The sequence below is a fragment of the Pseudorca crassidens genome, chromosome 6, assembly GCF_039906515.1.
Source record: "Pseudorca crassidens isolate mPseCra1 chromosome 6, mPseCra1.hap1, whole genome shotgun sequence".
Lineage (NCBI taxonomy): Eukaryota > Metazoa > Chordata > Mammalia > Artiodactyla > Delphinidae > Pseudorca > Pseudorca crassidens.
In genome coordinates this window covers 18,256,692-18,319,260 of record NC_090301.1, presented here as the reverse complement: position 1 = coordinate 18,319,260, position 62,569 = coordinate 18,256,692, and the positions used below count along the sequence as shown (strand labels likewise).

The 62,569-nt window shown below is 52.9% G+C and overlaps 2 protein-coding genes and 1 pseudogene across 4 annotated transcripts; 2 read left to right on the top strand and 1 right to left on the bottom strand.

The window, feature by feature from the left end:
* Positions 1–3,606: 3,606 nt before the first annotated feature.
* Positions 3,607–4,935, bottom strand: LOC137225759 (UBX domain-containing protein 2B-like; annotated as a pseudogene).
* Positions 4,936–11,911: 6,976 nt separating this feature from the next.
* STK11IP (serine/threonine kinase 11 interacting protein) lies at positions 11,912–26,040 on the top strand. 2 transcript variants are annotated; one of them, XM_067740446.1, is made up of 24 exons: positions 11,912–12,252; positions 14,326–14,531; positions 14,743–14,817; positions 15,096–15,191; positions 15,590–15,697; positions 15,823–15,894; positions 16,914–17,040; positions 17,271–17,374; positions 17,504–17,599; positions 17,852–17,893; positions 18,090–18,236; positions 18,414–18,498; positions 19,042–19,338; positions 19,511–19,716; positions 20,024–20,140; positions 20,239–20,416; positions 21,778–22,002; positions 22,097–22,200; positions 23,240–23,337; positions 23,430–23,608; positions 23,806–23,887; positions 24,091–24,161; positions 24,638–24,885; positions 25,636–26,040. In XM_067740446.1, the coding sequence occupies exons 1-24, from the start codon at positions 12,192–12,194 to the stop codon at positions 25,783–25,785; spliced, it is 3,174 nt and encodes a 1,057-aa protein (XP_067596547.1). In that variant the 5' UTR covers positions 11,912–12,191; the 3' UTR covers positions 25,786–26,040. The 2 variants fall into 2 exon arrangements, 1 of the variants encoding a protein (XP_067596547.1); XR_010944234.1 differs by lacking the exons at positions 24,638–24,885; positions 25,636–26,040 and having other exon boundaries at positions 23,722–23,887; positions 24,091–24,158.
* A 12,514-nt stretch (positions 26,041–38,554) lies between these two features.
* On the top strand, positions 38,555–52,629 carry SLC4A3 (solute carrier family 4 member 3). Of its 2 annotated transcripts, none has more exons than XM_067740445.1 (23): positions 38,555–38,679; positions 39,230–39,371; positions 39,702–39,867; positions 40,478–40,755; positions 40,913–41,028; positions 41,438–41,637; positions 43,244–43,392; positions 43,543–43,723; positions 44,203–44,338; positions 44,619–44,802; positions 45,216–45,315; positions 45,765–45,949; positions 46,625–46,850; positions 47,059–47,277; positions 47,586–47,734; positions 47,917–48,111; positions 48,538–48,756; positions 49,115–49,204; positions 49,730–49,896; positions 50,593–50,846; positions 51,169–51,338; positions 51,495–51,668; positions 52,306–52,629. In XM_067740445.1, exons 2-23 carry the CDS (start codon positions 39,321–39,323, stop codon positions 52,381–52,383), a joined length of 3,687 nt encoding a protein of 1,228 aa, XP_067596546.1. In that variant the 5' UTR covers positions 38,555–38,679; positions 39,230–39,320; the 3' UTR covers positions 52,384–52,629. The 2 variants fall into 2 exon arrangements, with proteins under 2 accessions (XP_067596546.1, XP_067596545.1); XM_067740444.1 differs by lacking the exon at positions 38,555–38,679 and adding an exon at positions 38,856–39,072.
* The last annotated feature ends 9,940 nt before the right edge of the window (positions 52,630–62,569 follow it).

Below are 62,569 nucleotides of genomic sequence, written 5' to 3'. Positions count from 1 at the left end.
AAACTTGGCAATTCTAATTTGGATCCTAAGATTTTTCTTTGTAATTTCGCTGCTGAAATCTGTGAAATCCTAAAGTCTGGGAGTCACTGGGATGGGCCACCCTTCCAGGGTCTCTAAGGCCTTTGAGTCCACTAACTTAGCAAGTCAGGAAGAAATGTTCACCCCTCCCTAAGAGGGGCCAACAGTGGCTAAGAAAATCTGTCTTCACTCCTGGCCATGAGACTAAAAGCAGTAGACTTCAGAGATTTTCCCTGTTCCCTGTGGTAATCATTAGAGACATTTTGAATAATCTTCACTCAGAGACAAATTGAACAGAAAATTCAACTCAAACTGGCTTAGACCAAAGAAAAATAGAATTAAAAAAATCACTGGCTTATGACAAGTCCACAGGCATAGCTGGCTAAGGTATGGCTTGATTCTGGGGTCAAAAGACACTACTGTACCAGGATCCAGCTATAGGCTCTACGTCCCCTGATTGGGCTCCATCCCAGGTCCAAGGCAGCCTGGGCAGTTCCAGCCTCTCATCATCACACCACTTGGTCTAGTAGGAGGGAGTTTGCTTATAGAAGTCCCAGATTGGGTCTTGGTGGCCTGACTGTCCTGATTAGGGTCATGTGCTCCTCCAGGAAAGGTGGCTGAGGGAACAGAATGAGTTAATGACTTAGATCATGTGTCCTACCCCTGGAGTCCAGAGCCTAAAGCACAAGGTGAAGTTATTACCTGCTTCCCCAAAGTAGAGTGCAGTTACCACACAAAGGTGGGATAGATGCTGAAAGAAAAGTACCGCTGGTTCCTCCTCCTAATTATGTCTCAAATCAAGCCCTTTCTCTCTCTCTCTACATAGACACTATTTTGCCATTTAAAGGGAACTTCTTTTTTTTTTAATTGAAGTATAATTGATTTATAAAAATTGTGTTAGTTCCAGGTATACAGCAAAGTGATTCAGTTATATACATATTTTTTCAGATTATTTTCCATTATAGGTTATTACAAGGTATTGAATATAGTTCCCTGTGTTATGCAGTAAATCCCTGTAGCCTATATAATTTATGTATAGCAATTTGTATCTGTTAATCCCATACTCCTAATTTATCCCTCTCCCCCACCCCCTTTCCCCTTTGGTAACCATAAGTTTGTTTTCTATGTCTATGAGTCTGTTTCTGCTTTGTGTATAGATTAATTTGTATTACTTTTTAGATTCTACATATAAGTGATATCATATAATATTTGCCTTTCTCTGACTTACTTCACTTAGTATGATATTCTCTAGGTCCATCCATGTTGCTGCAAATGGCAATATTTCATCCTTTTTTATGACTAATATTCCATTATATATATAATATTCATATATATATATATACACACATATATATGTGTATATATATACAACACTACATCTTAAACCAATCACCTGTTGATGGGCATTTGGGTTGTTCCCATGTCTTGGCTACTGTAAATAGTGCTGCTATGAACACTGGGTACATGCATCTTTTTGAATTAGAGTTTTTGTCTTTTCTGGATATATGCCCAGGAGTGGGATTGCTGGATCATACGGTAGCTCTATTTTTAGTTTTTTAAGGAACCTCCATAGTGTTTTCCATAGTGGCTGCACCAATGTACATTCTAAAGGGCGATTCTTGATTGAGCAATTCAGCAGCCTCCTTAACCAGTCTCTAAGCAGTCACTCCCTACCTCTCCAGTCTATGTCACACCTGGTGCGGAGAGGATAACTTCTTTGGTGATTTTGTCCCTTAGGTGATGAAAAACTTGTCTACCCAAAGTTCAACTTGCTTTGTGTGGTGTAACAGCCCTTTACAATAGACCCTACACCTATCCTTGCAGACTTGGAGTGATACAGTCATGAGCTAAGGGATGCCAGCAGCCTCTACAGGTTGGAAGAAGCAAGGAACAGATTCTCTCCTGCAGTCTCCAGAAGGAGCCTGTGATTTGTTACTTTACATGGCAAAGGGGACTTTGCAGATGTGATTAAGGTTACTACAGACCTTAAGGTGGGGGGAGATAATTGTGGATTATCCAGTGAGCCCAATCTAATCCCATGAGCCCTTAAAGACAGAGAATATTTCCTGGCTGCTGTCAGAGAGTTGTGATGATAGGGAAGAGTCAGAGAGATGCAATGTTGCTAGCTTTGAAGATGGAGGAAGGGGGCCAAAAGCCAAGGAATACAAGCAGCCTCTAGAAGCTGGAAAGGCAAGGAAATGATTCTCCCTCAGAGCCTCTTGAAAGGAATGCAGTCCTGCCGTCACCTTGATTTTAGCCCAGCGAGACCCATACCAGACTTCTACATAATCGTAAGATCATTAATCTGTGTTCTTTTAAGCCACTAAATTTGTAGTGATCTGTTACGGCAGTAACAGAAAACTAACCAGAAACAGTGACCAAAGATGAGGTGGTGTCTGGGAAGAAGAAAACCCTTTTCTATCATTCCTGATGTAGTCTGCCTCATCCAGGAAATACTTGGCTTCAGTACAATTCAGAATATTTATGCTGGTCATTCTTTGGATCAAGTATGTTTGACAAAAAATACATTCCTGAATTTCTACACTAGTTTTGTCTTGGAGTAGAATATATTCTGGGTTGAGCAGTTAGAATAGTGTTAACATAGGGTGTCCCCTAGAAAAATGTGTTGAATGAAAAAATGAATGTGATCAAGACAGGCTCTGAAAGGGATTGTAATCATTTGAATTTTTTTTTTTTTTTGCGGTACGCTGGCCTCTCACTGTTGTGGCCTCTCCCATTAAGGAGCACAGGCTCCGGATGCGCAGGCTCAGCGGCCATGGCCCACGGGCCCAGCCGCTCTGCGGCACGTGGGATCCTCCCGGACCGGGGCATGAACCCGTGTCCCCCGCATTGGCAGGCAGACTCTCAACCACTGCGCCACCAGGGAAGCCCCTCATTTGATTTTAAAGTGCTGTTTAACACATATTCCCAAGGATTGCTGACCTTAATGTCTTTTTGTTTCTAGTTTACGATGGTCATAGCTCTATAGGTAACAATGCCAAGCTGTATTTTTTTTTTTTTTTTTTTTGGCAGTACGCGGGCCTCTCACTGTTGTGGCCTCTCCCTTTGCGAAGCACAGGCTCCGGACGTGCAGGCTCAGCGGCCATGGCTCACGGGCCCAGCCGCTCCGCAGCATGTGGGATCCTCCAAGACCGGGGCACGAACCCGTGTCCCCTGCATCGGCAGGCGGACTCTCAACCACTGCGCCACCAGGGAAGCCCCAAGCTGTATTTTTTTGATACTAGTGATATAGCTAAATCAATAAGTCAAAAAATGCATAAAATCTTAATAGGAGAAATAATTATTGAATGATCAAGCTAGTTCAAAATAAGAATACAAATACTTTTCAGTATATATCAAAAAAACCTTATTTGACAAAAAAAAATGTTTCTTAATGGCTGTTGGTCAAGGCAGCATCGAGAAACTTGAATGCAAATTCTACCAAATGATTTATCAAAAAGGGGTTTTGTTCATTTTTTTTTTCCTGCAAACAAATGTGGTTACATTAACACTGAGCACATAACAAACTGGTTTGCCTGGATGTTTAAACATTATCAACATAAAACTAAAACATATTTATCTCAAGATCTATTACTAGTCCAAATGTATCTATACTAAGTCTGGAAGACAGAATAAGAATAAAACCAAAATGTATCTGTAAAGTAATAAAAATAATTTGATTGTTTTTATGCTGGAAGTATGTTTCTTGTTAATACAGCACATCATCTTTCTGATCTGCTACTGCTTGGATATTCTTAAGAATATCTGTTTCAGGCTCTCATCAGTGAGCTCTATGGAAATGAAGTCCAAGAATAAAGTCAAGAGTTGCAAGTTCAGGATGGGACTGTACAATAAAGTCCGGAACATCCGGGATCCTGTGTGTAATGTATTGAATGACTCTCATTGGCTAACCTGATTGGAATTTTTGTCATTGGCATGGAATCGTCAACAGGAACAACTGCATTAAGTACTGACTTCTCTGCTGGAGAGGAAGGTGTATTGACTATTTCAGGTGTAAGGCTTCCAAGTTTTTGCTTTCTCTACTAAACCTTATTTGAACCTTATTCTAGGTTGTATGTATTCTTGATCTTGATGATCCTCCATATCCAAATTCACTTGGCCATTCTGAACCAGTTGCAGAAGCGCCAGAGGAATTTCTTTTGCCATCTTCTGACAGCAATAATGCCACTTTAAAGGATTTCTAATATTAGTTGCTGAATTTCAGGTATACATGCAAAGAGAGTCGCCGTTCCCTTAACAGACTCAAGAAACTGAGCATTTGTTGGGTTCGTTGTAAGGTCTCAATTCTCCATCATCTAAATGGAAACTGTTGCTTCACAGTTTAAGCAGAATCTGATATCTTGAAGCTGATTTTCTCCACTGATGCATTCAGATCGCTTACGAAAGGAATGACCCGATCTGTATCCTCCACCTGTAGATGATTTAGATCTGTGATCACCCGAAGCTCTTGAGGCTTAATTCAGAGGGACAGTCCCATGTTCCCTTGCCTCTTTGAAAAGTTCATTCACAATTTTCCCAGTAGAAGGTCAAATTATATGTAATCCACTGTACCCATGTTCACCTGAATAGAACCTTACTATGGAATGATGTGGTGGTCAGCACCTTAAACAAGTGAACATCTCCCCAATAGTGGGAAAACATTTGGGGTGGCATTTGTGGGCTTTTAAAGACTGTAATTTTAGGTCTATCAGATTAGGAAGATTTGCATTTCACTTCATACAATTCTGCTAAGGCCAATTTATTTCTTGATACATCATCACTTTGATTGTTTTCAGTTTTTTTTTTTTTGCAAGCTCTTCATATTCTTATTAAATTCTGCAAATCCTGTGCTTTTGGGGGCCACAGCCCTGAAGACCTCCTCTCCCTACTCTGCGGGCTAGGTGCTGCCTTGGCCATTTTCCACCAGCTCCCTGGCTTCTTACCCTTTTAATGTTTCTCTCCATCCCCTCTCCCCCATTTTGTCCTACTCTTTAGTGTGAACAAATTTACTAAAGTCTTTGCTCACCATTGCTTTTAGCCTCTCACTTCTTTTTTTTTTTTTGCGGTACGCAGACCTCTCACTGTTGTGGCCTCTCCCTTTGCGGAGCACAGGCTCCGGACGCGCAGGCTCAGCGGCCATGGCTCACGGGTCCAGCCGCTCCGTGGCATGTGCGATATTCCCGGACCGGGGCACGAACCCGTGTCCCCTGCATCGGCAGGCGGACTTTCAACCACTGCGCCACCAGGGAAGCCCTCACTTCTTTTTCTTGGGCTCCTTTTTCTTGGTACTGATCTATCCTCTTTTATTATTTATTTCAGAGCAAGTCTGTAGGTGATAAACTTTCTGAGTCCCCCACTACAGAAAAAGTCCTTTTATTTTTGCACTTGAATGATGGGCTGTGTATGTAATTCTAGAGTCAAAGTAATTTTTCCTCTGAATTTTGAAAAATTCTCTCCCTTTGCTTCTTGTATCCTGTTTTTCAATGAGACTACATGATTCTCATACCTTTGTAGTTCATTTTTTTTCCCTCATTGCAAGTTTTCAAGATTTCCTCCTTACCATGGCATCTGAAATTGCATCACACTAGATCTCATGTTAGTTTGAAAAAGGGATCCTAACTGGCATTTGGTGGGCCCTTTCAAACTGAAGATTCATGTTTTTCTTCAATTCTAGGATATTTTGTTCTTTATTTGACTCTAACTTCCTCTCATATTCTTTCTATTTTCTTCTTCAGAACTTTATTATTAGCTGATACTGAAAGTGTTAGATCGATCCTCTGTGTATCTTAGCCTTTAAAAAAATAAAATACTTTGCATATTTGGTGTTGTGCTATGTGATAGAAAAACATATTTACTCAGTCCTCCGGGTCACACATGTACCCTTTAGCTGTGCTTATTCTGATCATTCTTTTGAGGATTTTGTTGCTTCAGAATCATGTTCAATTTTTCAGTTGATTTAAAACAATCAGTGTGATATCCTTTTCCACTCAAGAATGCTACAATTATTCTAAAGTCTTGGTCTTGCTCTGTGATCTATTTCACTGCATGAAAGCTCCTCTATGCACTGATATCTCTATTAAGATGTTGACTTTCTCCCAATGTTTGGTAATTATTGGTTGGAAGCTCATCCTTTACCACAGATTCCAGTCTGATTGTTTGTACCCTCCTTGGCAAAGGGGGTATGAGATAATGTCATGGTGTACATCAAAACCTTGTCAGTTACCATTGGCAGCGGCATATGCTGTGAGGTAGGGTGTCCTGGCAGCTCATCTTCTGCAAATGGGTGCTCCCTTTACCTCCTACGTGCCACCAGTCACCAGGAACAATGTCCTTTCTCTCCATCTAATGATCTTATATCCACTGCTCCTACCTGAAGGCAGATAATCCTGCTGGAATTTCTTGGCCCCAGGAGACAAGAAGGGGGAGTGTGTGTGGAATGGCTGACGTGCTGTGGCATGCTGAAAAATCAGTGTGCTGTGGATGGCCCTTGAGCCCAGGACCTCTCAGGATCCGCCCTCTCTGGGCACAGAGCGCTCTTGCGGCTCCTATGGTACTCTGCTGCTATGCACATTCTGAGCTGTGGTTTTCTCCTCTGACCAACTTGCACCTGCCATCCTTCTTTCAGGGATTCCTCATGATTTCTGGCCCACCACGGGCTCTCCTTTTTGTCCAGGATGATTATGAATTTATTTACTTATTTTTATATGTTTTCTGTTATTTCTAACCATTTGGGATGGGAGGTAGAGGCTGCAGCATGTATTCAGTTGGCAGTTTTGGACAGGAACCATCTCCCATAGCACTGTCTCTACCATAACATGCATCATGTTTGTGATAGACAGCATAATGGCCCCTTCCCCCAATGATGTCTATGTCCTAATCCCCAGAATCTGGGCAAATGTTATACCTACACTCTAAATTTACACAATGTTATATGTCAAATTTATTTAGTTAAAAATGTTATGTTATATGGCAAGGGAGAATTGAGATTGTGGCTGGAATTAAAGTTGTTAATCAACTGACCTGAGAATAGGATGATTACCTCGGATTATCCAGGTGGGCCCAGTGTAATCACAAGGGTCCTTAAATGGGGAAGATGGTGGCAGAGTCAGTGTCAGAGTGATGTGATGTCAGAAAGACTCAGTCAGTCACCACCGGCTGTGAAGATGGAAGGGGGCCATGAACCAGGGAAGCAGGCAGCCTCTTGAAGCTGGAAAAGACAAGAGAACAGATTCTCCCCAGGAGCCTCCTGAAAGTAACAAAGCCCCGCCGACACCTTAATTTTTAGCCCAGTGAGATCTAGTTTGGACTTCTGATCTTCAGAACTATAAGATAATAAATACGTGTTGTTTCAAGCAACTGTTTGGTGGAATTTGTTACAGCGGCAATAGGAAGCGAATACAATGCTGAGATGTGATTACAGGAGTCTCTCTTCCACCACACTGCCAGCCCTTGAGAACAAGAGCCATACTGTCGTCGCCAGTGTTTACCCGGAATCCAGCACAGGATCTCACACGTAGTCAGTGCTCAGTAAATGTTGGTTGAACGAATGAAAGAATGAAAGACTGCTCTGAATTTGAGGTTCTACAGAGGCTCTGAGATTCCCAAGCAGGCTCTGCCTTTCCCCTTCCCCTGGTCCTGGAGACCCTAATCCCTCTGATCTCGCTTGTCTGCAGGTTTTATTGCTATTCCATTTGCAGCTTCTTCCCTTGCTGTGGACCATTTCTCTCGTCTCTTCAGCCCTGCGTGTAGGCAGAATTGAGATGGAAGACACTTGGCACATAAGTACCTGACTTTACCACAGGCCTTCCCTGGGTTATGCCTGAAACAGTGACTTTTTCTTCCTCTCCGAGACTCTGCCTGCTTTCTTCTCTTCTCCATAGCTGCCTCCATTCACATTTCCAATCAGGCTTTTGCTGTTTTCCCACCAGCTGGAATGGGGAATGTAGTTTTCATCTCATCTTTTCCTTTCTGTGTTCTGAATTAAGCACAAGGCCGATCTTTCTTATAGCCCTTCTTAACCCCCTTCTCAGATGATTCCATGGGTTTCCAGGCTAGGTAATGAAAAGAATTAAAGGCACCCTCAGGTGACCTCAGGTTTTCTATAAAGCCACTCAGGGAATCCCTCAATATATTTTGTGCAGAACTACAAATTCCTCTTGGGCTGGGTGACCATGGCTGCTGTTGGGTCACTGAAATATTGTTATTTTGTGGCTTTTCAGCCAGCCATTCTCAGGCTCTGGCTTCTCTGATTTCGCATTGAGCTTGGCTTCTGCCTCTCCAGCTTTCCCTCTGTGCGCCTCACATTCAGTCTCTCCTGGAACCAGGCAGGATGCTTGGTCACGGTCCAAAGCAGAGTTCTCATGCCAGATCTCCTCCAGTACTGCTTATTTGTCCCATATGTTTGATTTTGGTGACTCGATCAATGCCTGCACCAGTCTTTTGTGGCTCAGTCTGGCAGCAGAGCCAAGAAACATGGTATGTGGTTACTAACATAGAAAGAACTGCCTCCGACCACTCAGTCCTGGGGCTGAGGGGGCCAGGCGCACAGACAAACTAGTGCAAGCTCTTTTACTAAAATCTATTTTTGGAGGTGATATGCACCTCTTCATTCCTTTCCATTGTGCCCCCCTCCCCTGCTGCCTTCCTGATCCATGAAGATACCTAGTTGAGGAAACAAAGAAATCGTGCAATTTCACCCTCCCTACCCACAATGCAATTTCAAGTGTGAAATTTTCATTATGGAGGAATCCTTAGGTTTCGGTTATCCGATCTGCTGCAGGAGTCTGTAGCACCAGATGGTGAGGTCCAGATCAGAGACAGTGGCTCATGTCCTAAAGGTGAACTTCTGTTCCCCCGTGGGCAACAGTCCAGGGAATTGCCTGCTCCAAGGCAGCAGAAACAAGCAAGCTTTGGACCGGGATGCTGAAGTTTGTATCCTCCGGTAGCTGACTTTGTCATTCTTGTATGAAGATACCCTCTCTTTCCTTCTCTCCATTCCTGCTGCCTAAGTTATAACCAGCACACCTTCCCTTGCCCCTTTGGTAACAAGCATTTTGCAGATGCCACCCCAGGGAACTTAGGGGTGGCAGGGAAGCTACCAGTGGCAGCCGCTTGCAACTCACTTTCCTCCTCACACAATAACATGGGGCTGAAACCTGATGCACATTTCTGATTTTAGGTGGAGTGTTATTCCTGTGGAATAAAACTCAGAAGAGTGTTTGTCAATTAAGAGCATGATGTCATGACATTTCTTTGAGGAACATAATTTCATTCATGGTAACATGAAATTATGCAGTAGCAAGCCCTGTATATTACTTTCTAAGGATAATTTTTTTTGAAATGGCATTGCATGTCTTTTTAATAAAGATAATAATTCTTTAAGAGGTGAATTTGAAATTTGAACTTTAAAGAGTCCTTAGATTTAATTGTTAAAATAATGTTTAGCTCTTTAATCCTCCTGGAATTTCATGTGTGTGGTGTAAGGCAAGGAACTTAGTGTTTTTCAGATGGGACAGCTAGCTGTCCCAAAACTATTGAACAACTCACTTTTTTTTATACCATTAAAATCAATTTTATCATGGATAGTAAAAAAAAAAATCCCCATGTAATCTTGGTTGTTTCTGTCAATATTTGTCCATCTTTTTGTCAGTATCATGCTGCTTTGGTTACTGTGGCTTTATAGGACATTTTGTTATCTGGTAGGGCAAGTCCCCTCTAAGTGCCTCTTATTTTTTTTTTCCCTCGAAGTTTCTTGGCAGTGCTCATATGTATAGTCTTCCAGAGGAATTTAAGAATCAACTTGTCAAGTTCCAAAATCTTCCCACTGAAATTCTGATGGAAATTGCATTAAATTGACATCATTATAATACTGAGTCTTCTCATCAGGAACATGTTATCTTTCAATTACTTAGGTCATTTCTAATGTCCTTAAAGTTCTCCAGTTTTCTTCATATATATATGGCATATTTCTCAAAATGTTCTAGGTCCTCTCTTTTTCTGTTATGGTGAATGGATAATTTTTTCCCCTTTCAGACTTTAAATTTTTGCAAAGGTTTTGTTTTAGTCCAGGTCCTTATGGTAGCACTTTACAGAAATACACTCAAACTAACTTAGGGGGAAAAAAAAGGGGTGGGGTGGGGAGAATTCTTTGGAAGGTGGCCAAGGCCTGCCCTGCAGGCCAAGGGCAGAAAGGGGAGTGGGCCTCACACAGGGCTGGAGAAAAGAACTGCTTGGTCTCTTCTTGTTGCTTCTCTCAGGAGATGGTTTCCTCTCCCTCTGTAGTTCAGCTTTCTTTGCTGCTTTTTGTCCCCCTTTTACATTCAAGGGGATGCAGAACAAATATGGCTATAGGAGCTACCCATGTGAATGGTGAAAAACGATGTGGGCTGGAGAGGCACCTCTGAAATTGATTTCAAAGCACTACAATGTCACAAACATCAAAAGAATCTGTCTCTTCTTGTCTAAAAAGGATAGAATTAGCAGTAACAGTATGGGAGAACCCGCCCTCCCAGGTTCCAGGCAATTGCTAAAAAGGGACTGACAATCATCACCCTTATGGGATTAATAATTCAACAAAAATATATTGAAACCTACTGTAGAACACAGGGAACTCAATGCTCTGTGGTGACCTAAATGAGAAGGAAATCTAAAAAAGAGGGGATATATGTACAGGTATAGCTGACTCACTTTGCTGTTCAGGGTAAACTAACACAATATTGTAAAGCAACTATACTCCAATAAAAAAAAAATATATATATATATCGAGGTCCTACTTTTACTTCATATTTTTATACTGCTTCGCTGATCATGACGTGCTTCCTCGTAGTCCCTTTCACTGCCTTTTAGGGTTTGGGCTCAGACCACACAAAGTATGCCATAGTCGCCAAACTGTGTGCTTTAGTGGCATAACTTGCCATTTCAAATAATTTGCCTTCAGAAAAGAAGATCCTTCAAATTTTGCAACTTGGGATAAAGATGCCTATGACCTTATTCCTTATTCCTACTCTCAACTGGCTTACGATTCATTTTGAAAATAAATCAGAAAATTGGGCACTACATTAAAAAAACCCAACCAACCAAACAAACAAAGCCTCCTTGAAAACAAGAAATTCTGTTAAGAGACATTATTCTTAATCTAATTCTGTAGTCGATGTCTGTTATTTGACCGGGAGCCAGGTGAAAGCTACAACGGGAACTTGGCAGTCTCAGCAATATCGGTTACTAATTGAACGACCTTCCCAAGTAACCTAAGCTTTGTGAATCCGTTTTCTCATTTTCAATCCCGAAACAATAACAACTTTTAAATTCAGGTGTTAGAAAACAAAGTAAAAACAACAACAACAACAAACAAAGGACGAGGTGCACGTGGAGGGCTAACAATCGCTAATGAGAAAGCCCGATATTGATGAAGGAAAAAAGAAAACCGAGTCTGGAGCGAGATTAAGTAAAACTGTCAAAGAAACCCCAGAGATGGCACCTCCGCCAGCTCCAGCTCTTTCACACAGATGTCAAAAAAAGTCCCTCCATGGCGGACATACTCTCCTTTAATTGAAAAAGGAGTGTTCACGTTGGACGAGTCTTTTTCTTACTAACAGAAAATTCCTTTTCTCTAAACTCTGCTTCCCCACCCAGTCTGCAAACAAGGAGTCAGATTTTCCTCACTGGCTCGGAGGAGCACCGCCGAGCCCAGCGGGCGTCTCAGGACGTGCGGAGCCCACAGCTGGGTGCGGTCGACGGAGGCCCAACTTGCAGCAGTGTTCTGGGCTCAAGCAGCTGCCGCCGCAGAAGCCCCGCCCTCGCCAGAACCAGCGGGCACCGCCCCCCATCCGACACGTTCGCACGACTTAGGGCGTGGTTTCCGGCAGCGGAGGCCTGCTTTACGGCCGTCCCTCCCGCGCGCCTTTCTTCCGGGGCGGGACTTCCTGCCCATTATTGATAGGCGCCGGGCTGCAGAGCTGGTGGCAGGATTATACAGAAAGCTCAGTCTGGCTGGCCAGACCTCATGCTCCTTGAAAGGGCACCAAGGAGGAGCTCTTACTCGCCCTCTTTTTTGTTTGTTTTTCTCTCGGCGAGGCCTCGGTTTGCGCGGACGTCTTGGCCTTTTGGCACTACTACCCACCTGAAGCTCTTCCGCTTCCTCTTTGTTCAGGCTCCGCCCCCAGCGTCCTGTGGCCATGACTACCGCCCCGCGGGACTCCCTGGTGTGGAAGCTCGCTGGGCTGCTGCGTGAGTCCGGTGGGTAGACTTCTGGTTGGGCTGGGGCGAGATGGGGTACTTCCTACCTTCCAGAGACACGCCCCGTAAGAGTCGTGGGGTTACAGCTGTTTAGGGTTCCGAGGGTTTGGGTGTCGAAGAATTCATTTCTTTACTTCTCTGGGGTTTGTTCGTTCTGTTGTTCTTTGTCTTTGACAGTCTAGACCTTAGCCATCCTTCGAGGCCAAACTCCAGTGCCACTTCCTTCATGCGTTCTCTGATACTCTCAGAGGGAAGTGATGGTTACTTGGCCGTAAGCCCCTCGAGACCAAGGACTGGTCATAATCCTCGTTCTGTGGCAAAGCACTAAGTTTAGCATAATTAAAAGCACGAGATTTGAAGTCAGACCCACCTGGGTTGGAATCCCAAGTCTTTCAAACTTGACCAAATTGTTTAAGTTTTCTGAGCCTTACTTTTCCTCACCAGCAGAACGACATAATGATTGTACTTATCTTAAAGGTTGCTATGGGGATTAATTTTAATTCACATAAAGCATTTAGAACAACGATTGCATATATAGTAAGTGCTCAAAATTGGTAGTAATTATTATAATTTCTTTCCTCGGAGCCTGGGCACAGTGGAGCCATAGTCGTTGTTCAGTAATGGATGGCATTAGTTGTGGTAGAACAAGTCCTGGCTTTGAAATCAGATGGACAACTTCCTACCAGCTGTATGATCTCAATCGAGATTCTTCTTTTAAGTCCAATTTCCTTATTTGTAAGAGAGTGTTAGCAGTGCTTCTTAGGAGATTCTGATGACATTTAAATGAAGTAACATATGTCTGGCACATATTACTCAACGTTAGCTGCCTTCCATCACTCTGCACTCCTATTGATGGTATCTGTGGAATCTCTATAGCATTTTTACTTTCTGGCTTGTAGTATTAACTGTGCACATGTCTTATCTCTGCTTGTAGACTGGGAGGCTCTTTGAGGGTGGGGAGAATCCTTGAACCTTGTCTGTATCTCCTCAGTGTTTAGTACATAGAAAATCCTTCATACAAGGTTGTAGGATTTGATAATTCAGCAGAAATCTGACTTGGTTCCAGGGGTTAGGGCTGATGATGTGTGTGTGTGCGCGTGCACGCGTGCATGTGCAGGGACACAAGTGACTAAAGAGGTAGCAGGAGGGAGAGTGTGGCAATGATGGAATAGATTTGTATCTTGATTGGAGTGGTGGTTACGGGAATCTACATGTAGCAAAATAGCATAGATCTATATATACACATTGTACCAATGCCAATTTCCTGGTTTTGATATTGTACTCCATATAAAATATAACCATTGGGGATTAAATTTTAAAGGTATGAGGGACCTGTCTGTACTATTTCTGCAAAATCCTTCTAGTCAATCCTTATTTTTTCAAAAAACTTTAAAAAAATTCCCTTCGCCTACCCTGTAGTTGTACTTTTTTAGTTGCAGTAATGAATACCAAAGATGCCCTCAAGGATGAGAGTCTCATTGGAGAAAGCAGTTTTAACATGGAGAGCAATAACAATACCTTAGTGCTGTAGAGTGGTTATTTCCATGACATGCATTTTAGTGTTGTTTGAAAGTTTCTGTAAGTGTGCATGTTACTTTTGCAATCAGAAAAAAAATACAGACAAAGCAATCAACTTTAATGTAAAATGAGTGATTATGGGAAAAAGTTCAGCAGTGTTGTGTGTTGAGAAAGCTTCCGGGAGAGAAGGTACGTCTCAAGCTGGGCAGAGTGGAAGGGGGTGTGTCAGAAAATGAGGAAGCTGGGAACCAAGTCGACTGTATTTCCAGCACTGTGAGTAGGCCCGGCTCTTTTGAGCAGAAGGTGAAGGAATATTTAGAAAAGTTGGAGTCTTGTAGCGAAGCAGTCTGCTATATCAGGCTGAAAAGTTAGGAGTTTCTGAAGGTAGAGGGGAGCCGTTGAAGACTTTTGAGCAAGGAAGAGGTAAAAATTTGATCCTGTAGTGGAGGATCGACAGTACGGGTTGGAGTGGGTGTATGCTGGGGTCACAAGTCTTAGAATAAAAGGAAAGAGCCTTTTCTTATGTGCTCCTCCTGTCTGCCCCTCTCCCTGCAGGGGATGCAGTCCTGTCTGGCCGTAGCACCCTGAGCCTGCTCACTGCCGCACTGCAGCAGCTGAACCACGTATTTGAGCTGCACCTGGGGCCATGGGGCCCTGGCCAGACAGGCTTTGTGGCTCTGCCTTCCCACCCTGCCGACTCTCCCGTCATCCTCCAGCTTCAGTTCCTCTTCGACGTGCTGCAGAAAACACTTTCACTCAAGGTTCTGGGGTGGGAATGGGGTAGGATATACAAAAAGCCCAAAAGAGCAGTGGAGGCGGGGCTGGGGGTACGGCCTAAGTGCACGAAGTCTGCAGGGCCCGGATTCAGATGAGGTGAGAGCTGTGCTTGGCCGTGCTAGGGAAGAGAGGCCAAGGAAACGGACATGTGCTGGACCTCAGTGACCTGAGTGTTTTTTTTTGTTTTTTTTTAAGCTGGTCCATGTCCCAGGTCTTGGCCTCCCAGGGCCCATCAAAATCTTTCCATTCAAGTCCCTTCGGCAGCTGGAGGTATGGGGTGTTGGGGGATGTCGGTGCACAAAACCCAGCATGAGCAGCCATTTGGGGCAGAGAAAGAGATGTGGCCTCTTTTGGTGGGGTGTCGGGGGCAGACCTGAGTGTGCTGGTTGCTCTGCAGTGCTGTGCCACCCACTCTCATCCACTTAATGCTGCCCTGAACCATAGGTGGCTTCGTCATCTTTTCCTGCCTCCCTGTTGGGAGGCGGGGATGAGACCTCTGTCTTCTGTGAAGTTCAGTCTTCCTCCCTCCCTCCCTTCCCTTGCCCCAGCTCCGAGGTGTCCCCCTCCACTGCCTCCATGGCCTCCGTGCCATCTATTCCCAGCTGGAGACCCTGATTTGCAGCAGGAGCCTCCAGGCATTAGAGGTGAGGAGGGTGAGGGGTGAACGTGGATGCCTTGTCCTGAGAGATGTGGAGGACCAAGCTCTGGGGTTCCCCCTTCTCTGCAGCCTTCCCTGCCTCCTGCCTCCCACCTCCCTCTGGACCCAGTGTCCTTGCTTCTTCTGCTGTGTTCCTGCAGCACTCTGTGCCTGTCCGTATGTTTACAGTCACACTTAGCATATTGTATGCAATATCCTCATGTCTGCCTCCCCGCTCTGCCCACGGTGAACTCCTTGGGGACAGGGCCCTGGGCTTTCTTTAAGTCTTCATCTCCAGACTGAGTTCAGTGTATAAAGAGTGAATGAACGGCCGGCTGATAGAGCGTGGTCTTGGCATGGTAGGGAGGGGAGAGTGGAGGTAACAGCGCCTGCCTGCCTGCGCAGGAGCTCCTTTCAGCCTGCGGTGGGGACCTCTGCTCCGCCCTGCCCTGGCTGGCTCTGCTCTCTGCCGACTTCAGCTACAACACTCTGACTGCCTTGGACAGCTCCCTGGTGAGTGAGCCTCAGAAGGGGCTTTGGGGAGCTGGGGCACGACAGGGATGGGTCCTTAGGGAGGAGGGCCAGTTGGCTGCCTGGGGGCGTCCCATTTTCCACTTCCTTTCCCCATCCTCCCTCAGCGTCTCTTGTCAGCTCTGCGCTTCTTGAACCTGAGCCACAATCAGGTCCAGGACTGTGAGGGTTTCCTGATGGTGAGTAGGAACAGCCTGGCTGGCCCCAGCCACTGGGGCCTCTGATTGTTCCGCTCTGACCCTCTCTCCTGGACTCCTTTTGCTCCCACCTTGCCCTTGCCCTCGCCCCCAGGCCCCTAACCCCCTTGGAGCCACATTCTGGGAGGTGATACTGTTTGGAGGCACAGATTCCAGCATAAGACAAAGCAGTGTTCAAATCTCAACTCCTATCCCTGTGTGATTTGGGACAAATTAGTTAGTCTCTCAATTTTTTTATCTGTAAAGTGCACATCCTAGGAGTATCTACTTTTATTGTATTAAAATGATTGTGAACGGTATCTGATGTTACTTAGCCCAGTGCCTAGCTCAGAAAAGGGTAGCTTTCGTGGTGAGGATGAAGGACACTTCTCCCATGTCTCCCTGTTAGATAAAGCTGGATACTAGTTAAAATGGTAATAAACTATTTGTGATATTTGATTAGTAGTAAAACTATTTTAATCAGTAATAAGCTATTCAGCGTGAACTGAACTCAAGTTTGATTTGTGCATCGGTGGGCGTTCTCAGCGGAGAGTGAGCTAGTGGAAAGGGGGACGATGGGGACCTTGAGCAGATTCTCTCCTTGACCAAACTCTAGACGAGTTCCTCTGAAGTCAGGGAAGTGGAAATTTACAAAAAGCAGGAAACAGGCATTGGTCTGTGTGAAACCTGTCTGGTCTGCTAACTGGCACTTTTCGAAGTCCCATGGAGGCTGGGAGACCTGGGCCCTATCTTCAGGCATTGGCTGGAGCAAACTAAGTCCTTCTGGCAGCCTTGAGTTTTTCTGGGCAGCAGTGTAAGGGGACTGGAGTTGTCATTCTGGAGCTATCGGAAACTGGTAGATTTGTGCAAGCCTTAATGTGGAGGGAGGTGGGGGGGATGAAATCATTTGTGCTGACAGTCTTTATAGGCCAAGGTTGAGGCCTAGTTGAGAAGAGGGTTCAGAGGAGCCTGACTAGAGTTTGGTCAAGGAGAGAATCTTCCTCACCCCCACCCGCTCCCAGGACTTGTCTGAGCTCTGCCATCTGGACATCTCCTATAACCATCTGCGTCTGGTGCCGAGAATGGGACCCTCGGGGGCTGCTCTGGGGACCCTGATACTACGAGGCAATGAGCTCCAGAGCCTGCACGGTGAGTGGGGGAGATGGGGCGGCCAGGCTGTAGGGGAGGACAGGGCAGACGTGGAGGGGAACGGCGGCAGTGTGAGACTCAGGGCGGCCTGGGACCCGTGTGCCCCCAGGGCCTCTCATGCGGCCTTCGGGCAGGTCTGAGGTGCCTAGGCTGGCCTTTCTGCTGTGCCCCCCACCCCCTCCACTCTTGCTCACCCGCATGCCCCTCCTCCCCTCTCACCCCTGCCCCAGGCCTGGAGCAGCTGCGGAACCTGCGGCACCTGGATGTGGCCTACAACCTGCTGGAAAGACACAGGGAGCTGTCGCCACTGTGGCTGCTGGCTGAGCTCCGCAAGGTGAGGACCCAGGAGCTAGCTTTGCGCCCCTCCTTCCTTCCCTCCCTCGCCCCCATGCTGAGCCACTCAGCATCCCTCCTCACACGGGGGTGCCCGAGGCCTGCCTCAGCCTCCTCTTCCTGTCCCCAGCTCTGCCTGGAGGGGAACCCTTTGTGGTTCCACCCTGAGCACCGAGCGGCCACCGCCCGGTGCTTGTCGCCCCGTGCCAGGGACGCTGCTGCTGGGGTGAGTGGTCTTCCCGCGTCTGCTCTGCCTTCCCTTTCCTGCCCAGGCCTCCCCAGCCCCTGCACCCTCTTGCCTTTCCACCCCCATCCCTAGGCTAGGGACCAAGGCCTCGGACCCCCTGCCTATCATGCTGTTCCCCCTCGCCGACCCTGCTGGTGCTTACAGGGCTAGGAGGACCCCCAGCCCTGGCTTGGGGCTCCCCAGGGCGTGTGCTCCCCACCGACACTACCCTCCCCTTTTATCTTCACTCAGTTCCTTCTTGATGGGAAGGCCTTGTCACTGACTGATTTTCAGGTTCGTGTGGTGGGAATGATGGCGGGATCGACTTGGGAGGATGTGAAGGGAGGGCACTGGCTGAGGAAAATAGAGGGCTGTGCAGGAGGGGGCTGCCTGCTCAGCTGCAAGCGGGTCCCGTCTCTCAGCGAGCTCGGGCGGGACAGAGGTGCTCCCTGGCTCCGACCTCTTTCTCCTTCCTGTTGCCCCACGCCAGACCTCCCCATCCTCAGGCCTTGGCCCCATGGCCCCACCTCTGCCCCGGCCGGTGGGGAGTACCACAGAAACCTCCGGCGGCGCTGACTTGAGTGACAGCCCCTCGTCGGGGGGCGTTGTGGTCCAGCCCCCGGTTCGTAAGGTTAAGGTAAACGGTGTCCTAGGCTGCCTCGTGCCCGGGGTTGGGTGCCTCAATGGCGGCTCTGGTTAGCCAATGCACTGGGAGTAAGTAAGGGCTTATCCTTGCCTGTGGGTGTGTATCTTGGGCAGGTTGGGTGTCAGGCCCCTGGCTTTCATAGAATGTGGTCCCTCTACCCAACCTCAGAGCCGAGTCCGTGTGAGGCGGGCGAGTATCTCGGAACCCAGTGATACGGACCCGGAGCCCCGGACTCTGGACCCCTCCCCGGCTGGTGAGTTAGCCCCTCGCCAGCCCCCCGCCCCCGTCCAGCGCGCTCCAGTCTCTGGCTGGGAGGACTTTTAGTTTTGGTGGAGTGGAGCATCGTGAGGGGCCTCGTCGTTCTTCCTCTTTCCTTTTAGTCTGGGGAAGAGAGAAGAGACTGCTCCTGGGCAGCACTTATCAAAGGGTTTTTCAAAGAACACTGTTTTTGTTGGATGTCAGAGGTCAGGTGATGAAAGGATTCCGTGGCCCGATCAGTCTGGGAAAAGCTGTGTTAAACGAGAGTTAAGTAGTTTCTTCAGGATGCCTTAGGACCTTAAATGTGCTGCTCGGTCTGTCCAGTCTCCCAAAGCAGCAGGTGCTGCGTGCTTCTGAGTCACACGTGACCACGGTGTCCCACAGAAGGCGCTTTGGGCCGTGCTCCTTCTGACCTGGCTCTCCCCCTGCCGTCGCAGCCCCTTTTCCTTCACCCTGAGGGGCACGCTCAGAAGAGGCCGGGGCCGCCGGGGACTGTGGCGGTCTGGGCTCGCTAAGCTGCTCTCCCCCGCCTGCCCAGGGTGGTTTGTGCAGCAGCATCGGGAACTGGAGCTCATGAACAGCTTCCGGGACCGCTTTGGCCGTGACTGGCTGCAGTACAGGAATCACCTGCAGGCCTCCGGGACCCCTGCCCTAGGCACCCTGCGTCCGGGCACCCCGAGCCCAGAGACTGTATGCAGCCCTCCGCCCCCTGAGACGGAGTCTGCACAGGAAGAGGCAGAGGAGGTCGGGGTGGAGCCGGAGCCGCAGGAGGAAGAGGAGGGAGGGGAAGAGGAAGAGGAGGAGGAGGAGGGGCAGGAGCCACGCGGAGTGGAGGGTGAGTGCGCGGTGGGCGTGGAGGCTGGGGCCAGTGGTGGGGCGCGTCTGGGAGTTAGGAGACCCCAGGTGCGGGGTGGCTGACCCCTTGGGAATGGACGGCCACCCCACGGGGGGCAGAGTCTTGGCTGCCTGTCTCTCCTTACAGGGTCCCTCTCTTGGTCTCTCCTCAGTGGAGCTCTGCCACCCCATGTTGGTGTGTCCCCTGGAGGGGCCCGAGGGCTTGCGGGGCAGGGAATGCTTTCTCTGGGTCACTGCTGGCCACCTGTTTGAGGTGGAGCTCCAAGCAGCTCGAACCCTGGAACGGCTTGAGCTCCAGAGTCTCGAGGCAGCTGAGATAGAGGCTGAGACCCAGACCCAGAGCGAGCCGGTGCCCGAGGTGAGCGACGGGAGCCGGGCTTCTGGAAGCGGTGCTGGGCTTCTATGGGAGCCGGCTCTGACAGCATGGCGTCGGGCGCCAGGCACTGGGCGGCGTGCTTCCCACACTTTTTCTGAGCTTAGAGCCTCGGAGGGGCGCTGAGCGGGGCAAGGTGGGCCCCAGGCGGCCTGGGAGGCTGGGCTGAGGAGCAGAGCTTCTGGGCTGGAGCATGGCGGTCAGCAAAAGCATTTTGACGGAGTCCAGAGCTTTGTTTTCCTCCACGCTCTCAGTATAACCCTCATCCCTCCGACCCCCTCTTCCTGCGCAGGGCTCAGATCCACGCCCTGGGGGCCCCGTCCTCGTTCTCCGCTTCTCCTACATCTGCCCCGAGCGGCAGTTGCGTCGCTATGTGGTGCTGGAGCCAGATGCCCAGGCCGCTGTCCAGGTGACGGGGCCTGGCGTGGGGCCCAGGAGGCAGTGGGAAGTTGGAAGCCCGAGGGCTGGGGTCCTGCTCACGGCGCTGTTTGGCCTGCCCTGTTTCAGGAGCTGCTGGCTGTGTTGACCCCAGCAGCCACCTTGGGGAAGCATCAGCTTGGGGAGGCGAGGGACCCTCCCGGCGGCAGACTCCAGTGTCTGCGCTGTGGCCACGAGTTCAAGCCAGAGGAGCCCAGGTCGGGACTGGACGGTGAGGAAGGCTGGAGGCCTCTGTTCCGGAAGACAGGTACCAGCCCTGCCCTTGACCTCCCTACCCACGTGCCTCCTGCTGCTTCAGGGAAAATGGTTTTGAGGTGGGAGTGGGCAGGGGGAGCCCTAGGGCAGAAAGGAGCGGGGACCAACTTTTCTGCCTGGAGGAAAAATTAAAACCAAAAAAAGAAAGAAAAGAAATTACATCCTTTTTCCCCCTTTAAAGTCAGGAAATACTGTCTCTGTAACTGCTTAAACATACCCATTAATTTTTCATAACTTGGAGCCTTTCCCTCCTTCTTTTGACTAATATGTCAGAAACTACATAAAACCTCCTGAGCCCCCACTGCAGTGCTGGGTTGTCTTGCCGCTGGGTAGGATGCTGTGGGAGTTGGCTTAGACTGTCCTTCCCTGACTGACCTTGTGAGCTACTTGATACCCAGTAGTGCCTCGTGGCATCTCTTCACATCCTGTTCTCTAAGACGAGAGGTTTTTCCATTATAGACCAGTCAAAAGCCATGTCTTTGAAGACACTGAAGAAGAAAGAAGTATGTTTGGTAACACCTGCGTTTAAATGTATGATTTTTTTTTTTTTTTTTTTTTTTTTTGCGGTACGCGGGCCTCTCACTGCCGTGGCCTCTCCCACTGCGGAGCACAGGCTCAGCGGCCATGGCTCACAGGCGCAGTCTGCTCCGCGGCATGCGGGATCCTCCCGGACCGGGGCACGAACCCGTGTTCCCTGCATCGGCAGGCGGACTGTCAACCACTGCGCCACCAGGGATGCCCTCAGGAGAGTTTTGATACAACGTCAAAGGGTCTAGCACGTTCCCAGTGCGTTGTAGCTGCTCAAAGAATGTTTCCTTTCTCATCGCTGATCTGTGTCCTGGAATCTTTACCCGATTCCATTCCCTCGTCCTGACCACCTTCTAAGATAGATACCATCATCATCCCCGTCTCACAGATGAGGCACCAGGCACAGAACGCTTAGGTGGCTTGTCAGAGTTGCTTAGATGACAGCCTTCAAGTAATGGAGCCTGGAATCGGACCCTTATCTGTTGATTTGGGGCTTTCAGACATCAAGTGTATGCCCAGCCCAAGGCTGTGAGAGGGACCCAGAGCAAGGCTTGGCTGAGTTTGGCCCTCTCTGAGACAACCTGAGATGAGAAGGCAGGGTGTGTTGAGGTTGTGGGCCGAGGCTCCGGGCTTGCTCATCCCTCACTGGGGCGGGGAGCGATTGGTCAGCAGCCGCTCCTGCAGAGGGCATCAGGTGGGTTGGGAGTGCCTGGAGCTAGCATGTGAAGCTGGAGATGGGGGAGTGGGGAGGGAGTGCTGTGAGCACAGCAAGGGGGTGTGGTGCTGTGTGTGTGATTCACGGGACTGTGCCCATCCTCCCTCCAGAATCGCCTGCTGTGTGTCCAAACTGTGGCAGTGATCACGTGGTTCTCCTGTCCCCTGGAACCCCCAGTGGGAAACAGAGGCAGGGAGAGCAATCGCCGGCCCCCTCGCAGTCTCCGAGCCCCGTCCATGGCCCTCCTGGCCACAGTGCGTACGGCACCAGGGCCGGCAGTGCCCCATCTCAGGCACCGGCCTCCCGTGACTGCCACAGTTGGAGCCTCAGCCCCCGTGAGTCTAGGCGAACAGAGACGGGGATGTTCGGGGGAGGGGCACTGGAGCCAGGGTGGCCGGTGCAGGCTGACGGCCCACTGCTTGCCGCCAGCCCCTGAGCGCCGTGGCCTCCGCTCTGTGGACCACCGACTCCGGCTCTTCCTGGACGTTGAGGTGTTCACCGATGCCCAAGAGGAGTTCCAGTGCTGCCTCAAGGTCTGTGCCAGCCTGGCTCTGCCCTGTGGCCCCAACTGACCAGGGTTTCCGCCTGTTTCCACCACAGCAAAGTGTGTCCAGGCGGTTGTGCTGGAGCCTCCAGGTCTGGCTTCTGGTTTAAACTCCGGCAGCTGCTCTCAGTGTGGCTGTGAATATGTTTCTTGGTATTTGAGTCTCCGTTGTCTCCCCTCTACCACGGGGAGGATACTGCCTACCTCACGGGGTGTGGAGCACACGTGAGAGCCGATGTCTGCAGGCTGCCTGGTGCAGCCCCTGGCGCTTAGTAAATGGGGTCTCCAGCCGTTATTGTATATCCCCCACGCCATCAGACCCTCTCTGTGGAGCTCTGAGCCCTGCAGGACACTAAGGATCTAGAGTACATGGGTCTCGCCCTCCATCTTCTCCTCTGGTGTGAGGAGCAGTCAGTCATGACGCGGTGTGAAGGTGCTGGAATCAGACTCAGGCCGTAGAGGGGCATCTGACCCAGCCTGTGTGGGCCAGGGAAGCGTCCCCTTCCTGTGGTGGTGGCTAAACGAAGTCTTGAAGGATGAGTTACAGAGGAGGGAGGAAAAGAATGTTCTAGGACAAGGAAGCAGCAAATGCATGGAGGCCTGAGAGAGTAGCTAGTGGGGAGAACTGGCTGTGATTGGGACAGCCACAGGGTGGGGGTCCTGAGAGGAGTCTGAACAGGCAGGCAGGGGTCATGCAGGAGCATTGTCTTGTGTCGGCCACGGAGTTTGGACTTGACCCTGAGTCTTGCGGGAGCCACTGCAGGCCTTGGAAGCAGGGGAGCGGCAATTGGTTTTTTGTTTGGGCACAGTTGTTCTGTCAGAGGGTGGATTGGAGGGGGCGAGATGACAGGCAGGGAGACCTGCTGAGAGCCTGCCGTGGGTCTGAGTGCAGGCGGGGCTGTGGGATAGAGAGCAAGGCTGATGGAGAGCCTGGGATGGACGCGCAGGGTCACCGGTAGCTCGGCCCTCAGCCTGGCAGCCGCCTCTCTAGTTCTCTCTGTTTCACATCAACTTACTCTTCCCCTTAGGTGCCAGTGGTGTTGGCAGGGCACCCTGGGGAGTTTCTGTGTCTCGCGGTTGTGTCTGATCATAGGCTCTACGTGTTGAAGGTGACAGGGGAGATCCGGTGAGTGAGCGGGGCCATGGCCAGGGAGGGGTCCGTCCGGGGCCCCCATGCTCTCACTCATTCCTGCCGCTCTGCCCTCACTGTCTCCACAGCGGGCCTCCGGCTGGCTGGCTGCAGCTGACCCTGGCCATTCCCCTGCAGGATCTGAGTAGCATAGAGCTGGGCCTGGCAGGACAGAGCCTGCGGCTGGAGTGGGCGGCCGGGGCAGGTGGCTGTGTCCTGCTGCCCCGAGATGCCAGGCACTGCCGGGCCTTCCTGGAGGAGCTTACGGGTGAGAGAGGGAAGGGGGAGGAGGGAGGGTGGGGTGGGGGCCGAGGGCCACAGCGCCAGCTCTGGTGCCCGCAGCGGAGACAGCCAGGTAACGGGACCCATCCCTCTTGGAAGTTCCGCAGTGCAGAGGATGGGAAGGTGTTGAGAGGTTGGGATGGAGTCTTTGAGGGATCCCTGTCCCTGGCTGGCTCTGTCCAGATGTCTTGCAGTCTCTGCCCCCCACCCGGAGGAGCAGCGTCAGCGCCACGGAGGAGGAGGTGACCCCGAAGCATCGGCTCTGGTGAGTCGATAAGCAGGCTGAGGCCAGGCTGAGGCCCAGACGCTGCTCGTGGAGCACAGGCCCTCTCTCCACAAGCCCCTGGTCGGGCCCTGAGCGCCCATGCCTCCTGACCCGGGCCTGGCCTTCTCCCCACTCTACCCCGTCGTGGTACTTCCCATCCCCTGGCTGACTACTCCTTCCTGGGCCTGCCACCTTCTCCCCAGGCCGTTGCTAGAGACAGACCCTTCCTTGGAGCCTCTCCGGTTCTTCTATCTTCGGGCATTCCTGGTTGAAGGTGAGGCCACTGCCCCGGCCCCCCAGCCCCCCAGCGCCTCTCCGTGCCTTTGTAGCAATTCTCAGTGCTGGGATGTGGACTTCCCACCCAAATAACAGCCTTGGTGTTCCCTGCCCCTCTGGGAGGGGCCAGGAGGTGCCCTGGGGCGTCCGTGGCTCAGAGACCTTTGCTTCTGGGCCCAGATCGTCTGGGTCTGCTCCACCTCTTCCTTGTGGTGAAGACGAGAGCTGGTCCTTTCCGACGGGGAGGTGGGGTGGTCAGGCAGGTCCCCTTCGTCTTGGGCCTCAGCGGTCTTGGAGGCTGGAGAGCCCTGGCGTTTGGGAAAGGGGGGGCCTTGGCCCCCAGAGGCACAGGCCGCGTTGTGGCTGCCTCAGTGTGGTCACTCCTCTTCTGAGCAGCGCTGGGACGCTGCCCGGGGGGTCTGGGCTCTTCCATGGCCTTTTCCTCCAGGCCTCACCCTGCCTCTTTCCCTCCAGGGCCTTCTACCTGCCCTGTGTCCCTGTTGCTGACTCTGTCCACCCTGTACCTGTTAGAGGAGGACCCTATAGGGTCCCAGGCAGAGGCCCCTCTTCCAGCGGCATCGGGCGAAGCCTCTGAGAAGGCCCCACCCCCCGGGCCAGGTCCTTCAGTGCGTGTCAGGGAGCAGCAGGCACTCAGCAGCCTGAGCTCCGTGCTGCTGTATCGCGTGGCCCCAGAGCACCTGCGGCTGGTCTTCTACGACGAGGTGTGGGAGCGTGTGAGAGGGACAGGGGCAGTGTGTGTGCGTGTGTGTGTGCGCGTGTGTGTGTGTGCGCGCGTGTGTGTGTGTGCGCGCGTGTGTGTGTGTGTGTCGGGCTGTATGGAACTTACCACGGGCAGTCAAGGTAGGGGGGAACACAGAGGATTAGGGTGCAGGGAACCGGGAGGCTGTCACGGGGGGGTTGGACAGTAGGGAGGGAGGCAGTTGTAGGCAGCAGAAACACCCTGGACTTGAAGCCCAGCCTTGTGTCAGCTGGGAGGCCCTCCGGAAGCACCCGGCTACTTGGAGTTCGTGTCTGCTGGGGCCCGTGTGCCAGCCGTGTAATCTTTCAGCTTCCACGCGAGGAGGTACTACGATTATTAGTCCAGTGACAGTTGAGGACACTGAGGCTTGGGGATGTTAACCAACCTGCCCAGGTCACAAGTGGCAGAGCCAGGACTGAAGCCCAGGCAGTTCCTTGGAATTGACTCCAGAACTGATGATATTCTGGAAACAGGGAGGATTAAAGAAACCAGGTGGTAAATGCGAAAGCCCTTTTGGGGCCTTCAGTCAAGGCTGGTTGGGTTCTGTTTAAAAAACTCAGAGTCAGGATCTTTTATGGGGAGTGACACAGGCTTGGGGATGAGAAGAGGCCATGAACCAGGGAGGGGCAGTGGGTCCTCCTGAGGCCTTCCCTGCCTCCCCTGCTCTGGTGTGGCCCTTGTGAGTCTCACCTCACTACCGGTTGTCTGCCAGGTGTCCCGGCTGGAGAGCTTTTGGGCACTCCATGTTGTGTGTCCGGAGCAGCTGACGGCCCTGCTGGCCTGGATCCGGGAGCCCTGGGAGGAGTTGTTTTCCATCGGACTTCGAACTGTGACCCAAGAGGCTCTAGATCTTGGCCAGTGAGGCTGCCATGCTGGTCCCGCCCCCGGCCTCAGGAGCCACGGCTACAGATGTTCTCTCTCCAGACTCTGGCTGCGGACTTCTCTGGCCTTTGGGCACTGGTCAGCAAGGCCCCAAATGACCCAAAACTCAGGGGCAGGGTGAGAGGACTGGTCCAGCCTCCAGATGACCTGGCCCGAGGGAACGGGCTGAGTGGTCAGAAGGAGTGTTTCTCCTGCACTTTTTCTCAGGTATCAATAAAGTTGTTTCCATTCCGGATGCCATGGGTGCAGTTGGATGTGTCACTCGTGAGGCCTGCTGTTCCCCTACTACTTCTAACAGAAACTGCCCCGCCCATGGCTCTTCCCCAACGGACAGGCCAAGCAGCCTGTTTGAACTGTGAGACCCCATCTTCCAACCCTGCTTTTTGCCCCCTCTGATGGGATCCAGTAGGACTCCTACCTATGGGCACCAGTCCTCAGCCAGCAGCACCTGTCATGAGGCCTGGTGTGGAAATCACTGCCTAACAAAGAGCTGGGACACTCACATTGTCACTCTCCTGAGTTTCAGCTGGGAACTAACGAGACTCTCAGGCCATTGGCAGTGGGAGCTGAATACGAGTGCGACTGGGGAGCGGGTTCGTGGAGCCGGGCTGTGGAGGGAGGGCAGCCACCTGGTGGTTTCCGTTCCTGCCTTCTTGTCAGTACTGCCTCACTCAGCCCAGGGGCCTGGTTGGGTTGACCCCACTCCTCTCCCTGTGTCTCTGTGGCTGTGGTGATCGGTTCAGGAATTCCCCTGTGGCCCAGCTTGGCCTCTACCAAGGCCCAGTCCTGGCCTTTTGCTGGAGCAGCCGAGAAAGACGCAAGTTTCCCCCAGGAGGGCTGAGAGGACGAGCCTGCAGCTGCTGGCCCTGAGGGGAGGTGGAACCATGCCGAGACAGGGAGGCAGAGCTGAGAGGTGGGGCAAGCAAGGCCAAGTCTGGGTGGTGTCCGTGGAGTCCTTGGGTCCAGAGTGACCGCAGGCAGATAGCCCTGGAATTTTAGGTTATGTGAGCCAAAGGGGAGCCCCTCCTTTTTTCTGTTCGGCTTAAGCTATTTTGAGCCGAATATGAGCCGCTGAAGGGTCCGAACTACATACACCCCTATTCTGACTTGACCCAGCCTGAGTAGGGATCTGTTTCCTGCACCCAAGAATGAACACAAGGGGAGTAGTGGCTCCCACACGTTCGTGTAGAGAGGTCCTGGTAAAAGGGCTTGGGAAGGGAGCGTGGGGATTCCCGCGGAGCCCCAGAGCCTGGCTCTGGTTGAGTGTGTGTGTGGTTTTGAGAACTAATGGGTGGGCCTTATTTTGGGAGCAGGTACGTGCCAGGCACTGAGTTCAGTGTTGACAGTCTGCTCCACGCAGGGGTCCTGGGAGGTGGTGGCATCTTGTTACAGGTGAGGAAACTGAGGCCTAGAGGAGGTGGATGATTTGCCCAAGATCTCGTCAGTAAGGAGACCTGATGAGTCCAGGCTAATATAACTTCAAACCTGCGCTGTCAGCAAACCACTGGGCGCACTGCCTGCCCCTTCACTGCAGTGCGTGAGCCTCTGTGCCAGCCCCGCTTAGAGCGGGATCACTGCGCACTTTATCCTGCGCTGGGGCTCTCTGAATAACCGTACACTTGTCTAGGACGGGGAGGCCCAGATGCACCATATTTGAAGTTTTTCTTTCCTCCAGAGTGTGGTGAGATGTTAGGAGAAGTATTAATTCATGGGTGGTTTTCACCCCTCCCAGCTGACTGGAGAGAACAAGATGCTGGGTCTTGCAGTTTTAAGTGAAAGGGCTAAGCTGTAAGAAGAGATGTGAAAGGGACCTTAACTAGATAAGAGGTCTGGAGCGGGAGAGGGGAGGGTTTTTAGAGAAGAGCATTAGAGGCAGTGTCGGTGCAGCTCCCCTGACGTTGGGGGGCTCTCAGGGCGGCGGGCCCTGTGCCTTGCTCCCTGTTTGGAATTAGGAAGGACAGTGACCTGTCAGATACTCCCCAGGCCACCGGGGCAGATGGAGATATGGCAGTTGGGAAGGACCTGGAAGAATAGGGCTGGTGAATAAAAGCAAAAATAAATAAATGAGACCTAATTAAACTTAAAAGCTTTTGCACAGCAAAGGGAACCATAAACAAAATGAAAAGACAACTCTCAGAATGGGAGAAAATACTTGCAAACGAAGCAACCAACAAGGGATTAATCTCCAAAATATACAAACGGCTCATGCAGCTCAATATCAAAAAACAAACAACCCAATCCAAAAATGGGCAGAAAATCTAAATAGACATTTCTCCAAAGACATACAGTTGGCCAAAAAGCACATGAAAAGATGCTCAACATCACTAGTTATTAGAGAAATGCAAATCAGAACTACAATGAGGGGCTTCCCTGGTGGCGCAGTGGTTGAGAGTCCGCCTGCCGATGCAGGGGACACGGGTTCGTGCCCCGGTCCGGGAAGATCCCACATGCCGCGGAGCGGCTGGGCCTGTGAGCCGTGGCCGCTGAGCCTGCGCGCCCAGAGCCTGTGCTCCGCAACGGGAGAGGCCACAGCGAGAGGCCCGCGTACAGCAAAAAAAAAAAAAAAAACTACAATGAGGTATCACCTCACACTAGTCAGAATGGCCATCATCAAAAAAATCTACAAACAACAAATGCTGGAGAGGGTGTGGAGAAAAGGGAACCCTCCTACACTGTTGGTGGGAATGTAAATTGGTACAGCCACTATGGAGAACAGTATAGAGGGTCCTTAAAAAACTAAAAGTAGCGCTAACATATGATCCAGTAATCCCTCTGCTGGGCATATATCCAGAGAAGACCATGATTCGAAAAGATACAGGCACCCCAATGTTCACTGCAGCTCTATTTACAATAGCCAGGACATGGAAGCAACCTAAATGTCCATCAACAGATGAATGGATAAAGAAGATGTGGAACATATATACAGTGGAATATTACTCAGCCATAAAAAAGAACGAAATAATGCTATTTGCAGCAACATGGATGGACCTAGAGATTGTCATACTGAGTGAAGTAAGTCAGAGGAAGACAAATATCCTACCACTTTAATGTGGAATCTAAAAAAATGGTACAAATGAACTTATTTACAGAACAAATAAAGTCACAGGTGTAGAAAACAAACTTATGATTACCGGGGGGAAAGGGGTGGGGGGGATAAATTGGGCGATTGGGATTGACATATACACACTACTATATGTAAAATAGATAACTAATAAGGACCTGCTGTATAACACAGGGAACTCTACTCAATACTCTGTAATGGCCTATATGGGAAAAGGATCTAAAAAAGAGTGGATATATGTACATGTATCACGGATTCACTTTGCTGTACAGCAGAAAGTAACACAACACTGTAAATCAGCTATACTCCAATAAAAAGTAAAAAAAAAAAAAAACTGAGCAAGATCAAAAAAAAAAAATGAATAGGGCTGGTGACATTTGCTCAGACTTCTCTTGACTGGAGAAGGGAGGTGGCCCAGAAGATCCTGCAGGCCTGCAGTGGGGCCTGGAGATCAGCTGAGAGAGTGCTGCAGGGGTCACTTCAGGAGAGCGGGATAGGCCTGGCCCCCATGTGGGGAAGTGACCAAGTTAGACTTGAATTGATTGAGTTTAAATCACTGATTGGGCTGAGTTTATCAGAATGTTACCAGGCTGACTTTTCTGTCGGTTAGAAATGGGGACTCATCATGAAGATAAAGTTGAGTTTTAGAGGAAAAAGTTCTAGTTTTTTGCACACCTGAATTTGGGAGACCACTATGTTTCTGGAATTCCTATCTGTTACCTTTGGAAAGGTCAACACTGAGTGTTTGGAAGGTGTGGCCCTAGAGGGCAAGGGAAGTGGTTCTTTCACAGTGGTCTAGAGGGTGACTCCCTACCCCTGACTAGAGGCATTCAACTTAGGGTTCCCCAGGGAGGGATGTGTTCTGATAACTTAGGCCTCACTGTAAAGCTTTGTTTGGGGGAAGTCCAAGGCGGGGGGTGGCTCCTGGGACTGGGGGGTGGGGAGAAGACTTAAATCCTCCTGGGATCTTGTTCCACCCTTGACCCAGCCAGCCCTCTGCAAACCCTGGGCCCCGGCAGGATGGAACCGTGTGGGAAAGAATCAGTGCCACTGGAGGACAGTTAGCCTCAGGCCCTCCTCATGAAGGACTGAAAGTCCCATATCGAGGTCCCTGGATTCCAGGGAGGGAAAAGAACGGCTGGGCCCCAGCGGGGGAGAAGGCGTTAGGGTGTTTAGGGCCACTCTGAGCAGCTGTGCCTTTCCTGACCTCCATGTGGGTCGGCTTTGTTCTTCTCCTGAAGCATGTGCATTACATACTCATTCATAAACCCAGGGAATGGATGCATTTATTCATTCCTTCACTCCACAGAGATTAATAGGACACAGGCTCTATCGCAGAGTCCATTAGAGCATATGTCAGGGCCAAAGGTGTTCCCCAGTGGCTCATAAACTACTCCCTCGAAACAACTACATTCTCTGGGCCAGGACTGCAGGGAGGATGTGGTGGGGCCAGTATTTGAGGCTCCGTTAGAGATTTATAGAGGAACACCCCTAAATACTGATGAAGGTAACAACCTAACAGCTGTGGCTTAGTGAGCCCTTACTGTGTTCCATGCATTGTTCAAAGCATCTGATCTTCTCAAGTGTTTCTCCTGTTCCTCTGGTTGTAAGATACAGAGCCAATAAGCTCAAGAAAAGAACCCTGAGTGTATAGACATGACCCAGACCTGGAAGGCTGGCGCTGAGGCCCCAGAGACAGGTTTTTCCTGTCTCTTGGAGCCAGCTGGTTTCTCTCTCCCATCCCCAGCAGGGCCCAGGTCTGATCTGGCCGGAGAATGGGGAGGAAATTGTGTGAATCTTGGAACTGGCCAGTTGGGAAAAGCTGGCTGGGGTGGAGGTTCTCTCAGCGACAAGCCTCCTGCTGCAGGGGTGGAGGGGCCCAGAAAGGATGGTGCAGAGTTTCAGGAAATAAGTTCACCTACTTCTGTTTTGTGCGGAGCTGGCCTGAATTTTTAATTGAAGCAAATTAAAACTTCCCAAAAATATTAGTCCACTTTCTTGGCAGTGTGCACACCCCCCTTCCCCATCAGTGATTTTGCACCATCTGCAAACAGAGCCTGTGCTGGTCCTGACAAAAGCCTTCCCCAGCCTCTGGCCCAGAGCTACCTTTCATGGAAGCCGGGCCCGTCAACAAGCACATTCCCAGAAGCCCCATCAGGTCATGGTCCGGATGGAGCAGAATAAGCTCCAGTCATTTTAGGGTCATCTGAAAAGCCGTGTGAGGCTGGGGGACTTGAAAGAGGAGCTTCTTCCATTTCCTTGTGCTTAAAATCTCTGGGCACATCTTTGTTTTCTGTAACAATTCAACGAAGTCCTCTGCGCCCTTTGTCCTGAGGACGCTCTTTGTTTGGTGAGCCAGAGGACAGAGGTGCTGGTGTTGCCTGCCGAGGTCATTACCACTCCTGGGAGCGTCTGACCTTTAGCTCTGCACCCCACCTGGAGGAGTTGCCGGGACACACCTCCTCCTCAGACCCTGCTACATTCTGAGAAACTGGGGCTGCTTTGCCACTGACACTTGTGCACAGACGTCAGTCTGCAGGACTTGCCTTACACACCCTGGACTGACACCGGAGATCGATTTGTCCGCTCAGTCTGGCCTTTCCCCTCCAACGAGTGCCTATCGATTGCCTGTCTGGCCTTGGGCTTGCTGGCAGTGGAGGCCCAAGGCAGTGGAGGGAAAGGATTCACTCCCTGAAATTGCACATAACAACATATGTAGAAATAAGGTGGGAGGGGATAAAATATACATTCCTGTGTGCTCCTATTTGTGTAAATAAATTCTGGAGGGAATAAACAGATATCTGTGGTAGGGGATGAAGATGAGAACGAGGCAGAAGGGGGAGAGGGGTGGAATTGACTTTTATGTTTTATTTACTTTTTAGCTGAAAAGTATTTTAAAAAACTCTCAATGTGTTATGATTCAAAAATTATATTAAAAATTTATATGAAGCCCTGGGGGGCGGTCAGTGGCCCAACTGAGTGGTGTAAGCTGTGATTCCCAAGACTTTGGAAGAGGGGAACAGCTCAGCTTGAAGACCCATCCCTCTTTCTCAATGCGAGAGGGTCCATCTTTGCTGATGAATCATTTCATGAGGAGTGAGGGGTGACGCGCTTCTCTGTTGCCAAGATGCGGCGGTAGCTTCTAAGAAGACCCCGCCCAGATTGGTTGGCTGTGGCTGGAATTTCACGCGCCGCTCTGTGTGGCTGCTTTGCCCGTCTCTGGGTGCATGCGGCATTTTGCATCCGCCTAATCAAGAGCCAGTGTGTGTGATGGTCATATGGGAAAAGGCACAGGGGATTTAGACCCAAAAGATCCGGGATTATGGTTTAGTTTTGCATCTCACTATTTAACCACAAGCAAGCAACTTGCCCTTGCTGCTCTGTGGCTCCTTCGTCTACAGTGAGGAGAGGAGACTAATCAATATCTTATCCAGGTCACCAAATTGTTGAGTGCAGTGATGTACATGGAAGCACTATGTGAATCATAAAGCAGTAAATAAATGCTGTTTTTAAAAACCCTGCCTGGGGGCTTCTGTGGTGGCGCAGTGGTTGAGAGTCCGCCTGCCGATGCAGGGGACATGGGTTCGTGCCGCGGTCCGGGAAGATCCCACATGCTGCGGAGCGGCTGGGCCCGTGAGCCATGGCCGCTGAGCCCGCGCGTCCGGAGCCTGTGCTCCGCAACGGGAGAGGCCACAACAGCGAGAGGCCCGCGTACCGCAAAAAAAGAAAAAAAGAAAAAAACAAAAAAACGAAAAAACCCTGCCTGTTTGTTATTACAACCTGCTATGTTGCCTAGAAATGCCCTTTGTAAGCGGAGAGGGAAAGCCTGCATCTTCCTGCCTGTGTGTTTATGAGTGGCTATTTCTCCAGTGCGCTTCAGAGGGAACCTCAGACACTGCTGGGGACGTAAGCAGACCATGGCATGCTTTCTTCTTGGCCCATCCTCAGTCATTTGATCGTCTTGGACTCAGTGACTTCTATGCCCTCCACAAAAACATTCTTCAGTTTATTAGTTACTATAACTACTTGTGTACTCGCCTTCAATGCCACAGACATTACCGAGCTCCTAAAGTGTGCCAGGCTCTCTGTGAGAGGAGGGGGTGGGATATGAGGATGAACCAGACATGCTCTGGCTCTCAAGGAGGTGGAGGGAGTCCGTGGAGGGAGTGGGGGAAAAGCACCTTGGAGCTGGGTCATGAGGACAGGAAAGATTATGGAAAGAGACTATCATCCTAACAGCATTTTGGAGCATCTACTTTGTACTAATCATTTCATTGACATCAGTGCACTTGGTACAACCTTGAGGGAAAAGTGTGATCTCTAGTTTACAGGGGAGGAAGCTGAGACTCAGGTTAAGCAAGGTGATTCTCACCAAGGGGATGCTGGATCTCCAACGCCGGCCCTTCTTCTCTTTCTCTGAAACCTTATTGCCTCTTAGACCTTCCAGGGTGCCTACCCTCTAGTCCTTTTCAATCTGCCCCCTTGTGGCACCAGGTTCCAGGGATACCGCATCCTACCACCATCCAGACCCTCAGCACCCAGATACCTGTGCAGATGCCAACCTTTCCTGCCACGGGGCCTTTCCCGAGCTCAGCACCCGGGATGCTTCTCCTGCTTCCCCAACTCACCCCTCTTTGCATGGCTGATTCTTTCGTACCCTTCAGGTCTTAGCTTAATTGTCTCCTCTTTACAGAGCACGTTCTTAACTCTGCTACATGAATGTTCCCTGTAAATGGCGCTTGCTGCATGTCATCATTATGATTTATGTTTTTGCTTGTTTGTTGTCTGTAAGCTGCCCCAGGGCAGGGACCATGTCAGATTTTCTTCACTGATGTATACCCAACACCTGGAGTAGAGTGTAGAGTGAGTGTGTGGGTCTCAGTTTACACACTTGGGAGTGAAAGAAACATTACAAACATTTTCAAAACAACCTTTTAGGGCCTCCCTGGTGGCGTAGTGGTTGGGAGTCCGCCTGCCGATGCAGGGGACACAGGTTCGTGCCCCGGTCCGGGAGCATCCCGTGTGCCGCGGAGCAGCTGGGCCCGTGAGCCATGGCCACTGAGCCTGTGCGTCCGGAGCCTGTGCTCCACAGTGGGGGAGGCCACAACAGTGAGAGGCCCGTGTACCGCAAAAAAAAAAAAAAAAAAAAAAAAACCTTTTATTTCAAGCCCCCATTCCATGGGGTTGGCAGGACTCACTGACCTCCCCCCATCTCGGGGAACGGGGGGTAACCTCCTTCTGCTTTGCTGATCGGGGAGGGCAAAGGGTGGCTCCTCCACCCCTCCCTCCCCTCCCCAGTTTCTGGCCAAGACACTGAGGGTCTTGCTAACCTTTTCTTTTTCTTCCTCTGCGGGCCTCCCTGGGTTTCCTGAGACTTCGGCTCTGTATGAGCAAAAGGCAAAAAGGCTTGCTGGCTTTCCGTCCCACCCATTCCCCCCAAATGACAAAATCCAAAGCAGGCTAACTGTTTGGGCGGGGTTAGGGGAGAAGAAAGGACCTAGACTCATATGTCAAAATGTCACCCTAGCACAGATGAATCCATTCCTCTGGAGCTGAAAGGTGGGCTCCGCAGGGCGAGAGAAACTTCAAGGGCAGGCGGTGTTGTCCTGGGATTGGGTTTGTTTCAAAACTGAGTCCAGGCTTACTGATGGACACATGGATTATGACAGGATAAACCACTGCAGAGTAACAACAATAGTAAGTAAGAAGAATGACATTTATTGAGCACATATTCTGTGCCAAACTGGCATTTATATACGGTATCTCTAACTCCAGAGTCTAGGCTTTTTATCACAGCCACGTTACTTCTCTAGTAAAAATAAAATAAGGTCTTACTCACCATGAGGCCAGTCAACAGCATACGGCACTGGGTGCTCTCTTCTGGGAAACAGGGAGGAGGTACCGTTGGCAAGAAAGAATTCCAGGCCAGTCTCAGTGACAACCTGGGGCTACCTGAACCCACACCCTATCGTCTTCCAGAAACTCTTCAGCCTGCCAAGTTAGGATTATAATTGCAAAGATTGGTTCATTGGCCAAGGACTGTCAGAATCTACCCTGATGGAGTTAGATCTTGGATCTTTCTGTCTTCTTTGAATTGGCGTGGTTGGTATCTTCAGTTTGGCTGGAAGACTTACTGCGCTTTGAGATATAAGCCAACTTCTACTTATTTCAGGTGTGTACATTTCATCATTTTTCAAATCTCAAGTTACCTGAGGCTTTTGTGTCTCTGATTTGTAGTAATATTGAAACTAGCTTAGCGTTTATTGAGCACTTACTATGCGCCAGGCACTGGTCTGAGTGTTTCACACAGATGAACTCATGTCATCCTCTCAACAACTCTGTTCTTACTGCCATTTTGCAGATGGGGAATCTGAGGCCCATAGAGGGTGAATAACTTGCTCCAGGTCATGCAAGTATCAATGGCAGAGCTGGGCTAAGAACTTGTGCTGCTTGATCACTCCCCTATATGGCTTCTAGTAGCAAAGAGGAAGTCTCTTTAAAAAACTCATCCGCGGAGCGAGTGGTATATTTCAGTTTGTGCTCATGGCACGGAAAGTTTAACACTTGTGGGAAGGCACCAAGGCGTGGTGGGGGTGGGCACGGGGCGCTGTGGGTGTGCGGATAAACACGAGACATGAAGCCAGAAGCCCTTGGGTTCGGTCCTCCGTTATGCTGCCTATGAGCCTTGGACCTTGGCCAAGTCACTTAAACTTCCTGAGCCTCATTCTTCTCACCTGTCAAATGCGATTAAGATGCTCTACCTTAGGCTTCCCTGGTGTCGCAGTGGTTGAGAGTCCGCCTGCCGATGCAGGGGACATGGGTTCGTGCCCCGGTCCGGGAAGATCCCACATGCCGCGGAGCGGCTGGGCCCGTGAGCCATGGCCGCTGAGCCTGCGCGTCCGGAGCCTGTGCTCCACAAAGGGAGAGGCCACAACAGTGAGAGGCCCGCGTACCGCAAAAAAAAAAAAAAAAGATGCTCTACCTTAGAGGGTTGCTGTGAGCTCATGAGAATATGAATATTAAAGTGGCTTGTGCCGAAATTTAAGGTAATGAGATGATCATGGTTGTTATCTTTAGGACTGAAGGATGGAGTTGGTGAGGAATGACGTCGTAATAAGAGAGGCAGGGGTTACCCGGGCCTGCTAATAGGATATTATTCTCTCTCTTGCTCTCCCCCAGCTCCGTGACATTGGTACCATTAATGCCTGGTGCCTGTACAGCTCGTGCCCTGGGCTCAGACCCCGTTTCTCTGATTCTATCAGTCAGGACGCCGAGCTGCAAACGGCAGCTACTCTAAGCTGGAAAGGAATTTATTAAAGGGAATAGTGAATATTAGGTGGTAGTTTGGGGAGGAAGAGAGAGCTGGGAATAATGAGCAGCCACATCACCAGAGCCTCTGTCTCCTATCATTGGGCAACAAAACCTCCACCACACACACACACACACACACACACACACACACACACACACACACACACGACATGCATACAGAGTGGCCATCCTTTGTGCATGCAAGGAGCACTCTTTTGTCATAGGAATGAAGACCTCATCGGGCACTTTCCGCAGGGGACTGACAATTACAGATGCACAGTGAAAAAGCCTCCCGGATGCCAGCAGATCTGAGTGGGAATAACGAAGGCACACACTGCTATCTAATAGGATGAGTTGGTATGAAACAACTGGGGCCATCAGCATCTCTTTCTCCACCCTGGAAGGAGAGATGAGCATGGGTGTCTAGAGATCCTTTGAGGGGAGATTTCACTCCATCTCACTCCCCAGGGGTTAGGGGATAGAGGAAGGGGCTTGCAAAGCTAGAGATCAAAGCTGCTGACTGGGCATGGGGTGGGGGGACTCCCCAACTGGGAAGAGAATGGGACTCTGAGGACCCCAGGAAGACGAGGCTTGGGCTCAGGCTGTTTCCTGGGGAGGGTGGGGCCTCAGAGGGATGAGTCGGGTGGTAAGGCATCAATGTCCAGGACCCAGGCTGGCAAGACCCTCCCCAGGCTGTCTTGGTATTAAAGCAGGTGCTGTCCGACTTTACAGGCTAGAAGACAGGGACGGGGGCCATGAGCAGGACAAAGGTGTCAAAGGTAGACTGAAGGTCAGAGAGCCCTGGGAAAGGTTCCCAATCGGGGAACTCCAAGTCTCCTGTGTGTCTCTGAGCAAGGGCATGCCCTGCCGAAACGCTCAAGGTAGAGACTTGGAACCGCGTTACCTAGCTCAGAGCGATAAGGGATTGGGCCGTGTATTAGTGTGCTAGGGCTGCTGTAACAAAGGTCCACGAACAGAGCAGCCTAAACAACAGAAATCTGTTGTCTCACAGTTCTGGAGGCTGGAAGTCTGAGATCAAGATGCCAGCAGGGCCCTGTTCCCTCTGAAGGCCCAAGGGAAGGATCTGTTCCAAGCCTCTCTCTCAGCTTCTGGTAGTTCCTGGGCTTGTGGCAGCACAACTCCAATCTTCACATTGGTGTTCTCCCTGAGTATGTCTGTGTCCATATTTCCCCTTTTTAGAAGGACACCATTCATATTGGGAAAGGAGCCCACCCCACCCCACCCCAGTATGACCTCATTTCCAAATAAGGTCACCTTCGGAGGTACTGGGGGTTGGGATTTCAACCTATGAACTGGTGGCGTGTGTGTGTGTGTGTGTGTGTGTGTGTGTGTGTGTGTGTGTGTGTGTGGTGGAGAAGAACACACAATTCAACCCATAACAGATGGGTCTCACATCCTGAGTTTTGGGGCACAATTCACACACTCTACTTACACACAGCTGGCTCTCAGGTGGGCCTTATGGTTCATGCTCTGCACACCCTTTGAGACGGGGAGGCCGAGCACATCTCTTTCCCTGAAAGAGGCTTGGAGCGGTAAACGGCTGTGGCTGGGACATACACCCATGATGCCCTGTCAGCAGCCAGCTTCCCAGCTGTGACCATGGCAGGGTAACAAGGCTCCATGAATCTCTGTTGTGGTGAAGCCAGGATGAGTATGGAGAGGGCCCAGCACGGGGCTGCGGGTGCAAAGCCAAGGGCTCAGCAGATACTAGCTGCCTTCCCCTCTTCCCCCTGACGGCTCCGAACGTAGAGAATCTTCCCTCAGGTTGAGCTGAGACCCAGGTGAGGACAGGGCTGGGAGAGGGTAAATTACATGCCCAAGGTCACAGGGTTAAACCTCTTCCCCACACAGAGACCATCGTGTCCAGCATCCTGTCATCCCCTGCCCCTCCCCCCCCGCCCCCACCGGGGCAGGCGTTGGTTTCTCTCTCCTGGGCCTGGCCCCTCTCCTACCCAGCAGCTCCACCCTGGGTTCTCCCCCAGCATCCTCCTAAGTTCTCCTCAGGATTCAGGGACGTGACTCCACCAGCTATTAATGAGGGGTTGTTAGGGACATGGCATTGTGCTAGGTGCTCAGTTTCAGCGAGACCCCCAGAAGGTCAAATTGGGATCCAGTCGTTCCTTCCAAACACCTTTGCCCTTGGAAAAGGAGATGTGACCTAGGGGGGTGGAGGAGGGGGAGAGAGGGTGTAGAAACTGAGGTGCAGAATCTTAGAGCTGGATGGAACTTCGGAACACCCCGTTTCCAGGCCCCTCTGGCTACGTTGAGGAAACCGAGGCCAGGGAGGTAACTGCCAAGGTCAAATGTTGGGCGCTGCCTGGTGGCAGAAGCCAGGCATCTGAGGCTATACCGGAACCGAAGGGACAGGTGGTGGGTGTTCCCGTAGGCCTGCGTGCTCAGTTCCCAAGATTGGAGGGGCTGGCGTCTGCGGAGGGGTCGCCTCCACGGCTCTTGCGGGGAGAGGAGGCTAAAAAGAAGGTGGTGCGTGCATCTGGGGATTGTGGGAGTGGAGGGCGGCGCACCCGCCTTAGGCAACGCGTGGGGCGCCGGAGAAGGGATTGCGGGGCAGGTGGGGTCCTGCGGGGGCCCACGCGTGGGGGCCGCGCCGCCGGGGCGGGGTGAGTCACCGCCCGCCCGCTCCCATTGTGCGGCCCGGCGGCGGCGGCGGCGGCGGAGCTGCGGAGCCGAGCGAGAGGAGGTGGAGCCGCGGGCTGCGGGCTCCGGCGCCTGCGTCCGCCCAGCCCGCCAGGCTCGCTGCCGCCGCGGGCGCCCCCAGGCCGTCCGGCCCTGCGCAGCGACAGGCCCCGGGGCGAGCGCGGGAAGGAGATGGGGCGCGGCGGTCGGCCCGAGCCCCGCACGCTCCGGAGCCCCGAGGTACCGCAGGGCGGGGCGGGGAGCGGCGGGCCGGGCCCCGGGGCATCCCGGGCGCGGCGGGGCCTCGATGGGCGCTCGGGCGGGCGGGGGATCCAGCTCCGGGGAGGGGGAGGGGGGGCGGCCGCGCGAGGCTCCTGACCCCGCCCTCCTCCCCCAGGGCTCCCCATTAGGTCCGCGCAGCGCCCTCTTCTCACCCGGGTCACGGGTCCCTCAGTGAGTCAAAGTCCCCCCAAGCCGCCTCTCCGGACATGGCCAATGGAGTGATTCCGCCGCCCGGGGGCGCCTCCCCCCTACCCCAGGTGACTGACGCTCGCGGGGGTGGGAGAAGAGGAGGGGGAGGGACCTCAAGGAGGATAGGGGGGTCTTCTGGTCGACCCTGGGACCCCCAGATCCAGGGATAGAGCTGGGCGGGAGATACGGAGAAAGAGGGGGTCTTTTGGTATTTCTCGGGTCTGTTGCCCCCTCTCCTCCCAAGCCCTGGAAGCCTGGGAGGTTGACCCCAGCCTGGGCCACAGGGAGTAGAAGACGAGTCTGCTGGTCTCCCCCATCTCCACCTAGGGCTTGGAGTTGGGGTGGGTGTGTGGCGTTCATGCGTCAGGGTTCCTTAGAAGAGGCTGTTGGGTTTGCAGGTCCGGGTGCCCTTGGAGGAGCCCCCTCTGAGTCCAGACATGGAGGAGGAGGATGATGACTTGGGCAAGACCTTGGCTGTGAGCAGGTTTGGGGACCTCATCAACAAGCCCCCGGCCTGGGACCCCAAGAAGCCCAGCCGCAGCTACAGCGAGCGGGACTTTGAGTGTGGGTAGCCTGGGGACCCCTAGTGTGGCCGCCCTCACCGCCATCACCTTCATTGCCACCATCACCGTGCTCACCACTGGCTTGGTCACCCGGTGTCATCTTATGCTGGATGCTGTGCTGGATGCTGTGCTGGGCCACCATGCCATGTTAAGTCATCCTGCCTCACTTACCCATCACCTGTCTGCCTGCTAGGGGAGCTGAGCCCCAGACACAGGGGAGATGTAGGGAGATGGGCCTGAGGCCTCCCTTGGTGACCTTCATCTTCCTCAAGGCTCTGTCATACCTCTGGCCCTGCTCTCGTCTCTCTGCCACCTCTCCTCCCCTCCTTAGCTCTGCTGACTCTACCTTTCCCTTCCTTGCTGTGTCCTGTCCTCTCATCCCCGCATCCTCCCTGTCACAACCTCCCCTCTCCATCACTCCATCCCCCCGACTCTACCAGGCCTTCCCAATGACAGGCTATGGGTACAGGTGTTGGGGGGAGCCTGACTCTGGAGGAAGGACTAGGGTGCCCTTGTTTGAGGCCTTGAGCTAGAATAAGGCATGCGTCCCTAGGGTGGTGAGGGGCCCCCTTCTGCTGTGGGGGCCCCAACCAGCTCTCCTGCACCCCCAGTTCACCGGCACACATCCCACCACACCCACCACCCGCTCTCGGTGCGCCTGCCTCCACCCCACAAGCTGCGGCGACTGCCCGCCACCTCTGCCCGGCAAACCAGGAGGAAGAGGAAGAAGGAGAGAACCTCTGCTCCCCCCTCTGAGGGGACCCCTCCCATCCAGGAGGAGGGGGGAGCCGGAGTGGATGAGGAGGAGGAAGAGGAGGAGGAAGAGGAAGGGGAGTCTGAGGCAGAGCCTGTAGAACCTCCACCCGCAGGGTCCCCACCCAAAGCAAAGGTAAGGTCTGTCCCCAGGGAGGGCTGGCTGCTCAGGGAGAGGAGGGGAGGCCTGGAGGGGGGAGGGGAGGCCCGGCAGGGTTGGGGGAGGCGGGGCTGAGTGGGGTATTGGGGCTGAGTCAGGGCAGGGACCCAGGTCACACGGGGTTTATCCACAGTTCTCCATTGGAAGTGACGAGGACGACAGTCCCGGCCTCTCGGGGAGGGCCGCCTTCACCAAGCCCCTGCCCGCGGTGGGCCCGCGCTCCGACAAGAGCCCCCAGCACTCGGTCAGGTACTGGCCTCCAGCCCAGCCGAGAGCAGGTCCCAGGCTCCTTCCTGACCCCAGTGGAGAAGCTAGGAGGAAAGGAGGCGGGGCGGAGGAGCCGGGGAGGGCGTGCCCCTTCTCTGCATGATTGGCAAGGAGGAGAGCACCAGAGGGCGGGCAGGGAGAGTCCTCCAGGAGAGAGAGGGTGTCTGGGTGAAAAGGAGGATGGGGACAAAGAAGAACTGGGGACCAGTGCAACGGGGGCAGGAAGGTGGAGGTAAGCTTTTCTCTCTGCTCAGGAGGAGCCTGTGTGTAGTCCCCAGGGGGCCTCTCCAGGCCCTGCCCCAAGCTGGGGGAGGGCAGAGGAACCCCCTCTCCTGGCCCACCTCCACCGAGGGTCCCTGCCAGTTTCAAGGCTGCCGTGTTGCCTCCTCAGCTCCCCTAGTCCCCGGGCCCGGGTCTCCCGAGTCGCCGGAGAGAAGAGTCGGCCACGGAGCCCGTCAGCCAGCTATGACCTGCGGGAACGGCTATGCCCAGGCAGTGCCCTGGGCAGCCCGGGTGGCCCGGAGCAGCAGGTGCCCACTGATGAGGCGGAGGCCCAGATGCTGGGCTCCGCGGACCTGGACGACATGAAGAGTGAGTGACACCCACTTCCAGGGGTGCCCAGCCTGTGAGGGACCTTGGAGAGGCTCTGTGTTCTCCCCCACCCAGGGCTGAGCTCCTCTGCGGTATCCCTGTCTGCTGGAATGTGGCCAGTGATGGGGAACTCACTACCTAACCAAGCCATGCCTCGGGTGCCAGAGCTGAGACTTCCCCTCATGATGCCTTTGCCCTTCCGTCCTGGTTGTGTCCTCTGAGTCACCCCTGGAATAAGGCAGCCCTTTTTCCACACGACGTTTGGAGACATCATTGTACCCCCCCTCCTCCGACGCTCCTCTTCTCGGGGCAAACTCTTTTTACCCGCTTGGAACCAGGGCCCTGAGTCCCAGCCACTCCACCAGGCCCTGCCTCTCCCTGTGTCAGGAGCCTCCTACTCCCATCACACCACCCTCGGCCGGGCCTGGCTGTGATCTCGGCACGTTCCTTCCATCTTATCAGTGCCCTGGTTTCTGTGCCACCTGTCCGCACCCATGGGGCTCTGTGCCCAGCCAGGGGCATCACCGACCCCGCCCTCCTCCCCCTTGGAACCACAGTGTGTGCAGGGGTGGGGTGGGAGGGGGGAGGGCTCTGAGTGCAATACGTCATGGAAAGTTGCCAGGGCCTGAGGACAGGGACAGGAACAATCCGATGGCAGCAGCAGCAGCAGCGGCGGTGGCAGCAGCGGTGGGATGGGGGGTGGTCAGGGGGAGGGCGTGTTTACAGACCTAGGGTGCAGGCTGGAAGCAGCAGGGAGCAGGCCTGCGGACCTGGGGAGTCGGGGTCAGGAGGCCCGGCCATCTTCAAGCTCTGGTTGGACCAAGACCACTGCTGTCCAGGCTCCTGCCTCTCAGGAGAGCCGGGAAGGAACAGGGGCTGAGGCCTTGGCCATCTGGGGAATGATGAGCCCGCTGGAGGAGGTCACAGAGCCCAACAAGGCACTGAGCCCTGGGCCCGGGGACGCTGAGGGTCAGAGCCCTCAGAGGGCTCCAGCCCCCAGCCCTCGAGACTCGCTGGCCTCAGAGGACTTAGAGATGTTTGTGCTGGACCTTGAGGACTATGACCTGTGGGAATCCATCAGGGGCCGGCTGAGCCCCATGGTGGGCGGACCAGCTTGTGAGTAACTGGGCTGCTGGCCTTCCCCCAGCTGTGGGCCTGGAAGGGGCAGATGGGAAGGAAGGGAGAGAAGCTCTGCCTGAGTCCGTCTGGATGTGTACCCATGGGGGAGTACACATGGGTGCCGAGGGGCACAGGGAAGGTGCTGAGGGCGCGGGGCCTGGTGACTTAATGTGGGTCCTGGCACTGCCGAGTAAGAGGCAGTGGCCGTGACCGGGGCTGTGGACTGAGTTGGGAGTCTGCCTTTTTACTGTGGCTTAGCCAGTCTCCCTGTGTGACTTTAGACTAGTCCTTTCCCCTCTCTGGGCCTCAGTCTCCTTATGTATGAAATGGCCCAGCTGGACGATATGGTTTTGTCGGCATGGTCCCTGGGTGACTGTGGCACACCCCCCCCCCCGAGTAGAATGGCTGGGCAGAGCTGGAGGGGCTGGCAATGACCCCGAGGCCCTGAGCTGGAACCCTGGGACCGCCAAGCCCATCTTCTCCGCAGGTCACCGGCTGGAGGACAACCCTGGCGTGCGCCGGCACCTGGTAAAGAAGCCGTCTCGGACGCAGGGTGGGAGGGGCAGCCCCAGTGGCCTGGCCCCCATCCTGCGCAGGAAGAAGAAGAAGCAGCAGCTGGACCGGAGGCCTCATGAGGTACCGGGCCCCGAGGAAGTGGGCCTTTGGATTCTTCTCGCCTCTCCTCCCCCCTTCTCCCTCCCTCCCTGCCTGGCCCATCGCCATGTCCCCAGGACAGCCGGTCCCACCTGGCGGCTCCCAGGCCTTCACCCTTGGCGCCCACCCCAGGTGTTTGTGGAGCTGAATGAGCTGATGCTGGACCGCAGCCAGGAGCCCCACTGGCGGGAGACGGCTCGCTGGATCAAGTTTGAAGAGGACGTGGAGGAAGAGACGGAGCGCTGGGGGAAGCCGCACGTGGCCTCGCTCTCCTTCCGCAGCCTGCTGGAGCTCCGGAGGACCATCGCCCACGGTAGGGGCCCTGCAGGCCTGTCCCGAGAGCTGCAGGCCCTCTTCACAAACCACAGAGCTCGGCCTGTGCTGGGCTGCCCAGCTCCAGGGACTGCTCCCTGGAGCCCTGGGGCCAGGTGAGGTCTGGCTGCCACTTTGGGGACATGGGGTCCAGCTGCCTGCACAGCCATAAGCTCTGAGGGGTGGGACTGTGCCCAGGTACCTAGCACTGTACCTGGGGCACAGTAGGTATCTGTCCACATGCAGTAAATCAACAGATGACCCCCTCTCTGGGCAAGGAGGGGCTGTGCCCTCACCCCGTGCTCTCTTTTTGCATCCCTCTCGGGCTGGGCTGTGGCCACATGGAGCTGTGTATGCACCTGGGCACATCAGATGCTTGGCTCACCCAGCATGTCTGCCTGCCCTTGGGGAGCAAGCCGCTGGGGGGTGGTTTTTTTCTACCTGACGGGACCGTGCTCCCTCCCCTGACTGTGCCCCCAGGAGCTGCCCTCCTGGACCTGGAGCAGACCACTCTGCCAGGCATCGCACACCTCGTGGTGGAGACCATGATTGTGTCTGACCAGATCCGGCCGGAGGACAGGGCCAGTGTCCTTCGCACCCTGCTGCTGAAACACAGGTGCCAGGGTGGGGCGCCTGGGAGGGCGCCTTCAGGTTCAGCTGCCTTCCAGGAGCACAGACTCTACTGAGTGGCTCTCGAGCCTCTGCTTGAATACCCCAAATGATGGGGAGCTCATTCCTTCTTTATCTTTGGACAGTACCAACCGTTAGAAAGTTCCTTCTTACATTGAGGCAAAAAGGATGGAGGCCCTGACCCTCCGTTTCTCATTTCCTCATGACCTCAGGCCACCAAGGGGCTGTCTTCCTAACCTGCCTTGCCCCCTCTGCCCTCTCCCCAGCCATCCCAATGATGACAAGGACAGTGGCTTCTTTCCCCGAAATGCGTCCAGTTCCAGCGTGAACTCGGTCCTAGGGAATCATCACCCAACCCCCAGCCATGGCCCCGATGGTGCAGTGCCTACCGTGGCTGATGACCTGGGGGAGCCAGCCCCACTCTGGCCTCATGACCCTGAGGCCAAGGAGGTCAGTCACCTTGCTCTGACCTGGGCTGGGGGATGAGGAGGGCTTCCAGTTTCAGTGGAGGCCACGGATGGCTTCATTGAGTGGGTCAGGAAGGTTGGTTGCCGGGCACCATACTAGGGATGTGGGGGACATACATTCAGGAGGGACCCCTGCCCTGGAGAAACAGAAATTTTAAAGGGGATGACGGGGCAGACCCAGGGGAGCCATTTAAACAAGGTAAGGCTGAGATGGAGGAGGGTCCAGATCCTGCTGTGGGGCACTTCACCAATAGTCTCCACCCTGGCTGGGGACGGAGAAAGCAGGGCCCAGATCCAGGGGTTGGTGGGCAGAGTCCAGGCCTGGAACAAGGGATGGGAGGGCCTGCCATGGCCTCCGGTCTGGGTCCCAGCCCTATTCCAGTTCTGCGTCCTCAGAAGCCCCTCCACATGCCTGGGGGAGATGGTCACCGGGGGAAAAGCCTGAAGCTGCTGGAGAAGATCCCTGAAGATGCTGAGGCTACTGTTGTGCTCGTGGGTAAGGAGGGCTGGGCCCTGGGGGCATGTGGGCTACAGGGCGTGGATGCCCCCACCATGGTCTGCTTGTCTTGAGCTCTGGCCTGCAGGCTGCCTCGTCCATCCCCAACCAGGCCCCCACCTTGCCCCTGGTCTTTCTCTCAACCCATCTTCCCTAATCCTCTGCCTGCTTCCCATCCAGTTTTCTGCTGTCTTGGATTGCTTCTAGTCCATATAACACCGTTGTGAGAATTAGGAAAAAGCACCCCTTCCTCAATACCCTTGATTTCCATCTGCTGGTAAATTGTAATAAATGTACAGACATACAAGCAAATAGGGCTTCTTTAGATTGGGGTTTCTTTGTGCAGTGCACAACCTGCTCAACTGTACATCATGGCCCCAGATATCCCCCCAGGGCCTGCCTTGACTGCTCCCCTTTGCCCAGCACCCTGTGCCTTTCTGTCCCCTCAGGCTGTGTGCCTTTCTTGGAGCAGCCAGCGGCAGCCTTTGTGCGCCTGAACGAAGCTGTACTCTTGGAGTCTGTGCTTGAGGTCCCCGTGCCGGTTCGCTTTCTCTTCGTGATGCTGGGGCCCGGCCACACCAGCACTGACTATCACGAGCTTGGGCGCTCTATTGCCACCCTCATGTCTGACAAGGTGGGTCCGGCAGCCCCCAGGCTGGGCGTTCTAGGCCTGTTCCCCTGAGCCCTGCTTGTTCTCTGTCTCACACGCTGCCCCCAGTGGTATCCATGGGTACAGGGGTGCTAGTGGCCCTTCGGGGTGGAGGCAGCGCTCTGGAGTGGTGGAGGGAGGGGTGAGCTGAGGGGGAAAAGGGAGCCTTGGGCTGGGGCTATGGGAGGGGACAGGGAGGTGGATGCCGGAACGAAGAAGCCCAGAGGCTGAAGCTTTGGATGTGACATGAGACTCGAAAGGGAAGCTGGACTTGGACAGGAGGGTCCTCTAGCCAGAGGTGATGTTCGAAATATTTCCCAACCAACAGGATGTGGGCACTCTCCAGTGAGGATGGAGATTGGATTGGTAACGCTATGCCAGGTGTCATCCCTTCAGTTGTTGCATTGTGGAAAAGTCTGGAGGCTCCCAGGGGAAGAGCGCGGGCAGTCATGGGGGTTTGGGAGGTGTTCAGGGCCGTGGCTGCCTGCCGGCCAGCAGGGACATGAGCCAGAGTTTTGACAAGTGGACTGGACCTGTGGATGTGGCTGAACGTCCACCTTGCCTCTGGGTCTCTGATGGCCCAACACCTCCTCCCTGAAGGGAGGGGGTCCCAGGGCCTCCCTGGGCTGTGGGCTCAGTCCCTGGCTTTCCTGCCTCCAGCTATTCCACGATGCTGCCTATCAGGCGGATGACAGGCAGGACCTCCTGAGCGCCATCAGCGAGTTCCTGGACGGCAGCATCGTGATCCCCCCGTCCGAGGTGGAGGGCCGAGACCTGCTGCGCTCCGTGGCTGCCTTCCAGCGCGAGCTGCTCAGGAAGCGGCGGGAGCGGGAGCAGACCAAAGTTGAGATGACCACCCAGGGCGGCTACGTGGCCCCTGGGAAAGGTCAGACCCTTTGGGGCCCGGAGCCCCCTGAACCTATGCCCCCTCCGCGGCTCCCACGGCTCTGACCCCAGCCCCATCCCGACTCTTGAGCCCTGCACGTCAGCTTCCAATCCCTGACCCAGGTCTCTGCACTGCGTCCCAGGCTGGGAAGGATTGGGCCCAGGGCCTGCTCCAAGCACGAGGTTCCAGCAGCCTCTTGTTCCCCCAGAGCTGGCGATGGACTTAGGGGGCTCCGAGGTGCCCCCTGACGACGACCCCCTGCTGCGCACTGGCTCGGTGTTTGGGGGGCTTGTCCGGGACGTGAAGCGCCGGTACCCGCACTACCCTAGCGACCTGCGGGACGCCCTGCACTCCCAGTGCGTGGCTGCCGTGCTCTTCATCTACTTCGCTGCCCTCAGTCCCGCCATCACCTTCGGGGGGCTGCTAGGTGAGGGGCGGGAGGAGAGGTGAGGGGGCTCACTGTCATCTGCAGGGTTGCTGGGTCAGGGTGTTCCAGTGGTCACTTCTGGGATGACAGTAAAGTGAGAGGGGGTGGGTGCAAGGGGTGGGAGATCCGGGGTGGGGGGCTGGTGGTGAGAGGCAGGAGGGCTGAGAGTGGTGAGGGTCCCTAGCTACCACTCTGGGGAGCTGCTCCATTTTTCTTGGGTCCCCAGGTTAGGGGAAACTAGACGAGAAAGAGGGGCCAGGTAGAAAGAGCCAGGCCAGGGCCGTCCCACTGACCCTCGCCCGCCCCAGGGGAGAAGACAGAAGGACTGATGGGTGTGTCTGAGCTGATCGTGTCCACGGCTGTGCTTGGTGTCCTCTTCTCTCTGCTGGGGGCCCAGCCGCTGCTTGTGGTCGGCTTCTCGGGGCCACTGCTCGTCTTCGAAGAAGCCTTCTTCAAGGTGACAGCCACCCTGCCCCTCCCCAGGGCTCACCTGCTCCACCCTGTGCCCCTGGCCCAGGGCATGGGCCCCTGCGGTCTTTCCCTCTCCTCTCCCTCGGGGTGCACCTCCTGCCCGTCCCGTGGGGCCCCGAGGGCCGGGTCAGATGGCTCTGGTGACCGCCTCTCTCTCCCGCCCTCCAGTTCTGCCGAGCCCAGGGCCTGGAGTACCTCACAGGCCGGGTGTGGGTTGGCCTCTGGCTGGTGGTCTTTGTTCTTGCCCTGGTGGCCGCGGAAGGCAGCTTCCTGGTCCGCTACATCTCACCCTTCACCCAGGAGATCTTCGCCTTCCTCATCTCTCTCATTTTCATCTATGAGACCTTCCACAAGCTCTACAAGGTGGGCCCTGAGAGGTCTTGGGGGGGTGGGTGTAGGTGGGGGCTGGGCAGCACCCTGGAAAGGAGAGCCTGGGGGGAGGAGGGACGAGGAGGAAGGCTCTGTAGGCTGTGGGCATGGGGGTTGAGGACGCCCTAGGGCTACGTCTGAGCTGAAGGGCAGGGAGTCAAACCCAGAGGTTTGAAGTCCAGGATTCACCTGAACAGGTATGGGACGGAAAGGGGGCGTTGTCAGGGCTATGGGTCTGGGGTCCTTGGGTCACTGTATGTAGAGGAAGGGCGTCTGTGTGTGAGATGGAGCTGCGTGTCCTGTGTTATGTTGCCCGGTCAGGTGTGGGAGGGGCCAGCCCTCTCCCTCACAGGTGTACTGATGCTATGAAATCAGGCACCTGCCCAGGTGAGCACTAGGGCAACCTCGTAACCCACACAGGTGTTCACGGAGCACCCACTGCTGCCATTCTACCCCCCTGCGGGAGCCCTGGCTTCTGAGCTGGACCTGAATGTGAGTGCCCTGCCCCCCACCGAGGGGCCGCCGGGCCCCAGGAACCAACCCAACACGGCTCTGCTGTCCCTCATCCTCATGCTCGGGACCTTCCTCATTGCCTTCTTCCTGCGCAAGTTCAGAAACAGCCGCTTCCTGGGTGGCAAGGTGCGTGGCCGGCGGGAGTAGGGCCTGTGGACCCCCTGTGGGTGTCCCTCGGTTCCTGCTGTCTCTGCCAGGCTCCGCTTGAGAGAGGGGCTGTCCCCTTCTCCCGGTCATGGGAGACCTCATCCAAGTCTGTGCAGCCTCTGCCCCTGTCTGAAGCCTCAGAGAGGTGTAATCAGGAGAGGAATGCTCTCCTGGGCTGGGCTGGGCTGGCACCTGTGGGGTTTAAAGGGACAGGTCAGGGGACCTCTGGCTCCTGCTCAGGCCCAAGAGGGGTCCGGGTAAAAAACCCCCATGTTAGTTTCCTGACCCTCCGCTCCATCCACCTTTTGCTCCCTTCCCCTCATTGGCCCCTCTCAAGGCTCGCCGTATCATCGGGGACTTCGGCATCCCCATCTCCATTCTGGTGATGGTCCTGGTGGATTACTCCATTACAGACACCTACACACAGGTGAGTGAGTCCCGACCCCCTCTGGCAGCTGGTTCTCACCCCAGGGCCTTGAGAGGCAGGCCATAACATGTCCCCATTGCGCCAGCAGCCGGTCAGGGCTGGAACCCAGCTTTCCTAGTGGAATGGCTACGTGCTGGGGCTGCACAGGGGTGGGTGGGCTGGGGGTTTCAGAAGCAGCTGTGTGGTCCAGCTGAGGAGGCCGGCCAGGGAGTCTGGGGCTGTGTGTGACGCTTAGTCAGGACTCCTGGAGGAGCAGGTGTGGGACTGGGGGCAGAATGACAGGTGCCCCTGCAGCAGGTCTCCTGGCAGCTCCGGGGCTCAGGGAGAAGGTATATCATTTCCTCATTCGCTGCCAGACCCCTTGGAGGAACAGTGACTTTGGAGGATACAAAACTGATTTTCCCCAAACCTGTTCACACCCACATTCCCTGGAGTCCTGGTACTGGAGACACAGAGCTGGGTGGGAGCAGCTGCTACGTGGAGTTGCTAGCGGCCCTGAACCCGGTCTTCCTTCTGGTCATGCAGAAGCTGACGGTGCCCACGGGACTCTCAGTGACCTCCCCCCATAAGCGCACATGGTTCATCCCGCCCCTGGGTAGCGCCCGTCCTTTCCCGCCCTGGATGATGGTGGCAGCCGCCGTGCCCGCCCTCCTGGTCCTCATCCTGATCTTCATGGAGACACAGATCACCGCGTGAGAGGGCTGGGGGCGGGGCGGGGAGCCGTGGGATTGGCGGCCAGAGGGTGTCCGTGGGCCTGGGGCGTGGTTTCCCCGTTGTGCTTTTTTTTTTTTTTTTTTTTTTTTTTTTTTTTGCGGTACGTGGGCCTCTTACTGTCACGGCCTCTCCCGTTGCGGAGCACAGGCTCCGGACGCGCAGGCTCAGCGGCCATGGCTCACGGGCCCAGCTGCTCCGCGGCACGTGGGATCCTCCCGGACCGGGGCACGAACCCGCGTCCCCTGCATCGGCAGGCGGACTCTCAACCACTGCGCCGCCAGGGAAGTCCCCCCGTGGTGCTTTGACATGATATCTGTCTGTTACCACCACCACTTGCAGGGTGGCACTTGACAGTCCTCAGAAAACCCTGGCAGCATTTTCTCTCAGTGACGCTCACATGTGTCTCATTTTGGTTAAACCACAATGATGTGGTGAGAGCTGGCATCTGGCTTTTGTGGTGTTTTAAGTATCCACAGTATGGGAATTTGCCTCAGATTTGCTTAAATATGAGAACTTCAATTTGAGAACTTGAAAGAGGAAGCGGGCAGGTCCTGGGAGAGTTCTGCTCTGCATGTCCTGTCCCCTCTACACCGTCCCTGCTGTGAGTGCCTGACCCTGTCGCTGGCCACCCCCCCGCCCCCGACTCACCCCCGCTTCCCATCCTCTCCCCGCAGGCTCATTGTCAGCCAGAAGGCGCGGAGGCTGCTCAAAGGCTCCGGCTTCCACCTGGACCTGCTTCTCATCGGCTCCCTGGGTGGGCTCTGTGGCTTGTTTGGGTTGCCCTGGCTCACGGCCGCCACCGTCCGCTCGGTCACCCACGTGAACGCGCTGACGGTTATGCGCACTGCCATTGCTCCCGGCGAGAAGCCCCAGATCCAGGAGGTGCGGGAGCAGCGGGTCACTGGAGTGCTCATCGCCAGCCTCGTGGGTGAGAGCGCCCACCTTGCACGGCCCCGGTCCCCACCCCCCAGACTTGCGTTCTTGGACCTTAAATCCTTTCTCCATCCCAGGCTTGACCCAGATCCCTTCTGAGTTTCCAAACGCATCGTGACTAGCCCCTGCTCTGACCCCCAGACCTGCTTCTTGACACTCCATGTGCCTTTTTGCTTGAGCCCTTTCTTGGCTCTCTGTCCTGTTGCATCTTCTCTTGGTCACAGTGATGAGGCCCGGCTCATTTCCTCCCCACCAGGCCCTTCCATCCTCACGGGGGCTGCCTGAGGGGTCACGTAGGTGTGTGTCACCTCCTCCAGGCCTGTCCATTGTCATGGGGGCTGTGCTGCGCCGGATCCCACTGGCTGTGCTCTTTGGGATTTTCCTGTACATGGGGGTCACATCGCTGTCTGGCATCCAGCTGTCCCAGCGTCTGTTGCTCATACTCATGCCAGCAAAACACCATCCCGAACAGCCCTATGTGACCAAGGTAGGGCCAGGAGGCACAGAGGTGGGGCGAGGGGGTGATGGGGAGCGGCGGGAGGGCCGAGGGATCTCTGGGCTGGAGATGGACTCTGAAGGATAAGCTGGGACCTGGGGACCCGAGTTCCTAGAGATGTGGTGAGACCTGACGCCTGTTCCCCAGGTGAAGACCTGGCGGATGCACCTGTTCACGTGCATCCAGCTGGGCTGCATCGCGCTGCTCTGGGTGGTCAAGTCCACGGCGGCCTCGCTCGCCTTTCCCTTCCTGCTGCTGCTCACGGTGCCCCTGAGGCGTTGCCTCCTGCCCCGGCTCTTCCAGGACAGGGAGCTACAGGCGGTAAGGGAAGGCGCTTGGGGCAGTCTTAGGGGCTCGGGCCCTGGGTGCCAGTCTTTGCTGTTGTGTGACCACAGACAAATTACCTAACGTTCCGAAATCTCATTTTCATCTGTATGACGGGGCTACTAATAGATTCTCCCTTATAGGATCGTGGTGAGGATTAAACACAGTTCCAGGTAAAGCAATGAGAACGGTGCCTTGGTGTGAGAGAGGCACAGGGCTGCTGTAGACAGCTGTGTCCTGAACAAAGGCACACAGCTGAGGGATGAGCGGGCGTGGGGTGGTGCTGAGATCCATTCTGAGCCCTGTTTTTGTCAGCTAGAGGAAGGGACATCTTTTTGAAAATCCTCCGCCCACGCACGGTGTACAAAGGTACCACAGGAGCTCAGAGCCCCAGGAAAGTGCTTCTGTGTGGTAGCTGCCATCATCATTATTATTATTAGGAGGTATCGCTGGGGGGTGACCTCAAGGTTTTGGCCAGAGGGAAGTGCTTCAACCTGGGGCCACAGTCCCTGTAGACAGTGAGGCTTGGAGAGGTCTAGGGGCAGTGAGGGCTGCCGGCCCAAGGAGGAGCTGGGGAGCGGGAGGCGGTGAGTCCGCTTCCCGGCCTCTCCCAACCTTCTGCTCCCTTTTGCAGCTGGACTCTGAAGATGCTGAACCAAACTTTGATGAGGACGGCCAGGATGAGTACAACGAGCTGCACATGCCCGTGTGATCCTCCACCATGGTGCCCCTTGGAGACCCCGACACCTTAGTGATTGACACCAGGCCCCAGTCAGAGCCCAGCCCTAGGGCCAGCGGGCTCGTCATGACCCAGAGATGTGCCTGGAACCACTACTGATGCCACGACTAGAGTGGCCCCCTGACTCTGCCCTGGGCACTGACCTCGTCTCACCCAGGCCCTTTCACAGACCAGACCGGCACAGGCTTTGAGCTCATTATAACCACACTCCTTGTCTTGTGTCTGCCTCACTTTCTTGGTTCCATCTCTGGTTTCTCGGGTCATACTTATCCATCTGGAATTGGAAGAATTCTATTTTCAGGGTCGTCCAAATCAGGGAGAGTTTTGAGGCAAGGACAGAATTCTTGGAGGAAAGGGAGAGAATCAAGACCACAGAAGGTCAGAGCTGGATCTTATCAGCACCCCCTCGACCCCCCCCCCAAGTACAGTTGAGGAGCTGGAGGCTCAAGGTCTGGCTCAAGGTCACACGCTGTTAATCCAGCCCCTGCTTAGAAGGGGGAGGTTGGGGGATGGGAGGGGGAGGAGGTTGCTCTGCTTTAGCCACTAGGGAAATCAGAGCGTCCCAATGGCTGTGGGGCTACAGAGGGGAATGGAAAATGTTTATTTTCTTTTCCTGATCCTTGGCAGTCCAAAGGGCAGGGACAGGAGCTGCCCAATCCCCTAGACGCCAGGGTCGTGCTGGCTTTGGGGTCCCTGGACCATTTTAGAGTCTCCAGGCTTAGAAGAGAGGCAGTTCTGGGATTCCTGAGGCCACTCCTTGCGTGCAACAGTCTTTGTTACGCCAGAAATAACCTGGGAGGCCTTGCAGAGGGTGCAAACTGGGAGCCCATTTCGTCACAGTTGCTAGGCAACCAGCTGCGTGGTTGAGCGTCTGTCCCTGTGTTGCCCTCTGGTGGCCGCTCTCTCACTGCAGGCTCTGTCTGGACTGGGCCCGGGTAACACTGCCACCTGGTGGACCCGCTATGATCAAAGATCCCATTCAAGCACATTTAGTTCCTCAATTGGGATGCAAGCGGGTGGGGCAGAGAGGTTCCATGGACTTACAAAGCCCTGGGCAGCTCTGAGCATCCAGTGCCAGGATGCCTCAACCCTACGTTACCCATTTACTCTGGAGGTGGCCCAAGTTCTTCCTTACCTTTCCCCAGGTTCCTCCCAGGTGTTCAGGCCAACGGCTAGAGCCCTGAAGTTGGTCAAGAGAGAAGGGACAGATTGCTGTGAGGCTATTTGTTTTGTTCATAAGGAAGAGACGTGCCCCTCCAGCTGTCCTGGATTGTCATTCAGATTTAAGTATTTCAGTCCAGTCGGCCGCTTCGGTCTCTGGCGCCGCGATAGCCTCCAACTGCATCTGGCCTCTGACTGATCCTCCTGGCCTACGTGAAGGCAAGATTCCTTTTCCCTTAGATTGGCCAAGGCCAGGTGGAATTTCAGAGTAACTTAGCCAAGGAGCAAAGTGAAGGTCAAACACAAAAAACTAGAACACAGACGTGTGCAGAGAAGATTCCAAACGCAGAGATGGCAGGGGCCACACGTGTAGATAGGCGTGGCTGAGAAGCTTTGCACGCAGGACTCTGTTCCTTTTCTGAGCCCTAAATCAGGTTGCCTGGTCCCCCCATCGGGGCCTTGGTGTGGGCGGACTTCCCTGTTGGGTCTGTGGGATGCTGAGACCCCACGGGAAAGAACCTGCTTCTTCCAGAGCCCCTGAGAGAAAGTAGTGACCTGAGCCCTGAAGACTCGGCTCTACATTGGACACAGGTTGTGTCAGTCATCTCTACTTAGCGAATAGCTGAGAAGTATGGGTGTTGCTCAGCTGGAAAGTGAGAAACAAGAGGGCGGGGGCTTTTGAAACTGAATGAGTCTTGGTCCTGGCTAGTGGGTCAGGGCGGCCTCCAGTATGACAGGGCCTTGAGGCCCCAGTTGGAACAATACGTGAACAAATTTCAGTGAAAGATCGAGCCAGACATAACCTCGGGCTATCAACATGCCCCCTCCGCTCCCCCAATGGGAAAGGACATGAATAAGCCCTAAGAGCTTGGAGTCTTAAAGACCACGGCCTGTAAACCACCCTCCCCCGGCCCCGCTCCCCAAGGGAAGGCAACTGCAGTTCAGTGCAGTACAAGGCTGTAGTTGACCAACACACGCGCTGGGCTGGGCCTGGTTAGGGGGGAAATTCTTTCTCACCCAGGGTGGAGGCCTGTGGAGGCTCTGAGAGCACTTAGCACTTAGCTCAAAAGAACCCAAACTTTTGCCAGGGATGGGTCCCTTGAAGGAAGGCAGAGGACAGAATGACAGTGGGGGCCAGGGAAAGACAGGGGTGATGGGACAGTGGCAAACCCACCGGAAGACAAGTGGCCTGGCCTTTCAGAGATCATCACATTTGGGGATATTCAGAGTTTGTCCTGAAGCCTTGGTGTTTTCTCTTTCTCTTCACTGACCCTTCAACCTTATCTTCCTGGGGGGCTGCAGCTTGACCGAGGCTGCCTTCTTCCAGGTGTGGAGGGGAGCCAAAGGAGAGGATCTGCATCCGGGCCTGGTGGCACAGCTCTGGAGGACTAAGGGAGGGTAGAGGCCATGGTACTTTTGAGTGACAGGTGCTGCTACCGTCTGCTTTACAGTGGAAGCAGCTTGGCGAGCGGGCACATCCCAGGTGGCACAGGACCCTTCCAGTAAGGAGGATAGTGGGCCCGTCGCCATCTTAGCCTTCTCCTTGTGGCTCTCTGTGTGGGGTTAGGGCCGCATCCTGGGCAGCTGCCCCGAGCTTTCAGTATCCTTGGTCTAGTTCAAGCCCACTTCAGGCCCAGAGAAGTGCTAATTCATTCTTCTGCTTTGAGCAAAGACAGCGGCTGGCATTTCCTTGTTCTGTGCTGAAGATTCAGCTCACTCGTGGTCTGATGCCCCCGTGAAAACTTCTGGCTGTCGAAGCTCACAGACCATCTGCTTGGATTGCCCCTGCCCTCTCCCTTAGGGCACGGAACCTGGCAATAATAGGTCCCGTTTGGCAGCCGGTGTGACATCTCTTCTTGTATCAGGTGACTCAAATAATGATCGTGCCTGTTGACACTTAGAGCTCTCAAAGGGAATTCTGAAAGTGGAAAGACGAAACAGAGCTCAAGGGCACTTGCACCAAATGCTGCCCGTACAGCTGGCGCTTAAGCCGTTGCTGGAAATAACAATCAAACAGGTTCCGGGCAAGCATCGAGCCGGGGATTGAATCCAATGTGGCAGTTAGGAAACTCAGAGTGAGGAGTTTGGGTTCTAGATAAATAAAAGATATAATTATCTGAGAGAGAACTTGATCAGTTGTGTGGTTCACCACTTGTGCCAAGAGCAAACTTCAATATTTGTAGGGTTTATGTTCTAGAAGGAAGATTTAATATTTGAAGCCTCTGCTTGGATTATTTTTAATTTAGTTAGAAATGTTTGCCTTGAACAACGCTTTATCAAGTGCTGAGTAAGCACACAGCTGTTGGGATGTTCTCTGGGTGGTGGGTGAGTCCCACTTGGATCTGGGGGCCGAGAGGAGGAGCAGGGAGCTCCGGGGACAAGGCTGCCTGGACCGTGGGAGGGGAGGGATAGAGAGCAGGTGGGGCACAGCTGGAGATGGAGCAGGGGCTGGACGCTGCTGGAATGACGGAGGGGGACGGGAGCGCTGAGGAGCACGCGAAACAAGACTTTTTTAAAAAAATTTTATCAGAGTATGGTTGATTACAATGTTGTGTTAGTTTCGGGTGTACAGCAAAATGAATCTGTTATACATATATCTACTCTGTTTTAGATTCGTTTCCCATATAGGTCATTACAGAGTATTGAGTAGAATTCCCCGTGCTATACAGTAGGTCCTTATTAGTTATCTATTTTATATATCGTAGTGTGTTTGTGTCAATCCCAATCTTCCAATGTATCCCTCCCCCTCCCTTACCCCCCAGGAACCATAAGTTTGTTTTCTACATCTGCAACTGTATTACTGTTTTGTAGATAAGTTGATTTGTAGCCTTTTTTAAGATTCCACGTATAAGCAGTATCATACGACATTTGACAAGACTTTCTTTAGAGACTCTGTTGACATGCCTGCCAAGGCGCCTTTCCTGCCGCACCCCCGTGACTTGTACTTGTCTATCTCCCTTCTCGGCCATAAAATGGGCAGAGACCCAGCCTGTACCTTTTTTGTACCCTGAACAACAACAAAACAATGCCTGGGCACAGGGTGCTCAGGGCCTACGGCTGAGCAGGTGGCAGAGGAGGAAGGGCCAAGGGGTCAAGGACACTGCCCCGCCGAGGATTCAGTGACAACCAAGGTGACAGCAATAGAACTTTTAAAGAATTCCGAGAATGTTTCGGTTTTCATGTTTGTTAGTTTCAATTACAGCCGTCACTTTCTCTGTGTCTGTTAGTAAAAATCCCCTCAAAACCCAAAGAGGCATCGTGGGTTTCTTTCCCAGCCAGCTGGAGGGAGAGATGCTGGCGAGGCTGCATACCAGGCTGATGAGTAGACAGTGGCCGGTGGGAAAGAGGAAGCGTCATCAGAAGCCCCAGGAGCCGTAGGAGACAAGATGGGACATGGACGGGAGCCTGGGAGATGGCCCTGGGGTTCCAGCGGCAGGAAGGTTTGCATTCTCTTAGCTGTCCTGTTCCTCCTCCACCAGTGGTTCTTTGAAATGCTAATGATGGAGGGACCAGAGCATCATCAATCCGGCTTTTGGAGGGCCCGTTGTGTACAGGGCTTTTTTGGTAAGAGTTTTCCCCAAGGATGGGACCCCTGGAGGCCACCCCTATGCCTTGTTTTCTCTCCTCCAGCCTCTGCTCATTGGGGCCCGGCCCTACCCCCTCTTCCCACTATAGCTGACAGTCATTTCTTATTGTCGCTTCTCCCTAGTGTGAAAACACAAATACATGGTATGTATATTTATTTTAGAGAGGGCAGGAACCATGCCTATTTCTATGCTGTTTACCAAGCAACTGAAAGGGCTGTACGCAGCACACTCTAATGTTTGGGCTGGTTGGCTGGGGCTGTAATCTGTGAACTCCTTCCTGGCTCTGCTGACTTTGCTGTTGTTGAAGGCATTGTGGTTGAGTGGTCTTAGTGCGGGGCTGGGAGATGGGAGTCCTGGGTTGTAACCTTAGTCCAGGAACTGGTTGGTGACTTGGTTATGTCCGCTCATCCTTCTGGGAGGTTAGGGATTTGCTCCAGTGCCTCTGATGTGGACCTTGTTCTTCCAAGAGACCTTGGTCATTGTAGTGCCTGCTTTGGGAGGGTGGGAAGCAGGAAGCTGTAGTGCCATGGTAACTCCAGACAATCTCTGGGAGAAGGTACTAGGCTTAAGAAGTTTCTTACTTAGCCTTGCCAGGTAGAAGGGAGCATAGATCTTGGAGGGACCCTGCTCTTCCATTCCCAGGGGAATTAGGAACTCAGGGACCACAGTGGGTAAAGTAGGGTGAAGAGGTGGGGCTGAGCAGTGACCTTGGAGAATGACCTTGGGAGTTATGACTGAATAATCAGACAAAGCTCTGAGACATAACCAGAATTAAATTAGATAGAAGTTTAACATCCATAAGAATTGTGCAGCCCCAAGGGATAAGAATCATATGAAAAGAATGCAGGATTCTTTAAAGTTATATGGGAATAAACATAGCTACATACTTTTTTTTTTTTTTTCCGGTACGCGGAACTCTCGCTGTTGTGGCCTCTCCTGTTGCAGAGCACAGGCTCCGGATGCGCAGGCTCAGCGGCCATGGCTCATGGGCCCAGCTGCTCCGTGGCATGTGGGATCTTCCTGGACCGGGGCACGAACCCGTGTCCCTTGCATCGGCAGGCGGACTCTCAACTACTGGGCCACCAGGGAAGCCCCATAGCTACATACTTTAAGAATCAAATAATTACAAAATCAGGTATGGGTCTTGGATGGGGGTTATGGACTGGGCTCTGGTTCGAAAGCCAGTAATCAACCACTTGTATCTAAGGGAGTGATCTCTTTGGCCACCTCCATCTTTAAGTCAGAAAATTAGAGACTGCAAGTAGGGCTTGACTGGTCCACAGGGTCACCAGTGAGGATGCAGTCAGCATCCCACCCAAAATCTCATGGATTAACAACTTCAGAGCAAAGGAAATTATCTCCCTTATACATAGACATTTCAGAAGCCTAGGGAAACTTGAAAATTCAGCACACAACTGTTTAAGGGAATCAAAGCTGTAGTTTTAATATTTTCAAGTTCAAAGAATTTGTGCATATATTATTATTTAAATTAATTAATTAATTAATTTTTGGCTGTGTTGGGTCTTCGTTTCTGTGCGAGGGCTTTCTCTAGTTGCGGCGAGTGGGGGCCACTCTTCATCGCAGTGCAGGCCTCTCACTGTCGCGGCCTCTCTTGTTGCGGAGCACAGGCTCCAGATGTGCAGGCTCAGTAGTTGTGGCTCACGGGCCTAGTTGCTCCGCAGCATGTGGGATCTTCCCAGACCAGGGCTCAAACCCGTGTCCTCTGCATTGGCAGGCAGATTCTCAACCACTGCGCCACCAGGGAAGCCCTGTGCGTATGTTATTATCTTAGCCCATTCAAGGTGCTATAATAAAATACTGTAGACTGGGTAGCTTATAAACAACAGAAAATTATTCCTCACACTTCTAGAGGCTGGGAAGTCCAAGATCAAGGTGCTGAAGATCTGATGTCTGGTGAGGGCCCACTTCCTGGTTCATAGATAGCAATTGTCTTCTTTTTTTAAAAAATTGAAGTATAGTTGATTTACAATATCATATTAGTTTCAGGTGTGTAGCATAATGATTCAATATTTTTATAGATTATACTCCACTTAAAAGTTACTCTAAAATATTGGCTATATTCCCTGTGCTGTGCATTACATACTGATATCTTTATTTATTTATTTATAAAATAAATATATCACTCTCTTTTTTTTTTTTGGCTGTGCCATGTGGCATACAAAATGCAGGATCTTATTTCCCTGACCAGGGGTCAAACCCTGCCCCCTGCAGTGGTAGCATGGAATCTTAACCACTGGACCACCAGGGAGGTCCCTCTTATTTATTTTATACTTACTAGTCTGTACCTCTTGATCCCTTTTCTCTATCTTGCCTCTCCCCTACCCCTGGGGAGAGGTAACCACTAGTTTGTCCTCTGTTCTGTTTGTCTGTTTCTGTTTTGTTATATTCATTCATTTGTTTTATTTTTTAGATTCCACATATAAGGAAAAACATACAATATTTGTTTCTGTTTGATTTATTTCACTAAGCATAATACCCTCCAGGTCCATCCACGTTGTTGCAGTTGGCCATCTGTCTTTTTGCTGTGTCCTCACATGGCAGAAGGGACAAGGGAAATCTCTGGGGTCTTCTATAAGGGCACTAATTTCATTCATGGGGACTCCACCTTCATGACCTAATCACCTCACAAAGGCCCCACCTTCTAATATCATCACTTTGGGGGTTAGGATTTCAACATATGAATTTTGGTGGGGGACACAGACATTCAGTCAATAGCAATGATACTTTATGTTCATACAATTTTTTTTTTAATTTATTTTTGGCTGTGCTGGGTCTTTGTTGCCGCACACGGGCTTTCTCTAGTCGCGGCGAGCGGGGGCTACTCTTCATTGCGGTGCGCGGGCTTCTCGTTGCAGTGGCTTCTCTTGTTGAGGAGCACGGGCTCTAGGTGCGCAGGCTTCAGTAGTTGTGGCACGCAGGCTCAGTAGTTGTGGTTTGCAGGCTCAGTAGTTGTGGTTCGCAGGCTCTAGAGCGCAGGCTCAGTAGTTGGTGGCGCATGAGCTTAGTTGCTCCGCGGCATGTGGGATCTTCCCGGACCAGGGATCGAATCCATGTCCCCTGCATTGGCAGGCGGATTCTTAACCACTGCGCCACCAGTGAAGCCCCAATGTTCATACAGTTTTAAAGAGAATTTGGCTATTAGCATAATAGACCACTAACATTCTTCTTTTGTGCTTTCACTTGAATAATTGATTGAGATTTGTGATTTTAAGTTGAAATCTAAGTTTACATATAGATTGGAAATTTAAGAGAATTTAAGCTTGACTTTTTTTTGTATGCTTAATTTATTAAATCTATGAGTCACTTTAGTACTCGGGAAGGTTTGTCAGATGAAGTACTTAAAAAGGAATTGAATATGTTACATTTATAAAAGCTGCTTAAAATGTTAAAGAGGTTTAATTAGCTAAGTGTATAAATGGGACTAAACATTAATCAAAAGCCCTCCCAAAGTGATTGTTAATATTTGCTAGACTTATAAATAGTATAATAGGCTGATTTTTTAAAGCTTAAGGAAGAGCCATATATTTCTGAATCGACACATTTAGTAAATCAAATTCTAATTTTCAAGACCCGAGTAAAGCTATAAGTGGTCTTTTTCATGCACAAAAGCCACCCTCAAGGACATAAAGAACCAGTGATCAGGTCTTCAGCAGTGTGGAAGCGGGGGCGGGATGAGTGGGAAGTGCAGAAGGGAGAATAAGATTTTAGTGTCATCTGGATTGTCTTGTTCCCAAGGTCAGGCTAGTTAGTGCATTCCACCCAATGGCCACTTGCTCATCTCACAGGGAGAGACTATAATTAAGTCACTGTGTGGGCGGTCGGAATAGCCGACGGGGGCATTTGGCCGCTAAGACAGTGAGTTGCCTCGTTGTGGCTTTGGGCTCCTAGCAGCCCCTCTCAGCAGCCCCTTCTAGGTTGAGTTCCACTGCTCTGTTAGCTGTAAGTTACTCCCCAAATCATTTCCCCTAAGTAAGAATAAAGAGGTTTGTGGTAGAAGCTGAGGTTTTTGTTTCCCAGAGGGGTTTGCAGCTGAGAGCCAGTGCAGTGTGCAATCAGTCCGAATGCTTATTGGCACCCGATAGAAGCCAGACCTAGCCAATTTAAGCAGAAACAGAGCTGTTGAAAGCCACTCGTAGAACCACTGGGAAAGTAGGAGAATTCAACTCAGAAGTGACATTGGCCAGAACCACAAAGACATGTCATAGAAAAAGTTTGGCGAGAACGCTGCTGTCACCACTGAGCATGAGTTGCCGCGGTTTGAGCCCCTGGTGGTGGATGCCATCCCTGGTACTGCTGTCATGGCTGCCCCTGGAATGGCCACCAGAAGGATCCTCCACTACCCTGTTGCATCACTAGTGCCTGATCCACGGTCCCAGGTGGATGCATCTCCTTGGCCAAGCTGACATCATGTGTCTGTGCCCAAGCTGCAGGGAAGGCTGGGAATGAGAGCATGTGGCATTTTTAGCTTCTGTGGTGGCAGATGGTCTCTGACTCCCTCTGAAACTCATAGCAGTGTGATGTTGGAGCCAGCTTACAAGAGCCAGTTGTTAAATTTTAGGGACTGGTGAGCTGGTTGTTGAATACAGCTTTTATTAAAAAATAAATGACAGTAGGTATACTCTCCCCTACTCCTCCTGAAAAGTACAACTAACCCCCTGGATATTATATGTAAAAGAAACACAAGAAAACTGAAAGGAAAGAAGGTGGCAGACCAGGAGGGACCTTGGGACCTGAGGAAGAACACATCAATGAGTTCCTTGGGATTTTTTTTTTTTTTTTTTTGCCTCATATTTCCCAAATTTGGAGCTGAAGTAGCTGGCAAGTCAGAAAAGTCAATGAGCTTGAAAAAAAAAAAACTCCAGCAAAGTCTGCTTTTTCTAGCCAAAGGACCAGGAAAGGAACAACACAGCAAGACAGAAAACTTTCATACAGTAACCACCAAACACCACAGAAAACTGTGGCCCCATTCCCACCCATGCCAAGAAAGGATAAGTGGGGAGCCCTGATTTCCAACTTTGAGAGACTGTGGCAAGGCACTTCAACAGCCCTGCTGGCGTGGTATCATAGAGGCCAAGTAGGGGGCCTGGATTTCCACCCCACGTAGCAGTGATGAGGCCCCTTCTCCCTCCCATCAGGGTGGTTTCAGAAGAGACCTAGTGGGGAGTTGGAACTTTCACTGTTTCCCAGCAGTAGGAGACAGAGAAGAATATGATATAATGATAAAAGAGTCAATCCACCAAGAAGGCTTAACAATCCCAAATGTGTATGCACCAAACAGCAGAGCAATGAAATACGTGAAGCAAACACTGAACTGAAAGGGGAAGAAGACAAATCACAATTCTAGATGGAGATTTCAACACTCCTCTCTCAACAATTGATAGAACAATGGG

Excerpts from the sequence above, each read along its gene's own strand:
- SLC4A3 (XM_067740445.1), top strand. The coding sequence starts at position 39,321 with ATGGCCAATGGAGTGATTCCGCCGCCCGGGGGCGCCTCCCCCCTACCC. Across the intron at positions 47,278-47,585 it reads CACCTTCGGGGGGCTGCTAG|GGGAGAAGACAGAAGGACTG; the intron begins GTGAGGGGCGGG and ends CGCCCGCCCCAG. Across the intron at positions 47,735-47,916 it reads TCGAAGAAGCCTTCTTCAAG|TTCTGCCGAGCCCAGGGCCT; the intron begins GTGACAGCCACC and ends CCCGCCCTCCAG.
- STK11IP (XM_067740446.1), top strand. The coding sequence starts at position 12,192 with ATGACTACCGCCCCGCGGGACTCCCTGGTGTGGAAGCTCGCTGGGCTG. Across the intron at positions 15,895-16,913 it reads ACTGTGAGGGTTTCCTGATG|GACTTGTCTGAGCTCTGCCA; the intron begins GTGAGTAGGAAC and ends ACCCGCTCCCAG. Across the intron at positions 18,499-19,041 it reads TCTGGACCCCTCCCCGGCTG|GGTGGTTTGTGCAGCAGCAT; the intron begins GTGAGTTAGCCC and ends CCGCCTGCCCAG.